This window comes from Salmo salar, chromosome 27, assembly GCF_965601325.2.
Source record: "Salmo salar chromosome 27, fSalSal1, whole genome shotgun sequence".
Taxonomy (NCBI): domain Eukaryota; kingdom Metazoa; phylum Chordata; class Actinopteri; order Salmoniformes; family Salmonidae; genus Salmo; species Salmo salar.
In genome coordinates this window covers 8747143-8819231 of record NC_138317.1, presented here as the reverse complement: position 1 = coordinate 8819231, position 72089 = coordinate 8747143, and the positions used below count along the sequence as shown (strand labels likewise).

Genomic DNA, 72089 nt, shown 5'->3' with positions numbered 1-72089 from the left:
AATGAAATGTTATGAATGCCCATCCATGTGGTAGGATGGGCATTCACCGTTTGTAGAACAGGGCGTTGCCACTAATCAATTTGGCTACTTAAGCTCTGAATACCAGCTACCGGAGGAGCAATCCTGAGCCTATTTGCAATGCATTTACATAGTGGGAAATGCAGAAAGAAGTACTTTCTTTTTCACTATCATCAGCTTGTAAGAAATGTACTGATAGAAATTTGAAACCACTGAACATGTCAATTTAGCCCAGGGTGTGAGACTCCTGGACATTTAGTTTAGATGCTTTTATCCAGAGAGACTGACAATAGCAAGTGGATATTTTTTTTTTGTACTTGTCCCCAAGGGGAATTGAAACCACAACTCTGGCATTGCAAGCACCGTGCTCTACCAACTGAGCCACACAGGACCTGCTAATCCATTATAACAATCATCTTTGTAAACAGGGCCCAAACAATGAGAGTATTTGCAGTGTGTCTGCCATGGGAAAAGGATCCCACTCATCTTTTACTCCAAAGCTCACTAACACCCTTTAAACCCTATAAATCACACACTGATAGATTAGACCCCTCGGGAGTCGTTCACCCCTTTTAGGAAGGCTCCAGCTAAACCCGCTCTATTCTACCACATCGCCAGAGGTTATTTACATGAAGGGAAAAGACTCTAGTAAATTGGCCTGGAGGAGTCTTTGCCCTGGAGGACGGGCAGAGTGATATTCACCCAAATAGTTGAAGGACAAAATCTTTTGAAAGGGAACAAAGATAGGCCTAGTGGGTTATGATATTGTACAAGGTGGCCACGGGAGAGGCTCCTAAAAATACTTAGCCTCGCAAGTCGCCTGATCTCACGAGCTTAGATGAACTTTCATGTTAGCTTGGATATCAGTCTGGTAATTATGAGGCTAATGGATACCTGTGTCAAAACGAAATGCTCAGTTTTGCCAGTGTTGGAAATAATAATTGGAAGGCCAGAGACGACAGAAAAAGAGAGAGACCGGGCCTCCCGAGTGGCGCAGTGGTCTAAGGCACTGCATTGCAGTATTTGAGGTGTCACTACAGACCCAGGTTTGATCCCAGGCCGTGTCACAACTGACCGTGACCGGAAGTCCCAAAGGGCAGCACACAATTGTCCAGGTTAATGGAGGGGTTGGCTGGGGTGGCTTTACTTAGTTCATTGTACTCCAGCAACTCCTTATGGTGGCCTGGGCGCCTACAGGTGACTTCGCCATCAGTTGAAAGGTGTTTCCTCCAACACATTGGTATTAAGGAGTGTGGTTTGGTGGGTCATATTTCAGAGGTCGCATGACTCTCCTGAGCCTGTTAGAGAGTTGCAGTGAAGAGACAAGATCAAAAAGGGAGAGACTCCCTAATTTTGTCGGGGCGGGCCACTCTGGTCTACTTATTGCCCCCAGTCGACAGAGAGGGCGCCTATAGGCCTACCTGATAGTCACACCCAAAAAGCTTAGATTTCATTCATCAAGGTTTTAGAACATTTGGTAAAGCGGCATTTGTATTGCCTTCTCATTATTGTTCACAAAGTGAATTGCACACTTCAATTCCAGATGACCTTCATCATGACATGTTGACTACTCCACGCGCCAGCACCATGGAGAGCATGCAAAAAGATCCACGGCATGAGTGTCTCCATCCATCACACCCTGAGACCACACTGAGGTAGGCCGCTGTCATGCGATTTGATGCTCATTTCATTTTTTGTTATTTTTCTGCAAGAAAGACATCTCTGCCAAAACAAACAAGGTCATTTCGCATCACCCCAATTTGATATTTGTGGTTTAGTTGGTCCTACTGTAAATTGCGGTGGGAAATAATTTGTACGCATCATGTGTTATTGTATTGGATCAGGACTATCTATTGCAATGCAATCTTGTGAATAACATGTTTATTCTTCGCAAACAGACACCTGCACACTAAAATCATTTGTGACAGTCTTTTCTTAGAAAGGAACTGCTGGGTATTTCTTTAAACAGGAAAACTCTGTGGTGGTCCAAAATGAGAAACCAACATCAACTGAAATGTTTATTTCATTGAATACAATGACAGCTACCAAGGGAGCTACCAAGTTGCTGTTGGTAAGCAGCATGTAATTTATAGCTACATTGTTAAGTAATGCTGCTGTAAAATGTGACTAGACTTGTTTCAAACCTGTAAAATGAGTGTTCTGTTGAGACTAGGCTACAAGAGCAATGACTATACTGACGGGTGAAATGTGGGTCCTTTTCCTCCAGACATGCAGCCCAAATAAGCAATGAAGCTTATATTTCTTTCTTCTACAGTATGTCAGACTATTTAATCAATTTTATCTCAAAGTGGATTATTCAGTGTTGCAGCTCCCTCTGTAGAGTAGAGACTTTTAATAAAAAGAGAATAAAGGAAGATAGTGTCATGCGAATGACTGGAACTTTTGGAGTCTTTCTGTTGAAGGTACATATATATATATATATAAAGCAGTTTGTCTGGTTCGGGTAAGAGTAAATAAAGCTTTTATTGCTTTGATTCCTCAGAAGATAGGGTAAGCCGTGTAATATAGCGTAATATAGAGTCTCAGGGGACTGGAGCGTACTGGAGGAAGGGAGCAAGGTGAGGAAAATCAAAGGGACTTTTTCACAATCTACACCAATAGGGAGTATTGGGACACACCTGACATGGAGTTTCTTATTACATGAGTTGTGTCACGTCCTGGCCAGTATAAGGTTAATTGGTATTGTAGTTTGGTCAGGACGTGGCAGAGGGTATTCGTTTTATGTGGTTCGGGGTGGTGTGTTTTGTTGAAGGGGCATTTGGTTTAAGTATTCCGGGGTTTTTGGGCACTGTTTGGTTTTCAGGTATTCTATGTTTAGTCTAGTATGTCTGTTTCTATGTTTGGTTAATTGGGGTTGGGACTCTCAGTTGAAGGCAGGTGTTGTCTATCTGCCTTTGATTGAGAGTCCCATATATTAGGGTGTGTTTGTGTTTGTTATTTGTGGGTGATTGTTTCGTGTTTAGCGTAGTAAGCCTAACAGGACTGTCAGTTTATCGTGAGTTTGTTTTTGTTATTTTGTATATCCATTTTGAGTTTATTAAATGTTCAAAATGAACTATATCAACTCTGCTGCATATTGGTCATCTTTTTCCGACGATGATTTCGCTATATCGTCCTCCGACGAAGAAATCCCTGACAAGTTGTGCCACTGTTTGACATATGATAGGCTATGATATTGACTCTATACAACTGTATGATGCAATTGAATGCAAAAATAGTTACCTAAAAGAAAGAGTAAACAAGATTTGTATAGTAATGTGGTCAGTAATGTGTGGTAGTACAGTTAAATGCGCCTCAAAACTAGTATTTGTACTGGTGCCTTATGAAAGTTGGCAATATGGCAGGGATTTATTTCATGGAATTAAATCGTGTCTTGTAGCTGACTAATGTTGAGCATCAAGTGTAACCAACTGTCATTTGCAAGGTCACTAAAATGTCATCAGCTTCATAGTAGACTCTTACTTTTTTCTATTCCTACGCTCATGAAGGGTGGGCCTCAACTCTTCCCATAAACTGTCATTCAAATCCGTGAATGCCAATACCAAACTCTCCCTCAAACATGACAAGACATAAAATCATTGCCCTGTGACATGTGCATGATCACTGTTTGAGTGATTGAGACACAGTCGCTCAGCACCAGGATGGAGGAGCAGAAGTAGTGGAGTTGTTCTTGCCTAGAGCCTAAATCGCTGCCCTTCACCTGTCGATTGGACCACTCCTTGCTCCAGTTTCCCTGGTGCAGGAGGAACAACAGCCTTGCAGATGGTGTGAGAGATAGGGGTGCTCCTGGGAGGCCAGCAGGGCTGTTTTGTCGGCATAAGCCTCAGTCCAGAAGCCCCCCCCTTACATTGCTTCTCCTCTGCTCCTATCAGCCACTAAAGTGAGGGGAGAGCTTAACACTGCCTGTTATGTACAGTGCATTCGGAAAGTATTCAGACCTCTTGACTTTTTCTACATTTTCTAACGTTATAGCCTTATTCTAAAATGGATAAATCCTCATGAATCTAAACACAACACCCCATAATGACTAAGTGAAAACAGGTTTTTAGAATTTTTTGCTAATTTATAAAACCAAAAAAAACAGATACCTTATTTACATAAGTATTCAGACCCTTCGCTATGAGACTCTGGTGTTTTATAGAAAAGGTACAACCTCTTTTGTCTACGTGGCAGTTAGCAGATGTGTGGAAACAGGGGTGGAACATGGTGTGCAAGGCAATTGGTTTGTCTGTGCAAATCAAGGTAGCCAGAGGTTGATAGCACAAGGGCTCAACCGTATAACTGTGTTTTGTCACAGTTCAAACTATAATATGCTCCTTCCTCTAAGTTTCCACCCAGCTGACTTCCTGCAGATAGTAAACCCACGGGATGTCTCACATGCTGCGGTCGCACCCAACCGGATCTTAGCTATATGCACAGTCTTGTGACTAGGTCACACAAAGACAAGTTTGTATCAGGTTAGAAAAAAACACTAGCATATAACAAGTGACAATTCTCTGAGTAGTATAACACGGGATAGCATGTCATTTTCCCCGACACATGTCTTATGTGTGCTATGACACGTGAGTGGAGGCCCTTGGGCATGTAATCTGGCCATGATAACTACAATATATGGATAGCTGGTTTGCTAACTTACCTATCTAGCTTACATGGCCAGTAGTTGATGAACTGGACATTTCTGACAGGTTAAATACAGCTTTCTAGGGTCGGTCAGTGAATGACATAACAAGAGGAAAACTGCCCACAAACTACTATAAATTTCTCTATATATATATATATATATATATATATATATATATATATATATATATATATATATATATATATATTATTATTATTATTATTATTTATTTATTTTCGGGACCCACGGTCTATATTGATGCCGTTCTGGGTCCAGATCTGGACCGCTGTCCGCCAGTTGAGTATGGCTGCAGTACACTATAGTACAGCATTACTCAACTTTTACTTTACCAGTGACCGGTGAAACATAGTCCTCCTTTTTTAACCAGCTCTTTTTAACTAGCTTATATTTAAGACAAATACAACATGTAAAAGCACCACCGGAGATACAACTTACCACTATAACTGTGCCTCTGTTGCCTCCCGGTTGTGCAGTGTCTCTCTGGTTTCTTCCTACCTCCACTGCACTCACCTCTGAACTGTCTCTGCTAAGCCTAGCGTCATTGCCAACAGCACTGGTACTAGAAGACCAGGGGACCACACTGCCTGATCTGGACCCAGCAACATCCTAGTTGTGAATGAATAAACACGTTTATTAGATAAAGAGGAAAAAGTACTGACTGCTGCAGCAGCTGAGATGTCTTTGCTGCTAAGACTAGCATCACTGGGACCAGAAGACCAGGAGACCACAATGCCTTTGCTGGACCCACCAACATCCTAGGGTAACACTTTATTTTAAGGGTTCATATTAAACCATTTATGGAATTTACAAACTGTTTGCTCACCATTTATTAACCATCCCTCCCACATTTGTAAATGTTAGTAAGCTAGTTATTAACATTATACAGTATATAGTGGCAGCATCATTTATGGGTATGCTTGTCACCGGCAGAGACTGGGGAGTTTGTTAGGATCAAAATAAATATGAAAGGAGCAAAGCCCAGGTAAAAAGTTAGAGGAAAACCTAACTCAGTCTTCTGAAAACCTTACCATGGGATAGGGTTTTAGATTACACAAATGTTAATGCAAAAGACACACCAGAATGGCTTTTCCAAGAGGTGTTGAGTGTTCCTGAGTGGTCTAGTCTCAATCCTTTCTTAAATGTGCTTTAAAAAAAAATCAGAGACAAGGTTTAAATATTGCTGTCCATCAATATCCTCCAACCAAATTGCTTGAGGAATTTTGACAAAGACAATGGATATATGTTTCCGTAAGAGTTGTCTAAAGTTGGTAGAATGTTAATTAAAATGATTCACAGCTGTAGTGGCTGACAAATGTGCTTCCACAAACTATTAACTCAGAGGGGTGGAGACTTATCAAATTATGATATTTCAGTAAAGAATAATGTTTTCTCAATTTGTAAAATTTTTGATAACTTTCTTTCACTTACAAAATGTGGAGTAGGGTGTGTAGATCTGTCTGAAAAAAAATCTAATTCAAGCCCTTTTTCGATTTAATTTTAAAGCAGCAAAATGTGAAAAAAGGGCTGTAGACTTTCCATAGGAACTGTAATACCTTATAACCGCCTAACTACATATTTCAAATCAGCGCATGTCATGTGTTGCCCCCTGCCTGCTTAGCTAAGAGTTTAAATATTAGGCTACATATAATTCAATAGAAGAAAACAGAGAGCGAAGGAGAGAGAGACTGACAGTTCCTTCATATTTTGGCTGAATAATACAGCCAATGGCTACATTAAGGAAGTGGAAGTTTCTCTTGCTCACCCGCTCTGTTTTATTCTATTGATTCAATATAAAACCTTCTGTGTCATAGAATGATGCCGGGACTAGTTAATATCGATAAGGATAGATTTTCAGCATTGTGCTTCAGCATTATGCATATCTTTCTGTCAAGAAGTGACGGACCTTTCAGTGTATTAAATAGGCGGGACTTTCCAGCCTCCAGAGTCACTCGTTACTACAAGCTGATGAACCCGTTTGCTGGGCTGAAGAGACTGAGATTCAGGAGCTATTTTTTTTAAATTAAAACTATTGAAAAACACAGGGATGCTGGCCTTCTTGGCAGAGTTCCTCTGTCCAGTGTCTGTGTTCTTTTCCCCATCTTAATCTTTTCTTTTTATTGGCCAGTCTGAGATATGGCTTTTTCTTGCAACTCTGCCTAGAAGGCCAGCATCCCGGAGTCGCCTTCACTGTTGACGTTTTGCGGGAACTATTTAATGAAGCTGCCAGTTGAGGACTTGTAGGCATCTGTTTCTCAAACTAGCCACTCTAATGTACTTGAGGGCATCTAAAGGACACCAATAAATTGTTAAAACTATTGAAAAACACAGACCCCGAATTGACCTTTATTGTAATAAATGATTACTTGTGTTGTGTATAGTAAAAAGCACTGTATAAATGTCTAGTAGATTGCTATTGCCTTACCTATGTGTTAAAAAAGCGACTTGTTAGTCTATACTGCAAGTAACCTAGTGTCTAAATGTTCACCTAAATCCACCCAAACTGGCAGCAGTAGCCTGCATGATCTGTGTCCATGTGCATGAGTTTCCTTCTCTGTTTTCTTCCTACCTTGACTGCATCACTGTCCTCTGCTGCAGTGGCAGTCATTTCTGTCATTTCTGAACTGTAGCAAAAAACTGAAGCTCTCGTACAATGCTGTGTACAACGCTGTGTACTACCCCCCTTCACAGACACCAATAAGAAGAGACTTGCTTGGGCCAAGAAACACGTGCAATGGACATTAGATTGTTGGAAATCTGTCCTTTGGTCTGATGAGTCCAAATTTAAGAGTAAATGTAATTAAAGTAAATGTAATTACTAAAATATACTTAAGTATCAAAAGTAATTTATATTCCTTATATTATGCTAACCATACGGCACCATTTTCTTTTGTTCTTTTTTTTCGGCAAGCCAGAGGCACACTCCAACATCATTTACAAACGAAGTATGTGTGTTTCGTCAGTCCACCAGATTAAAGAGAGTAGGGATGACCAGGGATGTTCTGTTGATAAGTGCATGAATTGCACCACTTTCCTGTCCTGCTTAGCATTTAAAATGTGACGAGTACTTTTGGGTGTCAAGGAAAATGTATGTAGGTAAATGTAGTGAAGTAAAAGTAGTCAAAAACATAAATAGTAAAGTAAAGTACATATACCCCCCAAAAAACTGCTTAAGTATACTTTAAAGTATTTTTACATAAGTACTTTACACCACTGATCATTTGTTTTTCAACAGGACAATGACACAAAACACACCTCCAGGCTGTGCAAGGGCTATTGACCATGGAGAGTGATGGAGTTCTGCATCAGATGACCTGGCCTCCACAATCCCCTGACTTCAACCCAATTGAGATGGTTTGGGATGAGTTGGACAGCAGAGGAGTGAAGGAAAAGCAGCCAACAAGTGCTCAGCATATGTGGAAACTCCTTCAAGACTGTTGGAAAAGCATTCCTCATGAAGCTGGTTGAGAGAATGCCAAGAGTGTGCAAAGATGTCATTAAGGCAACTTTGAAGAATCTAAAATGTAAAATATATATTTTGATTTGATTTAATTAACACTTTTTTGGTTACTACATGACTCCATATGTGTTACTTCATTGTTTGTTTTCTTCACTATTATTCCACAATGTAGAAAATAGTAAAAATAAAGAAAAACACTTGAATGTATAGGTGTGTCCAAACTTCTGACTGTTACTGTATATATAAATCTATTTCAACCAGCCAATTCCCAAAAAAATGGTCCAGCCCTTCTGGCATTTGCCCATCAAATCAAATCAAATCTTATTAGTCACATGCACCGAATACAACAGGTGTAGACCTTACAGTGAAATGCTTACTTACGAGCCCCTCACCAACAATGCAGTTTCAAAAAATACAGATAAGAATAAGAGATAAAAGTAACAAGTAGTTAAAGAGCAGCAGTTAAATAACAATAGCGATACTATATAAAGGGGGGTACCGATACAGAGTCAATGTACGGGGGCACCAGTTATTTGAGGTAATACAGTTGAAGTCGGAAGTTTACATACACTTAGGTTGGAGTCATTAAAACTCGTTTTTCAACCACTCCACAAATTTCTTGTTAACAAACTATAGTTTTGGCAAGTCGGTTAGGACATCTACTTCGTGCATTACGCAAGTCATTTTTCCAACAATTGTTTACAGACAGATTATTTCACTTATAATTCACTGTATCACAATTCTAATGGGTCAGAAGTTTACATACACTAAGTTGACTGTGCCTTTAAACTGCTTGGAAAATTCCAGAAAATTATGTCATGGCTTTAGAAGCTTCTGATAGGCTAATTGACATCATTTGAGTCAATTGGAGGTGTACCTGTGGATGTATTTCAAGGCCTACCTTCAAACTCAGTGCCTCTTTGATTGACATCATGGAAAAATCAAAAGAAATCAGCCAAGACCGCAGCAAAAAAATTGTAGACCTCCACAAGTCTGGTTCATCCTTGGGAGCAATTTCCAAATGCCTGAAGGTACCACGTTCATCTGTACAAACAATAGTACGCAAGTATAAAAACCATGGGACCACGCAGCCGTCATATCGCTCAGGAAGGAGACGCGTTCGGTCTCCTAGAGATGAACGTACTTTGGTGAGAAAAGTACAAATCAATCCCAGAACAGTAAAGGACCTTGTGAAGATGCTGGAGGAAACAGGTACAAAAGTATCCACAGTAAAACAAGTCCTATATCGACATAACCTGAAAGGCCGCTCAGCAAGGAAGAAACCACTGCTCCAAAACCGCCATAAAAAAGCCAGACTACGTTTTATAACTGCACACGGGGACAAAGATCGTACTTTTTGGTGAAATGTCCTCTGGTCTGATGAAACAAAAATATAACTGTTTGGCCATAATGATTGTCATTATGTTTGGAGGAAAAAGGGGGAGCCTTGCTAGCCGAAGAACACCATCCCAACCGTGAAGCACGGGGGGTGGCAGCATCATGTTGTGGGGGTGCTTTGCTGCAGGAGGGACTGGTGCACTTCACAAAATAGATGGCATCATGAGGTAGGAAAATTATGTGGATATATTGAAGCAACATCTCAAGACATCAGTCAGGAAGTTAAAGCTTGGTTGCAAATGGGTCTTCCAAATGGACAATGACCCCAAGCATACTTCCAAAGTTGTGGCAAAATGGCTTAAGGACAACAAAGCCAATGTATTTGAGTGGCCATCACAAAGCCCTGACCTCAAACCTTCATATCACATTCTTAAAATAAAGTGGTGATCCTAACTGACCTAAGACAGGGAATTTCTACTAGGATTAAATGTCAGGAATTGTGAAAAACTGAGTTTAAATGTATTTTGCTAAGATGTATGTAAACTTCCGACTTCAACTGTACTTGTAGGTTGAGTTATTAAAGTGACTATGCATAGATGACAAGAGAGAGTAGCAGTGGTGTAAAGAGGGGGTGGGGGGGACACTGCAAATAGTCTGGGTAGCCATTTGACTAGATGTGGCTCAGTTGGTAGAGCATGGTGTTTGCAACGCCAGGGTTGTGGGTTTGATTCCCACAGGGGGCCAGTATGGGAAAAAAATGTATGAAATATATGCATTCACTACTGTAAGTTGCTCTGGATAAGAGCGTCTGCTAAATGACTAAAAATTTAAAAAATGTAAATGTTCAGGAGTCTCATGGTTTGGGGGTAGAAGCTGTTTGGAAGCCTCTTGGACCTAGACTTGGCACTCCTGTACTGCTTGCCGTGCGGTAGCAGAGAAAACAGTCTATGACTAGGGTGGCTGGAGTCTTTGGCAATTTTTAGGGCCTTCCTCTGACACCGCCTGGTATAGAGGTCCTGGATGGCAGGAAGCTTGGCCCCAGTGATGTACTAGGCCACTCGCACTATCCTCTGTAGTACCTTGCGGTCGGAGGCCTCACAGTTGTCATACCAGGCAGTGATGCAACCAGTCAGGATGCTCTCGATGGTGCAGCTGTAGAACCTTTTGAGGATCTGAGGACGCATGCCAAATATTTTCAGTCTCCTGAGGGGGAATAGGTTTTGTCGTGCCCTCTTCTCGACTGTCTTGGTGTGCTTGGACCATGTTAGTTTGTTGGTGATGTGGACACCCAGGAACCTGAAGCACTCAACCTGCTCCACTGCAGCCCTGTCGATGAGAATGGGGGCGTGCTCATTCCTTTTTTTTCCCTGTAGTCCACAATCATCTCCTTTGTCTTGATCACACTGAGGGAGAGGTTGTTGTCCTGGCACCACACCGCCAGGTCTCTGACCTCCTCCCCAGGCTGTCTCGTCGTTGTCTGTGATCAGGCCTACCACTGTTGTGTCATCGGCAAATTTAATGATGGTGTTAGAGTCGTGCCTGACCGTGCAGTCATGAGTGAACAGGGAGTACAGGAGGGGACTGACATCGCACCCCTGAGGGGCCCCTGTGTTGAGGATCAGTATGGCTGATGTGTTGTTACCTACCCTTACCACCTGGGGGTGGCCCGTCAGGAAGTCCAGGATCCAGTTGCAGAGGGAGGTGTTTAGTCCCAGGGTCCTTAGCTTATTGATGAGCTTTGAGGGCACTATGGTGTTGAACGCTGAGCTGTAGTCAATTAATAGCATTCTCACATAGGTGTTCCTTTTGTCCAGATGGGAAAGGGCAGTGTGGAGTGCAATGGAGATTACGTCATCTGTGGATCTGTTGGGGCGGTATTCAATTTGGAGTGGCTCTAGGGTTTCTGGGATGATGGTGTTGGATGTGAGCCATGACCAGCCTTTCAAGGCACTTAATGGCTAAAGACTTGAGTTCTATGGCCGTCGTTTAGGCAGGTTACGTTAGTGTTCTTCGGCACAGGGACTATGGTGGTCTGCTTAAAACATGTTGGTATTACAGACTCGGACAGGGAGAGGTTGAAAATGTCAGTGAAGACACTTGCCAGTTGGTCAGCGAATGCTCGCAGTACATGTCCTGGTAATCCGTCTGGTCCTGCGGCCTTGTGAATGTTCACCTGTTTAAATGTCTTACTCACATCGACTGCGGAGAGCATGATCACATAGTCTTCCGGAACAGCTGGTGCTCTCATGCATGTTTCAGTGTTATTTGCCTCGAAGCGAGAATATAAGTAGTTTAGCTCGTCTGGTAGGCTCGTGCCACATCCGACGAGCGTCAGAGCCGGTGTAGTACGATTCAATCTTAGTCTTGTATTGACACTTTGCCTGTTTGATGGTTCGTCGGAGGGCATAGTGGGATTTCTTATAAGCTTCCGGGTTAGATTCCCGCTCCTTGAAAGCGGCAGCTTTAGCCTTTAGGTCAGTGTGGATGCTGCCTGTAATCCATGGCTTCTGGTTGGGGTATGTACGTACGACGAGGGGACAATGTCATCGATGCACTTATTGATGAAGCCAATGACTGATGTGGTGTACTCCTCAATGCCATCGCAGGAATCCCGGAACATATTCCAGTCTGTGCTAGCAAAACAGTTCTGTATCTTAGCATCTGCTTCATCTGACAACTTTTTTTATTGATCTAGTCACTGGTGCTTCCTGCTTTAATTTTTGCTTGTAAGTAGGAATCAGGAGGATATAATTGTGGTCAGATTTGCCAAATGGAGAGCGAATGAGAGCTTTGTATGCGTCTCTGTGTGTGGAGTATAGGTGGTCCAGAGTTATTTTTCCCCTGCTTGCACATTTAACATGCTGATAGATATTTGGTAAAACGGATTTAAGTTTCCCTGCATGAAAGTACTAGGAGCACTAGGAGTGCCGCCTCTGGGTGAGCGTTTTCTTGTTTGCTTATGGCGGAATACAGCTCATTCAATGCTGTCTTAGTGCCAGCCTCTGACTGTGGTGGTATGTAAACAGCTACAAAGAATACAGATGAAACTATCTCGGTAGGTAGTGTAGTCTACAGTTTATTATGAGAAACTGTACCTCAGACGAGCAATAGCTAGAGACTTCCTTAGATATCGTGCACCAGCTGTTGTTTACAAAATTACATAGACTGCCGCCCCTTGTCTTACCAGACGCCGCTGTTCTATCCTGCTGGTACATTGTATAACCAGTATGTTGATATTGTCGCTGTTCAGCCACGACTCCGTAAAGCATAAGATGTTACAGTTTTGAATGTCCCGTTGGTAGTTTAATATTCTGTGTAACTCGTTGATTTTATTGTCCAAAGATTGCACGATTGCTAGCAGAATGGAGGGAAGTGGGGGTTTATTCGATCGCCTGCAAATTCTCAGAAGGCAGCCTCTTCCTCTTCACACAGATTACGGAGATCGGGGTATGTTCCCGAGGAAGATGATTCTGCTAGTCCGTGGTGAGTAATCACAGTCCTGATGTCTAGAAGTTATTTTTGGTCATAAGAGACGGTAGCAGCAACATTATGTACAAAATAAGTTTCAAAAATAAGTTACAAACAACGCAAATAAGCGAACAAAAAAACACAATCGGGTGGGGGCACGTAAAACATCTGCCATCTTCTCCGGCACCCATGGCAGTATACCACTGCTATCAATCATGTGAAAAGGATGTGGTTGTAGTGGAAGAAATATGCAACACATGATGTATAGTTGTTTTCTGGGGGAGTGGTTAGGCAGCAAAGGGGTGAAGACGGAGCCACTTAAAGACACTTTTCACGTCTTCTGGCTGACCAAGTAGGCAGAGGGGTCTCAAGGTTGACAGCTCTCTGATGCATGACAGTGAAACAGGATTTCCGTTGGCGTTCCTTACAGCGAGGACAGCACTTCTATACACACAGTTCTGTTCTGGTGTTTTTTTAAGGGGCAGCCCCGCTGATGGAGTTGTCAGCAGCCACCTGTGTGTGTGTTTGTGTGTGGATGAGTGGGAGTCGAGTTCTGTTGTTTACCACAATCTGTTCTGACCCTCTCTCTCCCATGCAACATTCAATCAACTACTATATTCAGTTGAAACCCTTAGCTAATGTATTATTCCAGTCCAAGGGGTAAGGTTTCTTGACTAAGCACAGTCAATTGTCAGATACAGTTTTTTCACAATATAAATAGAGAATACTTTGCTCTGGATAATAGACACTTTAATTTACATACAGCCTTTGAAAGCAGTGCAACAGTTTTGTAGTTCTAAATCCTATATCAGTATATTAGTCCACTGAGACCCATCCACTGCAGTGAAGCCAGGAGAGACATGTGTGTGTCAGATGATCCAAAGCAAAGATAAGGTCTATAATCACCTCCCTGTAGGACATTAAGAAGATATTGTCACAGCGCCAAGATGATCATATTTGACACTGCAGAGATAGCATGGAGTGGCATGAAGTGTAGAAAGATAAAGGGTGCCAAGGTGCGCCCCTAATCACCACATTCATCCTCCTCTCTTTAGTTTATACAGTATATTCAGAGAATGTACAGGAAAGTTAACACACACTTATGCATAGGCTATAATCATGTCCTATTGAATAGTCTACACACAAAGACCAGTCCGTGTAGCCTACTGTCATTTCTATGGACCTGTCATCCAGACTAAGACTCAAGAGGCTCCCAATATACTTTCCTCATCCTTTTTCAATTGCTAATTGTACTGCATACATTTATAGAACCATACTTACTCAGTTACTATCTAATAGGCAGTATATTGTAAACTACACTGAGTGGACAAAACATTAGGAATACCTGCTCTTTCCATGACATAGACTGAACAGAATCCAGGTGAAAGCTATGATCCCTTATTGATTTCACTTGTTAAATCCACTTCAAATCAGTGTAGATGAAGGTTAAAGAAGACAGGTTAAAGTAGGATTTTTAAGACAAACTATTTAAGTTGCATTTGAACGGGGTATGGTAGGTAGTAGGTGCCAGGTGGACCAGTTTGAGTGTGTGAAGAACTGCCACACTTCTTTGTTTTTCATGCTCAACAGTTTGCCGTGTGAATCAAGAATGGTCCCACCACCCAAAATACATCCAGCCAACTTGACACAACTGAGGGAACCATTGGAGTCAACATGGAGTCAGCATCCCTCTGGAACGCTTTCGACACCTTTAGAGTCCATGCCCGGACAAATTGAGACTGTTTTGAGGGCAAAGGGGTGTGAAACTCAATATTAGGAAGGTGTTCCTAATGTTTTGTACACTCAGTGTATAACTAGTGAAAAGAAAGCAGTCTGTCTTCAATGAGTGTATATGAAGGTCCACGCTCAAAGTCTGCTGTTCAATGGACGACAGTAACGCTGTCTCTTGTCTCCACTCTCCTAATGAATTGGTTTTACCCTGTTTGGGAGCAAATTACCCTTCCCTCCCTTCCTAATTTTTCAATGTGCTATGTCATTTATATTTAATTGAGGATCGCATTGGGCCATATTAGTCCCACAAATAGGATGATATACTTTATTGAAGTGCAGCTTAATAAAGAGGCCCTCGTAAACCAAACATCAATTGTGGCCCTTGGAGGAGACTAGGGCTCTCTGGTAGATTGGGGGTATTGTATAAGAGGCTCTAATTATTTCTTGGAAGGCAATCCTGGTTGCTGCTCCACTACCTAGTCCCACAAATAGGATGATATACTTTATTGAAGTGCAGCTTTATAAAGAGGCCCTCGTAAACAAAACCTCCCGTGTGGCCCTTGGATGAGACTAGGGATCTCTGGTAGATTGGGGGTATTGTATAAGAGGCTCTAATTATTTAGTGGAGGGCAATCCTGGTTGCTGCTCCACATATAATAAATGGACAGTCTTTTTTCAATGTGTTGTAATGAAGAAGAAAAAAAGAGTGTTGTGTCACTCTGCTAGCGTTTGCAACTCATATTCTTTAACCAAATAGGAAAAGCTTGTTTTCACCTGGGCCTGCATAGGAATGTAAAGGTATTAGTATTTTTAAACATCAGAGCACCTTGCAGGAAGGTGGCTTTTCTTTTTGTTTGGGGAAGTGGAACTTTGTTCCCTTGATACTTAACTGTTCACAGACTGAAAACAGCAGCAGGCATGGCATAAACTTATTCGGCTGTGTGCATAAAGACAAACCCTACCTTGATATTCAAGCATATGGGGCCACATTCAAAAGCCTTAAAAGTTGGCAAATGATGTGTAAAATACAGTTGGCTAACAAAGTCTGTTAAACTTTCGTTTTCATTGTCTACTTTTTCCTTTGGATACCTGAGCTAGCTATATACACTCAGCACTATATAACTTCACAAATCACTGTGAAATCACCAAAGCCTTAACCTCCTGTCTCTGGGTGGAGTGGCTGGTTATTTGCAGGGCTGATTTCAGATGACTTTTTGGCAGCAGATCTTCCCTTCAGCCTGTCAACAGGATTCCTTAGGGACAGAGGGGCCACACATCAAAACGCCATTAGGCCCCAGTCAGACGAGCGTGTGCCCAGACTGTCAAATTTGGGCCGAGCCACAGCCACCCTACCACCCTCTACCATCGCCATGTGTCTTTTGCCCTTTTCGTCACCCCAACTCAACCGTTCGATGCAAAACTACACAACATAAAGAGGAAATGTTTCTTTCCTTGTCTTACAAAACACCTTGGTAGACCAAACAATTAAACACCACCTGAGCCGTGACCCTAGCCCCAGGTGAACTGAGTGAGAGACACAGTGGTGTTAGACGGGGAGTCTGTGAATAAATCGATTAGAGAGCCTTTGACGGATGGTGTTTGTAGGGGCGCGCGACACACCAGATAATTAATTTGGCTAGGCGGAAAAGCCGTGCCAGGACCATTCGTCTCGGCACAAATTTTGGCAATTTCCCGGGTCTAGGGGTTCAATTAAGGAGTGTTCCCAACAGTTTTGGGGCGGGGGGAATAAGGCATGTTGAGGAATATGCAGCGCTGATGTGTCAGATGTATGCGTTTACCGATGAAAGATTTAAGGAATGAGCGAAGGATAGAGGTAAATAAAGGAATAGCTGAAGGTGTATAAGCTCTGATCACATCAGGTAGATTGCACATGGAGGTAAAGTCATTTTCTATGTAGTACACTCATGGTAAACGAAACAACATCATTTAGCTAGTCGATCCCTTGCTCTCCTACATGTGCATCAGTGCCAATAGCTGAGTTGCGTCCTGCATTTCTGAATCCCCTGTCTGATGGGTTCCACCCCGCCGTAATCCACCACCCTCTGATTCAGTGTCTCTCTAGATGATTTATGTGGCAGGGTCACTGTATGACCTCTAAACCCGCCCAATCCATACAGCACCTGTCACCAAACCCAGCCATGTGTGCAAAATGGCAATTTTTCATCCTCCCTAAAAAAATCAATTCGTTGGGAAAGTAGGAATGTGATAAGTAAAACAGGTGTGCGCTCTGAATTTGCTAACGAGGGAGCTGAACTGCACGCGCCACTGGCCACAACATCTGTCACGCTGCTGAATTAGATTCTACCCCTGGAACACAGTTTGCAGAGTGAGAAGAGATGATTGGAAGCTTAGATTGGATACAAATTAAATGGGGGGGCACAGAACCCCTGGTCCCCGTCCTGGTACCCAGAGTGTAGTGGGCTGGTGACATTATAGGGGGGCACATGGGGGGGTGCAGACCCATACCTGTCAGAGACCAGGGTGGTACCCCTTCTGACCCCTATACCCTCCCCTAAGAGATGCAAACGAGCTCATCAGCCTTAACGAGGGCTAATCTGAGGTGTTTGCGTGTCCCTGAAGGTCGGCGGGCAGGTTACAGAGCCAGCACTGGGACAGCTTGCCACTTCCTGTTGGCTAGGGTCAAAATCAAAGTTTATTGGTCGCGTACATATATTTGCAGATGTTATCGCAGGTGCAGCGAAATTCTTGTGTTTCTAGCTCCAACCGTGCAGTAATAATACCTAGAAAATAATACGCACATCTTAATTTCTTTATTTTTACTTTTGAATTATCAGAATGAGCAATGTCAGAGTCCGGAATATAAATATATACCGTGTCTTCGGAAAGTATTCAGACCCCTTGACTTTTTCCACATTTTGTTGTGTCACTGGCCAAGTGGAATTATGATTTTAGACATTTTTGCTAATTAATTCAAAATGAAAAGCTGAAATGTCTTTGTTATGGCAAGCCTAAAATAGTTCAGGAGTGCTTAACAATTCATGTAAGTTGCATGGACTCAATGTGTGCAAAAATAGTGTTTAACATGATTTTTTTTATGACTATCTCTTCTCTGTAGCCCCCCCACACAATTATCTGTAAGGTCCCTCAGTTGAGCAGTGAATTTCAAACACAGATTCAACCATAAAGACCAATGAGGTTTTCCAATGCCTCGCAAAGAAGGGCACCTATTGGTATATGGGTAAAAATAAAAAAGAAGACATTGAATATCCTTTTGAGTTATACTGAACAAAAATATAAACGCAACATGTAAAAAGTGTTGGTCCCATGTTTCACTAGCTGAAATAAAATATCCCAGAAATTTTCCATACACACAAAAAGCTTATTTCTCTACAATTGTGAGCACAAATTTGTTTACATCCCTGTTAGTGAGCATTTCTCCTTTGCCATGATAATCCATCCACTTGACAGGTGTGGCATATCAATAATCTGATTAAACAGCATGATCATTACACAGGTGCACCTTGTGCTGGGGACAATAAAAGGCCTCTAAAATGTGCAGTTTTGTCACACAAAACACTATGCCACAGATGTCTAAAGTTGAAGGAGAATGCAATTGGCATGCTGATTGCAGGAATGTCCCCCAGAGCTGTTGCCAGAGTGGTGAATGTTCATTTAGAGAATTTGGCAGTACGTCCAACCGGTCTCACAACCACAGACCAAGCGTAACCATGCGTAACCACCTCCAAATCCTGCTTCTTAACCTTCGGGATCGTCTGAGACCAGCCAGCCGGACAGCTGGGGAGTATTTCTGTCTGTAATAAAGCCCTTTTTGTGGGGAAAAACGAATTCTGATCGGCTGCCTAGACATGTGAAATCCATAAATTAGGGCCTAACGAATTATTTAGGCCCGGTGGTAGCCAGCTAATAACAGTGACTAAGGTTCAGGGCAGGGTACTGGGCAGAGGCCAGCTAGTGGTGCCTGTTTAACTGTCTGAAGGCCTGGCAATAGACGCTGTTTATCAGTCTCTCAGTCTCGGCTTTCATGCACCTGTAGTCCCCTCCTTCTAGATGGTAGCGAGGTGAACAGGCTGTGGCTCGGGTGGCTGAGGTCCTCGATGATCTTCTTGGCCTTCCTGTGACACCGAGTGCTGTAGATGTCCTGGAGGGCAGGCAGTGTTCTCCCGATGATGTGTTGGGCTGATGGCACCACCCCCTGGAGGTGCAATTGCCTGGTACAGCAATCACGGACGGCGCAATTGCCGTACCAGGCGGTGATACAGCCTGACAGGATGCTCTCAATGGTGCATCTGTAGAAGTCTGTGAGGGTCTTAGGGGCCAAGCCGAATTTCTTCAGCCTACTGAGTTTGAAGAGACGCTGTTGTGCCTTCACCACGCTGTCTGTGTGAAGGGACCATTTCAGGTCATCAGTGATGTGCATGCCGAGGAACTTGAAGCTTTTGACCCTCTCCATTGCGGCCCTGTCGATGTGGAAGTGCTCTCTCTGTTGTCTCCTGTAGTCGACGATCAATTCCTTTGTTTTGTTGACGTTGAGGGACAGGTTATTTTCCAGGCACCACTCCATCAGGGCTCTCACCTCCTCTCTGTAGACCGTCTCATCATTGTTTGTAATCAGGCCTACCACTGTTGTCGTTGACATACTTGATGATTGAGTTTGTGATGTGCGTGGCCACGCAGTCATGGGTGAACAGGGAGTACAGGAGGGGCTGAGCACCTACCTCTGTGGGGCCCCAATGTTGAGGATCAGCGTTGCAGAGGTGTTGTTGCTTACCTTCCGTCAGGAAGTCCAGGACCCAGTTGCACAGGGACAGGTTCAGACCCAGGGCTTAGTGATGAGCTTGGAGGACACTATGGTGTTGAAGGCGGAGCTGTTAAACACATTTAAAATCCACCTGCGCTTGTTAAACACATTTAAAACGAATAAGCTGAAAGACCTTGAAATGTGTCCATTTCAAAAAGCAAAAAGCTTTCAGGCTATGATGGATGGCACAATGGAGCAAGATATCCATTTTGTGTGTGTGTGTTTTTTTTTGGGGGGGGGGGGTAGTACTTTGATAAGACTCTCGTCAGTCATGGGTGAGGACTGTTCTTAATTGTATTGGACAGCAAAGGTTGCATGGTCAGTAATTGAGGAGCCATAGAGCTCTTCCGTTGCAACATACTGCCACCTACTGGGTATAGAGGACAAGTGCATCCTAGAAAAATAATGGAAGCCACCTTACCCACAAAAAAATTCCATTAAATGGAAAAAAAAGTGCGAAAATGGCAGAGCAATGGAAGAAATACAATTTAATTTAAAACACATTGATACAAAAGTTCGGCTTTGTTACAAAGTTGGTGTTTACGAGAAAAAAATGCTTTTTATTGAAGTGAGTATAATTTCGTTTGTTTGTTGGTTTCATTTGTTTTACTAATATATTTCTAAAGAGTTGCCAACACAGTACAGTAGTTTGTCAAACACCACCTGTATTCCCAGCGCAAGTTACTCTCTTCCCTCATCCTCACGCCACTCTTTAAATGTCCCTCCCTTCCCCCATTCATTTCCTCAACTCCTCTCGTCGAACCTCCTCCATTTCTGCTAATCTCCCCCTCTACTCTTTTCTCTCACCTTTCTCTAGCTCAGTGGTCACCAACCGGTCGATCTCAAGGCATTCCTAGTCAATCTTCAAGGCATTCCTAGTTGATCATTGAAATAAAGGCTTGCGCTTTTTTTTTTTTTTTTTTACTGTTTATTCGTGTTGCGATGTTGAGAATGGGTGTACATGATTCAGAAGCCCTGCGCACCGGTTGGCATTTAATTTGTCTGAAAAGACAAACTCCGCTAACCGGCAGACCCGGAGATCTGTGGATGAATAGTGTGCATATTGCGCTGGCCAATCGGATAGATCAAATCACCGGGCCTACGGCTTCAACGACCCCAGCCACAGCAAAGTTTGATACTACAGTACGTGATATTTCATAACTTTTAAAACCATGACGATAAAGACTGTCAAAGAATACAGCAAAGAGCTGCTGTTTTTATGAATGAGTTCATGTCTACGTTTATTCAGCACCGTCAACACTGTTTTATTGAACACTATTACAAAACATAAAAACGCCAGTCACCCTACTGGGGGATTCTGCAACTTCGGCCATTTGGGCTCTGCAAACTGTCAGAAATTAGGCGTAGACAATGTCATTTGCATCATGTCATTAAACATCCATTTTAGTTAAAACACATGTGTTCATTAATTAATTAATTGAATATTAAATGATTTAAGGTTTTCCTAATAATAATTCAACCCGACCCCTGAATCTAGAAACGTGCCTTTGTGACTTCTGAAAACATTTATGTATCATGAAAAATACAATATTTCCACCCATCTCTTTTATGATAACAACCATATGATTTCCATATCTAAAACAAATCAATCAATGTAAAGTATACATAGCATACTCATTTACCTCAAATATGGGTGTGGTGGAAATGACATCTATGTAAAAAAAAAATATATATATATATTATGAAAACAATATTTTATTGCAAACATTTTAAACAACAACCACTGTTAAACATTTAATTAATATAAGACAAAGTAAGATTCCAAAAGTAGCCGATGGGCAGAGCTCAAGGAAGTAGGCCTGTGTTTTTGAGAGATGGGCCCAGATAGCAGAGGGGACATAGAAGAGCTCATTGAGCAAAGTGAAACTATCATTTGTGGTATATCCAACACATGTATCATGTGTGGAGGGTCACCTACTTGTGAGAATCACCAAAGTGAACTGGTTTGATTTCACTGGTGGATTTACGCAGGTAGTTCTCTGAAAAGTCAATATGTACTATGATCTCCTCTTTCCCCAGATTCTCTTTAAATTCTCTCAGTTTGGAGAATTGGTGTCAAATATTGTATAGGTGTTTCCCCAACTTCTCTTTCAATGCCTTGGAGAAGTCCTCCAGTAGAATCTGCAGTGTGCCACACCTTTTCTTTTACTGTCAAATGTACAGTGAACTTCTACATGTTTCCCTCTTTGTTTTTCTTCTCTCTCTTTTCAGCTTTGTTTTTCCACTCAAACCACCATGTCTGCTCACCAGCATCAAAGTCAGATGTTTAAGCTCTTTTGCTTGGCAAAGGGAGAACTCTCTGTACATGTACTCTTTCTTCAGTTTCTCAGAGCACAAAGACTCAATAAGGTTCTCAATGTTTCTACAGCTGATCACTTTGTGCTACTGTAGTTTTCTGTCATGAACTCGAGGTTCCCATGGGTTTGCAGAGGCATGTGTCCCTATCCTGGACTGTTGTCTTGACAACCCAAAAAGGACATCTTTGCAGAATTCATAGTAGGACATTTGGATCTCTGAATATTCCCTCTTAAACTTCTGATAAAGGTTCTGAATTGTGCCATTCAAGAAGCTCTTCTGCTTTTTCTTCTTGGTCCTCGTTAGTGTGTCCTTTTCCCCTGTTGTTTCTCTACTGTTGAAATCGCATTCATATAATCTAGTGATTTTCTCTTCTGTGGCTGTGCTAATTCTGTTACACTACTTTTTCCTGTAGTATCAAATACTTGTTGGCCTGTTTTCATTTGCCCTCATTGCTTTTGCTGAAAATCCAAATGATCTGTTTGTGGCTTTGGGCTTTGACCGGGCCACACTTTCTCAGGATGTTGCCTCTGAGCATTTTTGAAGCCACTTGTTTGTCCTTGGCACTGCACATGTTTTGATACTTTTGCTTTAACTCTGCAATGAAGGCATTTTGAAACAATAAAATCCTCAAGATCTTTGGGGGTTCCCTTCATTTGCTGTTTTGTCTTTGGGGAATCTTCTCTCCATTTTCAGTCAATCATACATTTTTTGTATTTCTCAGCTTTCCGTAAAGCATTATCAAGTTTGACATTTGTCATGCAAATATCTCTGTATGTTTTTGAGCGACCTCTTCCAACCTTTTTCCTTCCAGCAAGTATTCAACTTCTCATTCGTGTTGCAGACGATGAGGAAGGGGTATCATGCAGTGTATCAGGGGAAGGTAAGTTAGGGGCAGGTATATTGGCCTCTGGCTGCAAGTTATCTAGTTGCAACTGCTCTCTTTAAAGTCTGTCTTCTATTCCATTGGTTGCATTTCCATTGCCTTCTCTTGCTTCTTTGTTCTCGCTTTGTAAGCTCAGAGATAGATTTCACTTCTCTTTTTTCTTCCAGTATCTCTTCCTGTCTTTTTGCAGATGTTCCTGGAATTGTATAGCATCATTTTCTATTTTGTTTCTACAGTATGTCTGTGACCTCTGTGCTGTTTTATGTGGCATCTTCTAAAAACAAAGAGAAATACTACTTAGTTTTCAACTTGTGCACACCTTGGAACATTTTCTAGATTAAATGAATTTAAAACATGATTAAATAAGCCTAAAGTAAAAACTAATAACAGAATGAATTTGTCATTTCCACAACATTCTGTCATTTATTTCCACCACAGTTAAGTTTGATGGAAATTACTGATGGAAATGAGGCTTCTAGTTTTTGGAGAGAGGCTGTTCAGCAGGCTGTTCAGCATGCTTTGGCTAGTATTACAACTAGCATATAGTTTACACCAAATACATAAAATATTCACATTCTTACAAAATTCTACCACAAATGAAAGAAATTATAGCCTGTTTGGAAATGACTGACATATTTTTCTTCAACTTCTGGACATCACATCTGGAACAACTGTTCGATGCAGCCATGTGTCACAATACGTTTCTATGGTAACTACATTAACATTCTCTTGAAAAAACGTTCTTAATGAGGAATTTGTCCTCTGATGGAAATGACACCACTACCAAGACAGGTATATTTGGTGTAAAAAACAAAACAAAGGACATACAAATATTGATATAGATTTTATTTCATTGACTCTTTTTTTCTAGTAGATAACATGTAATGTGTAATTATTTATGCTTTCTCATAGAAAAACATAGTAGAAGCTCAAAAGTCTGGGTCGGGGACAAGGGCAAAACAGTGATATTTGAGGTATAAAAGTAGCAAAAGAAGTTGATAGAGAGGTGTTAAAAAATTCTGGGGTGATTGTAGTGCGAACTTAAAAATAAAAGGTCATTTGTATGTTATTATTGAAATAAAATCCTAAACATTTACCCCGAGGACATAGAAGTGCCAGTAGTTACAGAATCACCCTACAATGAGTACCCAGGTGTTTTGATATTCCTGCATTTTTATTACTGTTAGCAGCTCGTCACGTCTATTTGAATTAATATTGAGGAATATTTCACATTCTTTGGTCATAGGAACAACATACATTTGTGCATAAGGCAGATGTTGTGCGACTCGAGTTTTGCCATCAGGTGGAAGACTGTGTCCCCTCTCTGGTCAGTCTCACCAGAGGAAAGGAAGGAGAGAGCAGGGACAGTGAGAGGCAGACCCTCTGCTGCTCTCTCTCTCCCTCCCTTCTGATGAGACTAATGCCGCATTCAAAACAACTGGCAACTCGGGAATCTCTGACTTCCGAGCGTTCAAGACAACTGGGAACTTGGGAAAAAAATTTGATCCGAATGGGAAAAATAGTTTGGAGCGGTCATCCAAGTCGGAAACTCACACATCGTTTTTTTCAGAGAACCCAGTTGTCTTGAAAGCACCATGACCATCAGATTCAGGTCCCATCAGTACAGTAAAATAAAAAATAAAATGATTTGCAAATGATTTCAATTTATGCTCGCACTTGCGAGCTTTGCCTCGCAAGTGCTACACCAACTGATTTATTTTATTGTCAAAGCTTGAGTTTTCTTTTAAAATATAATATGGTCTGAGAAGAACAATATTGGCAGGCCAGGCATATAGCCAATATGCAGTGATAATGTATTAGGCCTACTGCACAAACCTCATTCCTACAGAACTGCTTTTATTAGGTTAATGTTCCATTTTTGAAGTCATGTTTAAAAAAAAATCTGAGCGGTAGATCTCAGCATGCTTTTTGACTACGAAAGTGATCTTGACTCAGAAAAGGTTGGTGACCACTGCTCTAGCTCTTCACTCCCCTCGCTTCCTCTTCACTCTCTCCAGCTCAGCCCCAGTGTCTGAGCAATGAAGGAGAAGACGTGTGTATCCTCCAGGATTGCCTTAGTGGTTGGCTTTCCCGCCCCGTGCCCGCTGCGGGTGTCTACCCGGACCATAAGAGGCTGGGCCTGCCCGGGGCTGTTGCCCACACCGTGCTGCAGTGTGGCACAGTACTTCAGGGTGTGGAGGGGCACCACCCGGTCGTCATGGTCACCAGTCAGTAGGAGCATGGCAGGGTAGGCAGCGCCAATGTGAGGTGGAGGGGGGAGGTTGTGGAGAGGGGAGTACCTGAGGGTGAGTGGAGGGAGAGAGAGATAATTGAGTTCTACCAAATATTTATTGTACAAATTACATGCAGAGCTACAATGTGGCGTCCAATGCATTTATGTTTATGTTCAGTATGTGTTGTATGCTTAGTGTGTGTGTGTGTGTGTGATCTGAGTGTGCCAGACTTACTTGATGAGCCATTTGAACTGCTCAGGGTGGTCTGCACAGCCGTAGTCAGTGGTCCAGGCGTGGCCGATGGTAAACTTATGGAACTTGAGCATGTCCATCACCCCAACCTTAGCCACAGCACAGCCAAACAGGTCCGGACACTGATTCACACATGCCGCTGGGTTTGAAAGTGTGTGTGTGTGTGTGTGTGTGTGTGTGTTTGTGTGTGAGAGAGAGATAGACATGTCTTACACTTGTTATATGATTAATTACACTTCTAAAACATACCCAACTCACACTTTGACAAGTACACACACACACACATACACACACACACACACACACACACACACACACACACACACACACACACACACACACACACACACACACACCAACATCCAATCTTTCCTAAATGGCCATAGACACCAGTAGGATTGTAAAACGTTTGCCTGCCGACAGTACTTAGCACCTCTGAACAGTGTGACTGGCTCATACGTACGAAAGAAAATCCCTATTAAATACAAATATTTAAAAAAAATTAAAAAACTCCACGTGGGGGTTTGTGCTCTCTGATTGGCTCAAAGTGAAGTTGTTTGCCACTGACAAGCAATCGGTAAGTTCATCACCACCGGGTCGGCATGCAACAGGTACTGCTTTTGTTCTAGCGAAAAAAGGAACAGGTGTGATAAATACCTATCGGCAGTCTATCGGCTATGAGATTCTCGATGTGTTTCATGCTATAGAGGGAGAGAGACCTGTCTTACACTTAAACATACCCGACTCACCTCTTTAACAAGCACACACACACACTACAGCAACATCCAATCTTTCCTAAATGGCCACTTAAAATAAGGAAGTACTCTTTAGTTGGATTTGTACAATGCAATATGGTTGGCAGTCTTTTTAAATGATGTAGCTAACTACTGTTTAATGTGCTGTGTAATCACTGAATTCATTTACATGAACAATTATACTGAAGATATAAAACATTTAAAGAGAATGCGGTTATGATTGACCAAACTAGGAGACAATTTAGAATGATGGCCTTAAATGCCATCCCCTCTCCATACCCACGAGCAGTCCCCCGTTGGAGGCGCCGTTGATGGCTATGCGTCTGGCTGTGGTGTAGTTCTCCTGGATCAGATACTCTGCTGCACACCGGAAGTCATCAAAGCAATTCTGCTTGTTCCCCAGGGTACCACCTAGACAGAATAAGGAATTCAACTCTAGACGGGATACTGCCATAGTCCATAGATAACATGCCATTTAGCAGACACTTTTCCGCACTATCCTGGCCTTGCAAGCGCCATGTTCTGCCAACTAAGCTACAGAGAGACTGGGGCCGAGTATCAATAGTCATAGCTACAATAGTTTCCATTGGTCATCTTAAGCATGACAGGTGAAGGCAAAACAGTGGAAAGCTGTGCTAGTGAATATAAAACTAGCGAATCGCAGCCCGTAGGTTTAACATACTGTTGCTTTATTTAACCTATTTCTATGCGTCTTTAGGTGGAGAAGATACAGTACCTTTGTGCCAAGTCTGTCCGTACTCCCCTCCTCCTCTGATGTTGGCTACAGCCAGGATTCCCCCCAGGTGTCTGACAAAGAGCAGGTATGGAACACTGACAGAGCGAGAGAGACAGCGAGGGGAGGGGTGATGGACAGGTGTCACTCAAATCACACCAACTCAGAATACAGGTCACTTGGATGAATTCTATACTTGTGAATTCCTGGAGGGGAAAGATACATCATGTTCTGTTGGAGGTCCATGCGTTGTGATACTAACTTGTAGTATGGTTGGATAGAGTGCTCAAAGCCTCCATATCCGTACAGGAAGACAGGATGTGATCCATCCTTCTTAAGACCCCGGGCGTGCACCAGGAACATGGGGATTTTAGTTCCATCCTTGCTGGGGTAAAACACCTGAAACACACAGCAATGTTGTCATACTGAGAGTGTCAAGATACTGTTAAGTTGTTACTGTAATCTGCTGTTGTCTTACCTGGTTGGTTTCATAGTCCTCCTGTTGGATACCCTTCACATCCACCTGTCTGAACACTGTGGGTTCTGGAGACGCCTGGCTCAGGTCACAGTGGTAGATCACACCTGGGAGAGACACGACACATAGGGGTTAGAGGTCCTAGAGAGGTCAAAGGTTATAGATAATAAGGACGTTGGCAGGGAGGGTACCCAAACCGTAGTATTGAAAGCTAGTCTTAATTTGTGTTGAATGTAAGCCACTCCATACTAATAGTGTGAATATTAACCCTAATGAATCATAATTAAGTGAAAAGACAAGGAGGTGTAAGCACATCAGGTTATGCCAATGAAATTCCCATATCCTTTTCATGTCTAACACCACAAAATCAGTTGAGTATCCTCTAGGAGACAGTCCAGTACCTGGCGTGGTGAAGGAGGTGAACTTGTAGAAAAAATCAGAGTGTTTCTTCTTACAGCTGAGGCCCACCACAGTGCCCACGTCCAGAGGCAGATCTCTGACCAGACCACCAGTGGACAGCTCATACAACTGCAGGATGTCCTTCACGTCATGGACATAGTTGACCAGCAGGTGGAGCTGGTTCACAGAAGCCACGGAGCCTATAAGGAAGACAGAAAATTCTTACATGTAGGCTACTTGGGTTCCTTCTGAGCATATCAACACGTCTAGAATCAGTTATTTCTGTTTAAAACGTGAACCAATTTCAGCTAAATAATGAAACTGGCCTTGGATTATAAGGAAGGCATAACGCACCAATAACCTGACATATATAGGATCCAATTTCATGGCAAATTATTGCAAGAGGGATGCAATTTCTGTTTTGTTTTACAATGTTGAAGTATACTGTGTTAGGTATTCTTCACATGCTGTTCTTTCTCTTGTCCAATAGATGGCAGTCTGCTTTTAATAATTGTAGTACAGCATGGGACACAGACTTCCTGTTAACTCCTTTCCCCTCTCAAATGGACTTTGTCTAAGATACAGCAACTACACTGGATATTCTAGTATAGGGAGTTCAACCAAAATGAAGAAGTGCAATGCTAGTAAGTCAAGTCGAGTATAAATAGAACAAATGTCAATAATGTAGGCAATTTGCTGATTTCCAACAGTGTGCGTGTGTACAGTACATGCTGTTAACGATATACTTGTGTGTGTATTGTTCTAGGAATGGAGAGAGAGAGAGAGTCACACACCCATGACCCTTAATACACTGAGCATACATCACGAACCACCTGGTAGAACCTCCTAAAACCTTCAAAGCACACCCTCAACCAAAGATACGGCAGTAAACACGTGGCCCCACATCCAGTAGTGATTAAAATCTCTCAGCTAACAGAATGGTAGGCAGATGAAACACCACTGCTCTAGTGATATTAGTCAATATGGTGCCAATATGGTTTGGTGAAGAACATCCTTGTGGTATGTAAAAGGGATAAACTTGAAATGAGAAGTAACTCACTTTCATACGACCTGTTCCTGCCCCGATTACATTGAAGACGCGTGCCAGATCCTACAATGCCTGGAAGTATCTTATGAACTAGGGCTGACAAAATGGCTTGCTACGTCGCAAACATCTTGCTGGTGGTAGATTTTAAACCGTGATTCACTGAGGACAAAGTTCCCGTACTTGCAAAGTTGCATGCTATGATGAAAGTGGGTTAACCAAGACAAGAAGTTCCCACTCACTGTGGTTGATAGACTGAAACATAAACATTCAAATCCATAAGTGAAACTTGGCAAGTAGCCTGACCATACTAAACTTATTTTACCTCCTTTAGTCCAGTGGTCTCCAACCCTGATCCTGGATACTCACACCGAAACTCAAATTTTAGTTTCAGCCCAGCACAAAAAAACACATTTGGCTCATCACCACCATCATCATGATTAGGTCATTAGGTCATATCAGTTGTTTTAGTGGTGGGCTGGAACAAAATCCTGCACACCCTGTAGCTCTCCAGAACCAGGGTTGGATACCACTGCTCACGTTTCTCTTACCCAGGACGTCCTTGTCGTGCTGGGGTAGAAGGGTCCTCCAGTGCTCCTTGTTTGGTTTCTCCAGGTCAATGTTGATCAGGCAATAGCGAGGGGCGTCCAGGTTGGTGCGGAAGGTGAACACACTGCCCTCGTTGGTGATGTACGAGTACTGCGCCTCAAAGTTGTCCACCAGCTTCACCCAAGGCAGCAGGCCTATAGGTACAGATGCACTCAAATATATTGGCACACATGCAATATACAAACGAGTGCAATGGAGCAGAACTTACCACAGGTGAGATAAAGTACGAGCAAATGACAATCCCTTTCCTCCAACCACATTAACTTTTGAATAATTTAGTCGAGGCCATTTTTTACTTTGAAGTGAAAAATCTCGTTTGGTTTTGATTTATTTTTCTTGGTGCTGTGCAGTTGGAAATCAAATACCAAATGTTTGCCATTTATTTTTGGAAGAAATAGTGAATCGTGCAAATATATTTGACTGCACCTGTACAGGACAATAAGAGCTAGTATTGAGACGCACCTATGATGTCAGGTGTTCATACAGGGTCTGATTAAAATGGTAGGGACAGACCTGTGATGCCATTGGGTAGCTTCTCCAGGTCACAGTACCACAGCTGGTTGACTGGCTCACAGCCCTCTGTGATGTTGAGCACTGCATACCTGCCGTCATCCGACACCTAGGGAGAGCAAGAGAGAAGGCAGACGGAGAGACAGAGCGAGTAAGATTGTGAGAGAGGGGGACAAGGAGGGTGAGGGAGAAATACAAACGAGTTGACGCTTTAGCACTAGCTGATGCTATACCTACATTAACAATGCAAGTCATTACTTACAAACGGGGATCAAAAGATCGATCCGGGATTGAGAAAGAGTCAAACAAGGTGGAAGAGAGAAGTGAGTGAGATGAGAAAAAGAGTGACAGTGTAATAGCAGTAGATTCATATGGAGAATGTGGTGGACAACAGGTGAGAAATGTAAAGAAAAAGCATTCTCTTTAAACTCACTGTTACTCCACTGTGCCATTTTGGATGGTCAGGAAACTCAGCCACCAGGATGTCCTCTGATTGGTTGGTGCCGATCACATGGTAGTAGAGTTTCTGATTGAGGTTGGATGTGGTCTCTGTGCCTGTGGTGCAATGCAGAAAGCTGTGTTTTTCAACGTGTCTGTGCACTTGTACAGTGGATACGGCGCATTCAGAAAGTATTCAGACCCCTTCCCCTTTTCCACATTTTGTTACTTTACAGCTTTATTCTAAAATGGGTTAAATAAAAAAAAAATCCTCATCAATCTACACACAATACCCCATAATGGCAAAGTGAGAACAGGTTTTAAGAAATGTTTGCAAATGTATTAATAAAATTAAAAAACTAATTATTGACATAACTATTCAGGCCCTTTGTTTTCAGACTCGAAATTGAGGTCAGGTGTATCCTGTTTCGATGTTTCTTTCTACAACTTGGAGACCACCGGTGGTAAATTCAATTGATTGTACATGATTTGGAAAGGCACACACCTGTCTATATAAGGTCCCACAGTTGACAGTGCATGTCAAAGAAAAAGATAAGCCATGAAGTCGAAGGAATTGTCCATTGAGCTCCGAGACAGGATCGTATAAGAGGCACAGATCTGGGGAAGGGTACCAAAACATGTCTGCAGCATTGAAAGTTCGCAAGAAGACAGTGGCCTCCATCATTCTTAAATGAAAGAAGTTCGGAACCGCCAAAAGTATTCCAAGAGCTGGCCGCACGGCCAAACTGAGCAGTCGGGGGAGAAGGGCCTTGGTCAGGAAAGTGACCAAGAACCCGATGGTCACTCTGATAGAGCTCTAGAGTCCCTCTGTGGAGATGGGAGAAACTTCCAGAAGGACAACGATCTTTGCAGCACTCAACCAATCAGGCCTTTATGGTAGAGTGGCCAGATGGAAGTCACTCCTCAGTAAAATGCACATGACAGCCTGCTTGGAGTTTGCCAAAAGGCACCTAAAGACTCTCAGACCATGAGAAACAAGCTTCTTTGGTCTGATGAAACCAAGATTGAACTCTTTGGCCTGAATGCCAAGCGTCACGTCTGGAGGAAACCTGGCATTATCCCTAGGGTGAAGCATGGTGGTGGCAGCATCATGCTGTGGGAATGTTTTTCAGAGGCAGGGACAGGGAGACTAGTCAGGATTGAGGGAAAGATGAACGGAGCAAAGTACAGAGAGATCCTTGATGAAAACCTGCTCCAGAGCGCTCAGGACCTCAGACTGGGGCGAAGTTTCACCTTCCAACAGGACAATGACCCTAAGCACACAGCCAAGACAATGCAGGAGTGGCTTCGGGACAAGTCTCTGAATGTCCTTGAGTGGCCCAGCCCAGAGCCCGGACTTAAACCTGATCAAACATCTCTGGAGAGACCTGAAAATAGCCGTGCAGTGACGCTCCCCATACAACCTGACTGAGCTTGAGAGGATCTGCAGAGAAGAATGGGAGGAACTCCCCAAATTCAGGTGTGCCAAGCTTGTAGCGTCATACCCAAGAAGACTCAAGGCTGTAATCACTGCCAAAGGTGCTTCAACAAAGTACTGAGTAAAGAGTCTGAATACTTATGTAAAAGTGATATTTCAGTTTTTGCTTTGTCATTATGGGGTATTGTGTGGGGCGCTTGTCAGAGGAGTGATCAGGAAAAACAATTTAATCCATTTTAGAATAAGGCTGTAACGTAACAAAGTGAAAAAGTCAAGGTGTCTGAATACTTTCTGAATGCACTGTATACTATGTTGTACTGTATACAGTAGAGTTCATATGTGTGTGTGTGTGTCTCACCATCAGCCTTGCCGTCCTGCCGGGGATAACAATTATAAAACACCCCGCGGGCGTCGTGGGTCCAGGCCAGGCAGCTGAACTTCACCCTGTCCAGGACATCAGGCAGCGTCATGAGGTCATCAGCCTTTAGGAAGTGCACCGTCACCCAGTCGGAGCCACTGGAGCTCAGGCCATACGCAAAGTACTCGCACTCCTCTGACAAGCGCCCCACTGAAAGGAGAAGGAGAGCGAGGCAAGGAGAGAGGAAAAGGAAAAATAGATATTACATTGTGTGATATTATAATGTATGATGTAAAGTTGGCCTATCACTTATGTGTTCTTTTAGCAATATACTCCACCTTTGTCACAGCAATAAAATCTAATAACAGAATAGAAATATCAATTGCTTGACAAGAGAGGAGGAGGAATTGTGAGGACTCAGGTTGAGACATACACACAAACACACTATAAAACGTTGTATTACAGTAATCAACTCACTCTTCAAGGCTACAGTCCCATCCGCAGACAGTGTGTTTGGGTCAAAGAAGACTGTGGCCGGTCCGTCCAGAGAGTCCTGCACATAGAGCGCATCGTGGTTCTGCAGGCCCTGGTTATGGAAGTAGAAATACCTATGGACCGAGGAAACCAGTTATATTTGTTCTACCATGGAGAGCATCAGACACACATACAGTGCCTTCAGAAAGTACTCATACCCCTTCATTTATTCCACATTTTGTTATGTTACAGCCTGAATTAAAAAATTATGAAATAGACACATAATGACAACGTGAAAACATTCTTAGAAATGTTAGCAAATTTATTGAAAATGAAATACAGAAATATAATTTACTTAAGTATTCACACCTGAGTCAATACTTTGTAGAAACACCTTACAGCTTTGAATCGTCTTGGGTATGTCTGTACCAGCTTTGCACATCTGGATTTGCAGATTTTCTCAAGCTCTGTTAAGTTAGATGGGAGCAGCCATCTTCAAGTCTTTCTACAGATTTTCAATGGGATTCAAGTCTGGGTTTTGGCTGGGCCACTCAAGGACTTTCACATTCTTGTTCTGAAGCCATTCCAGCATTTATTTGACTGTATGCTTGGGGTCATTGTCCTGTTGGAATGTAAATCTTTGCCCCAGTCTAAGGTAGCTTGCACTCTGAAGCAGGTTCTCGTCAAGGATTTGCCTGCATTTGGCTCCATTCATTGTTCCCTCTAGCCCTACCAGTCTTCCAGTCCCTGCCACTGAAAAACATCCCCATAGCATGATGCTGCCACCACCATGCTTCACGGTAGGGATGGTGTTAGACAGGTGATGCCTGGTTTTCTCTAGACATAGCGGTTTGCGTTGTCGTCTCATCAGACCACAGAATCTTTTGCCTTATGTTCGCAGTCTTTCACATGCTTTTTTGCAAACTCCAGGCGTGCCGTTATGTGCCTTTTTCTCAGGAGTTGCTTCAGTCTGCCCACTCACCTATAATGCCCAGATTGGTGAACTGCTGTAGAGACTGTTGTCCTTCTGGCAGATACTCTCATCTCAACCAAAGAACTCTGTCATTCCGTCAGTGGTCAATGGGTTCTTGGTCACCTCCCTGACCATGGTCCTTCTTCCCTGGTTGCTCAGTTTGGTTAGAAAGCCAGCTTTAGGGAGAGTCTGGGTAGTGCCAAGGCTGAGGAGTACGTTTCACACATGCAGTTATTGCGTAGTTACCTCTTTTTGTGCATTTTCTTGGAAATAAGTGTGGAGGCTTTGGTTCCAGTCCCTAAACTGCTTTCTAACCAGTTTCCTCTCTTGTAGGGGCAGCTGTATTTTAGTTCCTAATCTGTTTATTTCCCATAGAGAATGATAGAGGCCTTTAGTGGCCAAAATGCCGAATAAGCATGGACAGGACCATGGAGGGCTTCCACCATTTTAATGTAGTCAACTGGGTGGGACTTCCAACTTCATTGGCTGATCCCTCCTGGTGACAAAGATGAGTCCTCTGTCTCTATGTTGTTTCCTCTCTTGTAGGAGCAGTTGTAGTGATGGGCTTTCTGAAGGCTTCGGTGCTTTCACCAAATTGTGCCAAAAAACGGTTGATTACCCGGAGCAGTTGGAAATCCCGCTCATGGCACCACTCCGCGCTCCATGTGCTATCCTACAACGCCGCTAAAAACCGCGCCGCGCTCACAGGAAAACACACTGCAGCTCCAAATTCGCTCCATTAATTAAAATCACAATTTAACCGTCTATTTTTGTGACTACCTGGACCTACCAATTTCTTTATAAGTATTGAAACCAAACCATACAATTATTTGAATAAGCATGAAAATGTGACTGTAAGAAGCAGACATAATTTCAAAATAGGCCACATGTCATATTAAACAGCATATAAACAATCTAAATAGGTCAGGAGCCAGACAGGGAGCATAAGAAGGAATGATAATTAATTATTTATGCTATATTATTTCAATTATTTCAAGGCTATAGCAAGTGATTTAAAGTACTTAGGTAAAAATACTTGAAAGTACTACTTAAGTAGTTTTTTGGGGTATCTGTACTTTACTATTTATATTTTTGACAGTCTTTTACTTTACTAAATTCCTAAAGAAAATGATATACTTTTTACTCCATACATTTTCCTTGACACCCAAAAGTACTTGTTACATTTTGAATGCTTTGCAGGAAATTCACACACTTATCAAGAGAACATCCCTGGTCATCCCTACTGCCTCTGATCTGACGGACTCACTAAACACATACTTCGTCTGTAAATTAAAATAAACAAGAAAATGAGGCCGTCTGGTTTGCTTAATATAAGGAATTTTATATGATTTACACTTTTACTTTTGATACTTAAGTATATTTTAGCAATTACATTTACTTTTGATAATTAAGTATATTTCAAACCAAATACTTTTAGACTTTTACGCAAGTAGTATTTTACTGGGTGACTTTTACTTTTACTTGAGTCATTTTCTATTAAGGTATCTTTACTTTTACTCAAGTATGAAAATTGGGTACTTTTTCCACCACTGGCTATAGCCTACAAAGAAATACATTGTGAACCATTTGCGAGTGCGAGACAATAGGCTGGTAGGGACATAAAGCCCTCAGCATTTAAACAACATTTCGTTATATTAAATCATTGTAGTCTATAACATGCGCATATATTTTATTTATTTAACTAGGCAAGTCAGTTAAGAACAAATTCTTATTTACAATGACGGCCAAACCCTAACGACGCTGGGCCAATTGTGCCCATGGGACTCCGAAAACGGCCAGATTTGATACAGCCTGGAATCGAACCAAGGTCTGTAGTGACACCTCTAGCACTGAGATGCAGTGCCTTAGACTGCTGTGCCACTCGGGAGCTGTAACTTACTTAGAATTAAATACAAATTAAACGAAAAATTACTTATTAGTGCCTTTTGAATTTTTAAAGGGAGACATGAGTTTGGCCAATCTTTGTCTTCAGGCTCATGCGATGGTGCCTGGAGAGACGGCCAGCAGTGGAGAAAATCCTCTCTTTACCTGCAGAGCCACTGGGGATGCTAAACACCCTTTTGGCCACTCTTGCCACTCTTTATTTTTCTATAGGTAGGCTTAGAGGTTTTTAGGCAAAATAACCCAATCAAAACGGAAAGCTCCTTGAATGTGGGAATATGCCAGGCTTATTGATTTAGCACCTGTGTGTTATATCAGTTTCTTTATGAAAATATTTAGCGAAGTCCATGACTTCGCTAAAGCAAGGGGCTATAGCGGCACCCAAGCAGACCACAAATGTATGCTGGGGCGGTCATGCCCTGTGCTCGTGAAGTGAGCGCTACTGGAGCAAAATTGAAGTGGGTGAGAAGGCTGACACTCCAGCCTTTGGGAATCTCGCTCTACTCCACTCCAGCTCAGCTCACATACTCTGCTCGGAGCTTCATTATCTGTTCAGAATGCACATTAGTGACATCTTCTGGTCAGTAATAAATAGCAGCGTGTTTTTAGTAAAACGCCTTGCCGCAGCGGTAAGTCGTTGGCTTTGGTAGCCTACAATCAATTGGAATACCAGGTATGCATTTTACATTATGCTTCCATTTTTTGCCTTCAAGTTTAATATTTTTCAAAAACTGAATCTACAGTTTGCCATTATTTAAGATGCTGAAGATGGAAGCTATACTACATAAAACAAATGATTTGAACAACTGTGCAGAAAGTGTGGTTTAACTTTTTTTTTTAAATTTGAAACCAGGTTAGGTAGCAATGGTAGTGGCAAGGTAGGTTTGGTAGCAATGGTAGTGGCAACAAACCATGACAGACGAAATTGTTGTTTTTCTTCATAAAATGAGCTAAATAGTACGGGTAAATCTCCCTTGTCTCACATACCCATAAAATACAGTATACAACGATCAATGTCTGATACAGTACCAGTCGAAGGTTTGGACACATCTCCTCATCCAAGGGTTTTTCTTTATTTGTTCTATTTTCTACATTGTAGAATAATAGTGAAGACAACTATGAAATAACACATATGGAATCATGTATTAACCAAAACAAAGTGAAACAAATCAAAATATATTTTAGATTCTTCAAAGTAGCCACCATTTGCCTTGATGACAGCTTTGCACACTTTTGGCTTTCTCTCAACCAGCTTCATGAGGTAGTCACCTGGAATGCATTTCACTTAACAGGTGTGCCTTGTTAAAAGTTAATTTGTGGAAATTCTTTCTTTCTTAATGCGTTTGAGCCAATCAGTTGTGTTGTGACAAGGTAGGGGTAGTATACAGAAGATAGCCCTATTTGGTAAAAGACCAAGTCCATATTATGGCAAGAACAGCTCAAATAAGCAAAGAGAAACGACAGAACATCATTACTTTAAGACATGAAGGTCAGTCAATCCGGACAATTTCAAAAACGTTGAACTTTTCTTCAAGTGCTGTCTTAAAAACCATCAATCCATCAAAACCATCAATCGCTGTGATGAAACTGGCTCTAATGAGGACCGCCATAGGAAAGGAAGACCCAGAGTTACCTCTGCTGCAGAGGATACATTCATTAGAGTTACCAGCCTCTGAAACAGCAGCCCAAATAATTGCTTCACAGAGTTCAAGTAACAGACACATCTCAACATCAAGTGTTCAGAGGAGACTGCGTGAATCAGGCCTTCATGGTCAAATTGCTGCAAAGAAACCACTACTAAAGGACACCAATAAGAAGGAGAGACTTGCTTGGGCCAAGAAACACGAGCAATGGACATTAGAACAGTGAAAATCTGTCCTTTAATCTGACGAGTCCAAATTTGCAATTTTTGGTTCCAACTGCTGTGTCTTTGTGAGACGCAGAGTAGGTGAATGGATGATCTCTGTATGTGTGGTTCCCACTGTGAAGCATGGAGGAAGAGGTGTGATGGTGTGGGGGTTCTTTGCTGGTGACACGGTCAGTGATTTTTTTTTATTCAAGGCACACTTAACCAACATGGCTACCACAGCATTCTGCAGCGATACGCCATCCCATCTGGTTTGTGCTTAGTGGGACTGTTAAACAGGACAATGACCCAACACACCTCCAGGCTGTGTAAGTGCTATTTGAGCAAGAAGGAGAGTGATGGAGTGCTGCATCAGATGACCTGGCCTCCACAATCACCCGACCTCAACCCAATTGAGATGGTTTGGAAAAGCAGCTAACAAGTGCTCAGCATATGTGAGAACTCCTTCATGACGGTTGGAAAAGCATTCCAGGTGAAGCTGGTTGAGAAAATGCCAAGAGTGTGCAAAGCTGTCATCAAGGCAAAGGGTGGCTACTTTGAAGAATCTCAAATAAAAAAAATTAAAAAAAAAATTGAGTGGTTTAACACTTTTTTGGCTACTACATGATTCCATATGTGTTATTTCATAGTTTTGATGTCTTCACTATTATTCTAAAATGTAGAAAATAGTAAAAATCAAGAAAAACCCTTGAATGAGTAGATGTGTCCAAACGTTTGACTGGTTACTGTCTGTACACACACAGGACAATTACACTATGATACACAATAGGCACCAAAAAGCAGACCATATGCTATCCTAGGTACTTTCATCTCAACCACGTATTGTATGTGGTCTTACGACTCACTTTTGAGACATGCTACTGATAAGCTATTTTCATAGTGAGAACTTCACACTGCCTATGGAGTTGGGATTATATGTTTCAAATCTTTTGGAAGACTATTCCAAAGAATGGCAGCTGAGTTTCTGTCCCCATCCGACTATTAAATCAAAAGGAACAATGTCAGTTTCACTCCTCCTTGTCGTTGCGTACAGTAAGTACCTGGGGACCATACCGTGGACAAGCTTATGTACAAGACACACTTTATTCTGACAGACTATCTCCTCCACGTTGAGCTATCTGAGTCTTTCAACGTGGGAATGGTTAAGATGAGTACGTGCTGGAAGTTGAACAATAATCCTGACTAATTTGTTCTGCGACTTCTGCAGTTTGTTTTTAATTGTCCAGTAGAGGTCAGTGTCTGAAAGCAGCTTGGAATAGAAGAAAGCACCAGAACCACGGCGAAATCAGTGGGATCTCGCATTTTGCAACACACGGTTTGAAAAAGCACGTGATCAAACTAAGCTTTGGACATCATGGATGACGTACTTTTGATAAAGGGATACATGCGTCGGCACACTGATTTGAAGTTAGCTGCAATAGCGATTTCGACGCAAATCTCGGTGCTCCGGTATCAAAAGTAACATCACTAGACAGCTGTAGGGGCAGCTGTATTTTAGCTCCTACTGGTTTCCTCTCTTTTAGGGGCAACTGTATTTTACTCCCTAACCAGTTTCCTCTCTTGTGGGGGCAGCTGTATTTTAGTTCCTATCTGTTTCCTCTCTTGTATGGGCAACTGTATTTTACTCCCTAACCAGTTTCCTCTCTTGTAGGGGCAGCTGTATTTTAGTTCCTACCCATTTCCTATCTTGTAGGGGCATCTGTATTTGAGCTTCTACTTGTTTCCTCTCTTGTTGGGGCAGCTGTATTTTAGTTAACCTGTTTTATCTCTTGTATTTTAGTTCCTAACCTGTTTCCTCTCTTGTAGGGGCAGCTGTACTTGGGGTAGTCGTAGAGCTCAGTTAGCCGCTGGTGAAACTGAGGCCTGACCGCACACTGCTCCAGGAATGGCATGGACAGCTTATTCTGTTCCTCCACAAAGGCCTGGGCAAAGCAAACACACACACTAACACGTCAGTGTTCAGGAATAGGTAGCTGCAATACTGAAACAAATCCCTTGTCATTATGTGTCTTTCCAGATTCCACCTTAGTTTCTTCACTGTCAGGATCTTCCAACCAGGCATACGGGTCACATATCTTAACCCCATGGTAGTCATCCACCTACAGGATAGAAATACAACAGTTACTGTAAGTATGACTGCATGTACAGAAAGAAAAAGAAAGAGGCTATGTCACACAATGTTTGGAAAGGATGCGTAATGACTCCACAGCAGAGTTGGTTGACAGCTGAGTTCAAAAGAATTATTTATTTAAATATGACATTGATTGAAGGAGTGTTTGATGTGGCAATGTCCAATGAAATTCAGATGAATTAAATATAAAACATTTACCGACTGATTTATAGCCTACAACAGTGTATGACACTAAAGATAAAATTAGCAGTCTTACTCAGAACTACAGGCCTTTGTTAGAACCTGTAGAGGCTAAACCAAATTGGAAACAGAAACCATGTTTTTTCTCAGGGTTACTCAGCCTAGCCCATAAAGAATGATAGAGGCCTCTAGTTGCCAAAAGGCCTCATTAGCATGGGCAGTGCCATTGATGGTTTCCACCATTTTAATGTAATTTAATGTAGTCAACTGTGTGGGACTTCCAACTTCATTGGCTGATCCCTCCTGGTGACTCTGTTGAAATCATGTCCAACTGGGACATCAGGAGGGATCCTCCCCCCACCCCCCCAAAAAAAGACTACATTGAAATTGAGATTGCACCAATGCTGCTGCCTGTTCGCTCACAGGTGCCATAATGGGACCTATTTAGGGATGCTTTCTCTGTGGCTCAGCCAGACTGACTTTGCACAGAGTGAAGGCCTACTATTTTTTGCTCTCTTAATAAGATTCAATCTCTTCCTGCTTGTGCGCCTACCACTTTAAGACAGAATGGTCGAGAGAGAGAGATGAAGCAGAGAGAGTGCGAGATAGAGAGAGCTGTTCGAATTTGACACCGACCTTACTCTCATCTCTCCGAGCTGCCGGGTACTTAAATGCCATGGTAGTGTCTAAATGTGTCCGTATGTCTCTTCAAGACGTTTTTCCGTCTGTCCTTTTCCTTTCTCTGTTAGCCCGCCTGCCTATCTGTACTACTCCACACCCTGAAAGACTCAGTGACAGGTAGCCCAAAGTGAAAGTGAAATCTTGTTTTACTTCTATGTTTTTTTTTATGGCGAAGTACACCAACTGTGCCACCTGCTGGATGGGGTGAAAACTGCGAAATAATAGAAGAAAAGGGGGAAGGGGGAAAAACATACTCCTAATATTCCCAAAAGATTTTTTAAATAAAATGTACTCCTGAGGACTTTCACCATTTTGAAGTAGTCAACTGGGTGGGACTTCCTATAGGTTAAGGAAGGATCACATAATTCCATCCAGGTCATCAGGAGGGATCAGCCAATGAATTATACTTGTGAGCAAACATTCCATAACTCCAGGTAAATCGGCAACCTTGGCTTTATACCTTTTCAAACAACACACCCTTTGGTAGCACCCTTTCAGTTTGTTTACCAACTCATAGAAGTAAATGGACCACTTCAAAATGGAGATGGCCTCAATGGCGCCACCCATGCTCTCACAGACACCATAAATATCTCTATGGGATTGACACACTTACAACATGGGTCTGCCCAGCTCCCAACAAGTTATTTCCATTTTTTTTTATTTAACTTGGAAAGTCAGTTAAGAACAAATTCTTATTTACAATGACAGCCTACCAGGGATGGGGTGGGTTAACTGCCTTGTTCAGAGGCTAAACAACAGATTTTGACCTTGTCAGCTCTGGGATTTGACCCAGCAACGTTTTGGATACTGGCACAATGCGCTCACCACTAGGCTACCTGGCACCCCAATGATAATATGATGCCATCATCGATTCAGTCAGGTAGGTCAGTGCAGGGCACAGTCAGTGGGGGCATGAGTAGAGCAAAGAACAGGGGTGGAAATCTACATTGTCCAAAAATAAAATAAAAGATGATGGCATCTCCCAAAAAGTTTGCAACAATAACTTTTTTTCAATACATAAGTGGTCTTATATATTAAAAAGTTGCTGCAGTGTTTTTGGGAAATGCCATCACCTTTTCCTTTTCTTGGACTACATGACTTTACCCAGATGAGCACACCAGTACACCATTTAAAGCCTTTCAGTAGCACTGGCATATTTAAACCCAGGGGAAATCTGAGTGTGTATGAACAAGGGATTTTGTTTGGTGTTAATAAGTGTATGAATATAATAGAAGTGCATTTGTTGGATTGGGTATTTTGGGGGATTGCTTACTACATGTTGGAGAGAGTATTTTAGTGTGTGGGTTGTTGAAATACGCATGTTGCAGGAGTGTGACAGGGACCACGTTTCGAAGTAATCGTCTGCATGTGTGTTACTCCTCCATGTACACTGGTCACTTTAATAATGTTTACATAATGTTTTACACACTTTATATGTACAGTGGGGGGAAAAGTATTTGATCCCCTACTGATTTTGTACGTTTGCCCACTTACAAAGAAATTATCAGTCTATAAATTTAATAGTAGGTTTATTTGAACAGTGAGAGACAGAATAACAGAATACAGAATAATGTCAAAAATGTTATAAAATGATTTGCATTTTAATGAAATAAGTATTTGACCGCTCTGCAAAACATGACTTAGTACTTGGTGGCAAAACCCTTGTTGGCAATCACAGAGGTCAGACGTTTCTTGTAGTTGGCCACCAGGTTTGCACACATCTCAGGAGGGATTTTGTCCCACTCCTCTTTGCAGATCTTCTCCAAGTCATTAAGGTTTTGAGGCTGACATTTGGCAACTCGAATCTTCAGCTCCCTCCACAGATTTTCTATGGGATTAAGGTCTGGAGACTGGCTAGGCCACTCCAGGACCTTAATGTGCTTCTTCTTGAGCCACTCCTTTGTTGCCTTGGCCGTGTGTTTTGGGTCATTGTCATGCTGGAATACCCATCCACGACCCATTTTCAATGCCCTGGCTGAGGGAAGGAGGTTCTCACCCAAGATTTGACGGTACATGGCCCTGTCCATCGTCCCTTTGATGCGGTGAAGTTGTCCTGTCCCCTTAGCAGAAAAACACCTCCAAAGCATAATGTTTCCACCTCCATGTTTGACGGTGGAGATGGTGTTCTTGGGGTCATAGGCAGCATTCCTCCTCCTCCAAACACGGCGAGTTGAGTTGATGTCAAAGAGCTCCATTTTGGTCTCATCTGACCACAACACTTTCACCAGTTGTCCTCTGAGTCATTCAGATGTTCATTGGCCTGTATATGTATTCTTGAGCAGGGGGACCTTGTGGGCGCTGCAGGATTTCAGTCCTTCACGGCGTAGTGTGTTACCAATTGTTTTCTTGGTGACAATGGTCCCAGCTGCCTTGAGATCATTGACAAGATCCTCCCGTGTAGTTCTGGGCTGATTCCTCACCGTTCTCATGATCATTGCAACTCCACAAGGTGAGATCTTGCATGGAGTCCCAGGCCGAGGGATATTGACAGTTCTTTTGTGTTTCTTCCATTTGCGTATAATCACACCAAATGTTGTCACCTTCTCACCAAGCTGCTTGGCGATGGTCTTGTAGCCCATTCCAGCCTTGTGTAGGTCTACAATCTTGTCCCTGATATCCTTGGAGAGCTCTTTGGTCTTGGCCATGGTGGAGAGTTTGGAATCTGATTGATTGATTGTTTCTGTGGACAGGTGTCTTTTTTACAGGTAACAAGCTGCGCTTAGGAGCACTCCCTTTAAAAGTGTGCTCCTAATCTCAGCTCGTTACCTGTATAAAAGACACCTGGGAGCCAGAAATCTTTCTGATTGAGAGGGGGTGAAATACTTATTTCCCTCATTAAAATGCAAATCAATTTATAACATTTTTGACACACGTTTTTCTGGATATTTTTGTTGTTATTCTGTCTCTCACTGTTCAAATAAACCTACCATTAAAATTATAGACTGATCCTTTCTTTGTCAGTGGGCAAACGTACAAAACCAGCAGGGGATCAAATACTTTTCCCCCCCATTGTATATAGTGTATTCTAGCCATGGCTCATCCTATATAACTATTACTGTACACACCTTTTCTATTCATACACTGTCTTTACGCACCATTATATGTATACACACAGATACATACATATTGTATATATGTATGTATATTTTTAAACTCAGCAAAAAAAGAAACATCCCTTTTTCAGGACCCCTGTCTTTCAAAGATAATTAAAAAAAATCAAAATAACTTCACAGATCTTCATTGTAAAGAGTTTAAACACTGCTTCCCATGCTTGTTCAATGAACCATAAACAACTAATGAACATGCACCTGTGGAACGGTTGTTAAGACACTAACAGCTTACAGACGGTAGGCAATTAAGGTCACAGTTATGAAAACTTAGGACACTAAAGAGGCCTTTCTACTGACTCTGAAAAACACCAAAAGAAAGATGCCCAGGGTCCCTGCTCATCTGCATGAATGTGCATTAGGCATGCTGCAAGGAAGCATGAGGACTGAAGATGTGGCCAGGGCAATAAATTGCAATGTCTGTACTGTGAGACGCCTAAGACAGTGCTACAGGGAGACAGGATGGACAGCTGATTGTCCTCGCAGTGGCAGACCACGTGTAACAACACCTGCACAGGATCGGTACATCCGAACATCACACCTGCGGGACTGGTACAGGATGGCAACAACAACTGCCCGAGTTACACCAGAAACGCATAATCCCTCCATCAGTGCTCAGACTGTCCGCAATAGGCTGAGAGAGGGTTGACTGAGGGCTTTTAGGCCTGTTGTAAGGCAGGTCCTCACCAGACATCACCGGCAACAACGTCTTCTATGGGCACAAATCCACCGTCGCTGGACCAGACAGGACTGGCAAAAGGTGCTATTCACTGACGTGTCGCGGTTTTGTCTCTGATGGTCGGATTCGCGTTTATCGTCGAAGGAATGAGCGTTACACCGAGGCCTGTACTCTGGAGCGGGATCGATTTGGAGGTGGAGTGTCAGTCATGGTCTAGGGCGGTGTTTCACAGCATCATTGGACTGAGCTTGTTGTCATTGCAGGCAATCTCAATGCTGTGCGTTACAGGGAAGTCATCCTCCTCCCTCATGTGGTACCGTTCCTGCAGGCTCATCCTGACATGACCCTCCAGCATGACAATGCCACCAGCCATACTGCTCATTCTGTTCGTGATTTCCTGCAAGACAGGAATGTCAGTGTTCTGCCATGGCCAGCGAAGAGTCCGGATCTCAATCCCATTGAGCACGTCTGGGACCTGTTGGTTTCGGAGGGTGAGGGCTAGGGCCATTCCCCCCAGAAATGTCTGGGAACTTGCAGGTGTCTTGATGGGAGAGTGGAGTAACATCTCACAGCAAGAACTGGCAAATCTGGTGCAGTCCATGAGGAGGAGATGCATTGCAGTACTTAATGCAGCTGGTGGCCATACCAGATACTGACTGTTACTTTTGATTTTGACCCTCCTTTGTTCAGGGACACATTATTCCATTTGTGTTAGTCACATGTCTGTGGAACTTGTTCAGTTTATGTCTCAGTTGTTAAATCTTGTTATGTTCATACAAATATTTACACATGTTAAGTTCGCTGAAAATAAACGCAGTTGACAGTGAGAGGACGTTTCTTTTTTTGCTGAGTTTATATATCCAATTGAAGTCGGAAGTTTACATTCACCTTAGCCAAATACATTTAAAATCAGTTTTTCACAATTCCTGACATTTATTTCAAGTAAAAATTCCCTGTCTTTGGTCAGTTAGGATCACCACTTTATTTTAAGAATGTGAAATGTCAGAATAATAGTAGAGAGAATGATTTATTTCAGCTTTTATTTCTTTCATCACATTCCCAGTGGGTCAGAAGTTTACATACACTCAATAAGTATTTGGTAGCATTGCCATTAAATTGTTTAACTTGGGTCACACATTTCGGGTAGCCTTCCACAAGCTTCCCACAATAAGTTTGGTTTTTGGCCCATTCCTCCTGTCAGAGCTTGTGTAAGTGAATCAGGTTTGTAGGCCTCCTTGCTCGCACACATGCTTTTTCAGTTCTGCCCACACATTTTCTATAGGATTGAGGTCAGGGCTTTGTGATGGCCACTCCAATACCTTGACTTTGTTGTCCTTAAACCATTTTGCCACAACTTTGGAAGTATGCTTGGGGTCATTGTCCATTTGAAAGACCCATTTGCGACCAAGCTTTAACTTCCTGACTGATGCCATGAGATGTTGCTTCAATATATCCACATATTTTTCCAACCTCATGATGCCATCTATTTTGTGAAGTGCATCAGTCCCTCCTGCAGCAAAGCACCCCCACAACATGATGCTGCCACCCCGTGCTTCACGGTTGGGATGGTGTTCTTCTGTCACGACTTCCGCTGAAGTCGGCTCCTCTCCTTGTTCGGGCGCTGTTCGGCGGTCGACGTCACCGGCCTTCTAGCCATCACCGCTCCACTTTTCATTGTTCCATGTGTTTTGTCTTGTTTCCCCGCACACCTGGTTTACATTCCCTAATCACACTAAATATATATTCCCTCTGTTCCCCCCCATGTCTTTGTGTGGAATTGTCTTTGTTACGTGTTTTGTGTGACACGCCAGGTTGGTTTTTCTCCGGGTATCGTGTTCAACCGTAGTATGTTTAAGTGTTAAACATTTTGCATCATTGTGACTTTGTCGCGCTTTTCACTTCTGCTTTTGGCTGGAGGTTTGTTTGACGCAGTTGCGTCCGTCTGTTGTTTGCTTCTGCCAAATAAAGTGTGCGCCTGATCACAACTCTCTGCTCTCCTGCACCTGACTTCTACACCAGTAGCACACAACCTGACAGAATACCACACCCGAACCATGGAGTCAGCAGGAGCAGTACCCCGGTCCGAGGGGTCGAGGAGCGCGTCCGAGAACACTCGGCGATGCTGCAACATCTCGGTGCCACGATGGATTGCGTTGTCCAGACCATGGACCGCTGGGAGAGACAGGGAGTCTCTTCAGCGCCTCGACCAGCGCAACCGGGGTTACCACTACCCGTCCCTCCTGTATCCAATCCCAGTGGGATGCATCTCGCCCTTCCCAGGGAGTGTGATGGGACGGCAGCACGGTGCCAGGGGTTCCTATTACAGCTGGACCTATACCTGGCCACCGTTCACCCGGCTCCCTCGGGAAGGGAGAGGGTGTCCGCCCTCGTCTCGTGCCTCTCGGGGAGAGCTCTGGGGTGGGCAAACGCCGTGTGGGGAGAAGGAGATGCGGCGTTGGACCACTTCGAGGAGTTCACCCACCGCTTCCGGGCAGTCTTCGGCCATCTGCCCGAGGGTAGAGCGGCGGGTGAACGTCTCTTCCACCTGAGGCAGGGGACGAGGAGCGCCCAGGAATTCGCCCTGGAATTTTGGACCTTGGCCGCCGGAGCAGGATGCAACGACAGGGCCCTCATAGACCACTACCGATGCAGCCTGCGCGAGGATGTCCGTCGGGAGTTGGCCCGGCAGGGATGCTACAATCACCTTTGACCAGCTGGTGGATCTGTCCATTCGTTTGGATAACCTGCTGGTCACCCGCGGACGTCCAGAGAGGGCTCTGTCGGTTCCCGCTTCCAGCACCCCCGTCCCGGTGCCAATGGAGCTGGGAGGGGCTGCGCTTAGGGAGGCCGGAGGAGGGGCCACATGCACCCTCTGTGGCCGCAGATGGCACACTGCCGCCGGTGCCGGGCTGGTGCCTCTGGTAGTCGAGGCAGCAGGCAGCGCTCTCTGGCGTCACCCCAGGTATGTCTCTGAATCCCTGCGTCAGGGGTACATTCGGTCCTCCACTTCACCCGCCTCCTCGAGTTTCTTTTTTGTGAAGAAGGAGGGAGGTCTGCACCCGTGTATTGACTATCGAGGTCTAAATCAAATCACGGTGAGGTACAGTTACCCGCTACCTCTCATCACCACGGCGATTGAGTCAATGCACGGGGCGCGCTTCTTCACTAAACTGGATCTCAGGAGCGCTTACAACCTGATGCGTATCCGGGAGGGAGACGAGTAGAAGACGGCGTTCAGTACCACCTCAGGGCATTATAAGTACCTCGTCATGCCTCATGGGTTGACGAATGCTCCATCAGTCTTCCAATCCTTTGTAGACAAGATTTTCAGGGACCTGCACGGGCAGAGTGTAGTGGTGTATATTGATGACATTCTGATATACTCCGCTACACGCGCCGAGCATGTGTCCCTGGTGCACAGGGTGCTTGGACAACTGTTGGAGCATGACCTGTACATCAAGGCGAAGAAATGCCTGTTCTTCCAAGGGTATTGCATTTCCACCTCAGGGGTGGAGATGGAGAGTGACCGCATTTCAGCTGTGCATAATTGGCCGACTCCCACCACGATAAAGGAGGTGCAGCGGGTTTTAGGGTTTGCCAATTACTACCAGAGATTTATCCGGGGTTTTGGCCAGGTGGCGGCTCCCATTACCTCACTGCTGAAGGGGGGGTCCTGTACGTTTGCAGTGGTCGGCTGAGGCGGACAGGGCTTTTGGGCACCTAAGGGTTCTGTTTACCTCGGCTCCCGTGCTGGCCCATCCGGATCCCTCTTTGGCGTTCATAGTGGAGGTGGACGAGTCCGAGGCTGGGATAGGAGCCGTGCTCTCTCAGCGCTCGGGCATGCCATCGAAGCTCCGCCCCTGTCCTTTCTTCGAAGAAGAAGCTCAGCCCGGCGGAGCGGAACTATGATGTGGGGAACCGGGAGCTGTTGCCTGTGGGGCTTTGTGGGGCTTTGAAGGCATGGAGACATTGGCTTGAGGGGGCTAAACACCCTTTTCTCATCTGGACTGACCACCGCAACCTGGAGTACATCCGGGCAGCGAGGAGACTGAATCCTCGACAGGCAAGGTGGGCCATGTTTTTTTACCCATTTTGTGTTCACCCTGTCCTACAGACCAGGTTCCCAAAATGTGAAGGCAGATGCACTGTCCCGGCTGTATGACACAGAGGAGCGTCCCATGGATCATACTCCCGGCCTCCTGCCTGGTAGCGCTGGTCGTGTGGGAGCTGGATGCGGACATTGAGCAGATGTTACGTAGAGAGCCCGCTCCCCTCCAGTGTCCCGTCGGGCGTCTGTACGTTCCGTCTGCTGTCCCGTGACCAGTTGATCTATTGGGCCCACACATCACCCTTCTCTGGTCATCTGGGGATCGGTCGGACGGTGCACTGTCTGAGTGGGAAGTATTGGTGGCCTACCTTGGCAAAGGATGTGAGGGTTTATGTTTCCTCCTGCTCGGTTTGCGCCCAGTGTAAGGCTCCTAGACACCTGCCCAGAGGGAAGCTACATCCCTTACCCATTCCACAACGGCCTTGGTCACTCCTGTGGTTGGATTTTCTGACCGATCTTCGTCCCTCACAGGGAAACAACTCGATCCTGGTCGTTGTGGATCGTTTCTCTAAGTCCTGTCGTCTCCTCCCTCTGCCCGGTCTCCCTACGGCCCTACAGACTGCGGAGGCCTTGTTTACACATGTCTTCCGGCACTACGGGGTGCCTGAGGATATAGTGTCTGATCGAGGTCCCCAGTTCACTTTGAGAGTCTGGAGGGTGTTCATGGAACGTCTGGGACTCTCGATCAGCCTCACCTCAGATTTTCACCCCGAGAGTAATGGGCAGGTGGGGAGAGTGAACCAGGATGTGGGTAGGTTTCTGCGGTCTTATTGCCAGGACCGGCCGGGGCGCAGAACTTGCTCCGCCACTCCTCCACCAACCTCTCCCCCTTCCAGTGCGTATTGGGGTACCAGCCGGTTCTGGCGCCGTGGCATCAGAGTCAGACCGAGGCTCCTGCGGTGGACAACTGGTTCAGGCGCGTGGAGGAGACATGGGAAGCCACCCATGTTCACCTCCAGCTGGCCGCGCTGCGCCAAAAAACCAGCGCGGACCGTCAACGCAGTGAGGCCCTGGTGTTCGCACCGGGTCTGGCTCTCGACCCGAAACCTGCCCCTCCGCCTGCCCTGCCGTAAGCTGGGTTCGCGGTTTGTGGGGCCATTTAAAGTCCTGAGGAGAGTGAACAAGGTGTGTTACAGGTTACAGCTTCCTCCCGACTACCGAAAAAAGTGTGCGCCTGATCACAACTCTCTGCTCTCCTGCACCTGACTTCTACACCAGTAGCGCACAACCTGACATCTTCGGCTTGCAAGCCTCCCACTTTTTCCTCCAAACATAATGATGGCCAAACAGTTCTATTTTTGTTTCATCAGACCAGAGGACATTTATCCAAAAAGTACAATCTTTGTCCACATGTGCAGTTGCAAACCGTAGTCTGGCTTTTTTATGGCGGTTTTGCAGCAGTGGCTTATTCCTTGCTGAGCAGCATTTTTTTTCTGTGGTCTTGGCTGATTTCTTTAGATATTCCCATAATGTCAAGCAAAGAGGCACAGTTTGAAGGTAGGCCTTAAAATACAAACACAGGTACATCTCCAATTGTCACGTCCTGGCCAGTATAAGGGTTAATTGTTATTGTAGTTTGGTCAGGACGTGGCAGAGGGTATTTGGTTTATGTGGTTCGGGGTGGTGTTTTTTCTAAAAGGGCATTTGATTTAAGTATTCCGGGGATTTTGGGCACTGTTCCTTGTTTATGTAATTCTATGTTTAGTCTAGGTTGTCTGTTTCTATGTTGAGTTAATTGGGGTGGACTTCCAATTGAAGGCAGCTGTGTGGTGTTGCCTTTGATTGGAAGTCCTATATTAGTTGGGTGTGTTTGTCTATGTATTTGTGGGAGATTGTTTCTTGTTTAGGGTGAGTGAGCCTAACAGGACTGTCTGTAAATCCTGAGTTCGTTTTTGTTATTTTTGTATGTTCGTTTTGAGTTTATTAAATGTTCAAAATGAACTATCTCAACTCTGCTGCATATTGGTCCTCATTTTCCGACGATGATTTCGCCATATCGTCTGACGACGAAGAAATCCCTGACACCAATTCACTGAAATTATGTCAATTAGCCTATCAGAAGCTTCTAAATGTATATGTAACGAGTACTTTGGAAAATGTATGGAGTAAAAAGTACATTATTTTCATTAGGAATGTAGTGAAGTTAAAGTAAAAGTTGCCAAAAATTTAAATGGTGAAGTAAAGTACAGATACCCAAAAAAATACTTAAGTAGTACTTTAAAGTATTTTTACGGAAGTACTTTACACCACTGCCTGGAAAGTTCATACCCTCGCACACTAAAACAAACAACCCAACAAAAAACACCCCCACACACCATTGAGGCAGTTCAATAAAATGCCAGTTGGTAGAGACTTGGCAGAGATCCGGGGACATTTTTCTGGCAGTGATATCAATGAGTTGTCTTGTAATTTCCCAAATTTCAGCAGAGGTTTGTATTGGGCAAACAAAAATGGCAACAAACAACAAAGACATTAAGATAAGACAAACTGTCCAACAAATGTTTTTAACATTAAATTAAGGAGCCTATTCCTGGGTATCAAGCATTTATGAACAAACACAATATACTCTCTCTCTCTCTCTCCCTCTCTCAGCAGGATTTTTCAGTATTACATGTGTGTATGATGCTTTTGTTCCAGGATCCTGTTGTGCAACACAGTAGAGGTGGTGGTACCTTTCCTGTGGTGTTGTTTCATCCTGTGTCCTGACAGCACTCACCTATCTGTGTCCTCAGGGGTTGGCTATCCATCCTCACCTCAGGCCCAAACACACTGGCCCATCCTGCTCTGAAGTCTCTCCACCCTGTCTGTCTTCTTCCATTCCGGAACTACAACACCCCCACATTAGCCATACCTTAGAGGGCAGGCTGACAGACATGTGTCAACATGGTAGACGTGACAGGAGCATTACACAGATTATGCACGTATAGATTTGTATAGAAGTACATACATGCCTGGACACACACTCGTATAATAAATACCCACATACTCTCTTGAATGCACAGACACAATCGTATATGTTTAAACTTACTGTACACTATGCACACGCTATTCACAAGAATGGGAAAGGGTAGTACATCCTTTCATAGACCATAGTGTTGTTACTGAGGCAGTATGTGTCATGATTAACATGATAAAAGAGAACAGATTCTGATTTTTTTTAAAGTCACCTTACTATTAGACATTCAGCAAGTCATAACCAAAAGGTTATTATGTCGCCAATCAACCTTTTCCCCGATTCACAACTCCCCATTCTGTTAGACACTGTTCCTTACACAATCTGGTTATAAAAAGAAGTTGATGTCAACAATCCACCTTCATAGTTTCACTGCCAAATGACACAAATACATAGGTGATAAGCTCATGATTTCTTTCCATTATTACGTTTCTGGCGCAGATTACTTTTCTGAGTTGACTCATATTTGCCATCTACTGTGCTTCCTAAAGAAAAAGTGTGATGATGCCTAATTCCGTTTCTGAGGTTACTGATTACTGTGTATGGCCTTGAGAGAGTGAATCACTCTTGTTGTTTAACTTGAAGGAGATTGGAGGGATTTCTGACAATGCCTCATCAACCCCCCCCCCCCCCCCCCCCCCCCAATGGAGCAGGTGTTTTGGACTCCCCTGACTCTAGCAGACAGACAGATAGTCTCTCCTCAGGGTGTGTGGAGGAAATACAGAGGCAAGCCACTGACCAAACACCACTACACACAACACATCACACACAACAACAACCCTGGGTGGTCCTCTCAACACTGGGAAAACATGAAACGTTTTTAGAGAAATTAGCCTGTCAAGCAGACTGATTGTGTCACTGTATGTGTGGTCAAAAACAGCTGCTGCTACTACTAATTTTCAATAGTAGACTAGTAGTGATATGTTTGTTTTTCATGTGTCTAAGGCTTGAGGTCTGTGTTGCATGCTTCCATTTAATTTTGTGAAACAGAAACATTGTTTGTGAAGCCTAAAAAAGCATGCAAGAAACGGTCAAAAACAAGATGCTGTAAACAGTCGAACAAGATGCTGTAAACATTAAAAAAACAAGATGCTGTAAACAGTCGAACAAGATGCTGTAAACATTCAAAAACAAGATGCTGTAAACAGTCGAACAAGATGCTGTAAACATTAAAAAAACAAGATGCTGTAAACAGTCGAACAATATGCTGTAAACATTCAAAAACAAGATGCTGTAAACAGTCGAACAAGATGCTGTAAACATTCAAAAACAAGATGCTGTAAACAGTCGAACAAGATGCTGTAAACATTCAAAAACAAGATGCTGTAAACAGTCGAACAAGATGCTGTAAACATTCAATAACAAGATGCTGTAAACAGTCGAACAAATGCTGTAAACATTCAAAAACAAGATGCTGTAAACAGTCGAACAAGATGCTGTAAACATTCAAAAACAAGATGCTGTAAACAGTTCAACTTTTGGAGTAACCTTATTTGAGTCATAAGAGTGCATATTTTACACAAACTCTTTTTCAGCTTAGTGTGAATGTGAGGCTGTGCTCCTCCACAATGTACTGTTATTTCTCTATTGCGGTTTCAGATATTAATTTACTGAGGAATAAAAGGGTTTTGTGTAAACAGACATTTGTTGTGATATGGCACAGCCGTAGCGCATCATGGATTAGCCCTAAAGTTGGAGAGAACAAAAACAGGTTTTGAGTTTCAGACGTTTTAATCTGTCTAATCCATAAAGCTGTGAAAACGACTTGGAGAAGGAGGGAGGGGTGAGGGAAGATAATCATTCAGTCATACAGAAAGCTAATTTTGGTCTAATTAGTGTTGCAGTGAAAAGCAAGACTGTGTCCCAAAATGGCATCCTATTTCCTAATTAGTGCATTACTTTTGACCGGGGCTCATAGGGAATACACTCTTAGAAAAAAAGGTGCTATCTGGGACCTAAAAGAGTTATTCAACTATCCTGGTAGGAGAAACCTTTGAAGAACCCTTTTTGGTTCCAGGTAGAACCCTTTTGGGTTCCATGTAAAACCCTTTCCACAGAGGGTTCTACATGGAACCCAAAGTAGGTTCTACCTGGGAACAACAAGTGTTATACCTGGAACAAAAAAGGATTCTCCTATGGGGACAGCCGAAGAACCTTTTTGGAAGAGGGTAGCATTTGGGACACAGCCCCAGACAAAGGAAGCTTGAGATAGTGGAACATTAACTTTTTTGCATCAGTAATGCCCGTTTATAAATGTGGTTGGCAGGGGTTGACAGAAAAGACAGAACATTTAAAGTACACTTATCTTTGCCAGATAGGCAAACATAAAGTTTGAACCCAAAAAAAGAGGACGGTGAGCATGATGATGATGATGATGATGATGATGATGATAAGTATGAACTGTTAAATGCAATGATATGATACATCAGTGGAGATAAATATGAGAGCAATGAATCTGACGACTGGTGATGATGATGACAACGCCAACAAGACTTGGGACTTAGCACTTAGGACAGAAGCATCTCCTATCCATTACCTTACCACCACACTGTAACTCTGTGAGCTGATTGATCGATCAGTCAGCACGCATACAGCCCTACCTGGCCTGCTCTAACTAAAGTGTGGTGTGGCTGGGTTTAGTGGGGAGGAAAGCAGACCAGGCCACAGACAGATGGGTGGTAATGAAAGCAGCCAGAGCCAGACAGGCCGATGAGACAGTGGTCCTCCCTCCCTCCGTGCATATGGGCTAATGGACTAACACATACAGTCAGGTAGCCTGCCAATTTGCACTGGGATTAGCCAGTCAGATTATAGCGAAGCCACGAGACTGCCCCAGTGTACAGTGCACAATGTGCAGACAGCCTGAGAGGGAGAGGACTTGGTGGTGGCTGGAACTGTACTTGCTCTCTGTTCACTGCCAAATTAAGGGATGATGTGGAGACCTTGTTATGGCACTGAAAAAGACACACATAGATAAAGAGAGAGGGAAAGAAAGAGCTCAGAGCATATATGATGCGTTCACACATTACATTGTCAGGTAATTGCAGAACTCAAACACACACACACACACACACACACACACACACACACACACACACACACACACACACACACACACACACACACACACACACACACACACACACACCGTGAGGGGAGCATTGTGATCAGCCCCCTCCTCAGCAGATGGTGTAGAGGATGAGGGACTGACAAGAGATAATCTGTGATTACATATTATATAGAATATTTTGATTATCATTGTGGTTATAAATTCAAAATCGGATGTACCTCACAAACCTTTCCATTGGTGATCATCTGCTTAGTAGTCAAAGCTAATATGTTTGGCTCAGAAATGCTCGATTTTAAGCCATATAACAATTGAGCGTGGTGCTTTATAAACTCCTCATATAGAAATTGACAATGTGCAGATTTGTTGCCTTTAGAGATCATATTAAGTCAGGCTTGGGAGTATTTATGAATGTGTTTACATCTGGTTAGGCTTATTGTTACTTTTCATGGACTTTGGCAGACATGACATACATTAGACGTCCATTATTACAACAGAAGGTAAATGTATTATTCCTTACCTTACTGCTATAATAATTATGTTTTTCCCTTCAATACATTTTTCTGCTTTTTAGTACCAAGAGCTTGATTTGAATGATATGTCTCACCTCCTTTTCACATCATCTCGCTCATGATTACCAGTGAATACACAACTGAAATAATTCATGACATTTTACCACTATAGTAAAAATATTCCCATATTCTCATCAATTTCTATTCCTTTTAAATAACAAAATCAATCGAAACGCCACTAAAATGCTATTGTATGCTACTCATTTGATCGAAAGTATTAACCATCTCCTCCCTTATCTTTCGTTACGTGAAATACGCCAGTCCAATTTCCATGTATTATGAATCAGTTGTAATAGATAGGATGAGGAGGGAGTGGTGATGGTGACTGTACATCAGATATACAGTAGTGTTATCATGTTTGTTTTCCATCCCCACGGCAGAGCACACGTAGGGCCTAGAGGGACAGTTAAAGACTAGCAGGATTAAGACAATTAGGGGGTTGATTGTTGTCAGTAAGGGGAGAAAAAGCAGATTAAATATGGAGAATGTAGGTCAAAGTGATGATGATGGATAGAAGAAGGAGGGAGTAGAAGGAGGTGGGGGGATTGAGGTCAGAGAAACCGATTGCGGTAACACTGAACTGAAGAGTGGCAAGAAATAAGTGGCGAGAGAGAGAGATTTCCTGGCAAAATTTGAAACCCTTATTCAAGGTTTCAAAGACCTCTCTGATGAGAGTAGGCTACCTGTCCTGTTGGGGAAGGACGCAGAGAGCTGTGGGTTGGCAGCGCACTACATTGCTGCCTGCCATAAAATGAGGGACAGTATCTGACAGACCAATCAACCTGCACATGTCCTCTACTGTATGCTTATTGTTATTGTTCAATGTATGGTTATTTCGACCCTTGGTTAAAGTTGTTACTGTTGCCCGTTGACAATTTTGATTCTTACTATTTTCATATTGTAAATATCAAAAGTAAGCTTTGGCAATATGTACATTGTTACGTCATGCCAATAATGCAAATTGAATTGAATTGAGGGAGAGAGAGAGAGAGAGAGAGAGAGAGAGAGAGAGAGAGAGAGAGAGAGAGAGAGAGAGAGAGGCTATAATGGGACTAAGCGATATGTTATTGCCTAATGATGTGTGAGTCAGGTACCCTCATCAACTATACTTCTCCTGCTTTGCTCCCTGGGCGTGTCTGTCTGGGGTTTTTCCACTGTCTAGACACCACTGAATAGGATGTTCTATTTGTTTTTACTCAACTCTTCCTCCTCCTCTCGTTCTTTTTCCCCTCTCGCTACCAGCGTAATTAGCAGACACTTTTATTGAGCCGTGGGATTTGGGCCCAAATCCTCCCTGTCTGGTAGACGGATCTGTGGTAAAGTCGCTCTGGGGGTTTAGGTGTAGACGAGCCCACCTGTTAACCCCTAACCCACGCAGACAGTGTAACACCCCTCATCCACTTCTGAGGGGGTATTTTGGAGGTCGTACGTATGTGGCATGTGGATAAAGCCTGTGTTTATTGATTGTGGAATGTCTTCTAATTAGTGTGGGGATAAACTACAACTGTCATGATGACAAATCTTCCCAAAAATCGAATAATGTGGATCTATAGTAAAATTAAAAAGCTAGCTTGTCCCAACTTAAAAATAAAACGGCTATCATGAGTTAGTAAGTGCTGGCCCCAGCTAACACAAATCAAATAGTTTCGTCACATAGAAAAAAAAAACAGAAGTTAAGGAGCTTGTATTAGCATGTGCATGCTCTAGCTAACAAAAACAGAATAAACATAGTAAAAACAATGAAAGTTAGCTAGACTGAGCATGCTAGTTACCTTAAACACAAATGTAATGGTTCACATCAATAAAGAATTAAAGTTAGATAGCAAGTTACCGTGTGCTTGCCTAAGCTACCAAAAATCTAGGCCTAATGGTTTTAAAATCTGGAAGTTTGCTAACTAGTGTCGGTAGTGTGTGCTAGCCAGCTAACAAAAAAAGTTACAGTAGCAAGCATGAGCTAGCCACAGTCCAGGGCACAGAGACCATGCAACACTCCCTAACACTACTTCCTATGTACAAAAAAATAAATATTAGAGAGTTGAGAGAATTTACATCTCTGATAGATTCATAGCCTCAAAATCAGACCGTTCAGACTTTAGCTCAGTCTCTTTGAAGATATTCCCTTTAAAAGCTGGTTTACACCACTCTTCTCAGAAGTATCCCACAAGGCAGTCAGTAGCGTGATACACTGTATATACAGGTGCTGGTAGAAGTTCCTGAATAAAAACAGGAGATATTCATTATCTACCTGTATGAGTTTAGTCTGGAAGCCTGGAAGCCACAGTATCACAATGTTAGAGTTACAGGGTCCAGATTCACAAAACACTTCTTACACAAAAACTTAAGAAACAAAATAAGAAGTTCATAAGATAGTTCGTAAGTGAAATTCCTCAACAATATCTTAAGATTTTGTTATTTTCTTATGAAATATCTTACAAATCTTCTTAAGATGTGTGTTGCTAACCAACCGTTTTAGCTAGTTATCTACCTAGCAATGGCAATCATGTTAGCATATTTCTTAATAAGATTACTGTTCTAAAAAATGTTCTAGCATTTATAAGAATGAATACTGAACATTTCAGATTAAGTTTGTGAGTGAATTAAACATGTTCAATTGCTTTCATGAGCTTTTTCTCTCACTGCCCTGAGTTTAAAACAACGGTTTAGCTATCTTGGAATTAAGCACATTTCCAATACCTTTATTTTCAAGAATCTAATTTCTTCTTCACTTATTGCTTAAAGAGAAACATAAGAATTAGCGCAATAAAAATTCCAATAACCTTTTTATTAAGGAATAGCAACTTTGCTTAACTTTCTTCTTAAATCTAGATCTGGCAGTTAAGAAGACATTTCTTCTTAATTAAGAAGGTTTTGTGAATCTGGGCCCAGGTCTCCTATAAAAATGTAAGTGAATGAACTTGTGCCATGCTGTTTCCAACTACTGTAACTGAGCTCAGACAAAGAGATTTTAGCTATGCTACCACATGAATAGCATTTAGCTGTAGATGGGCAACATGAATGATACTTACATCCCAAGACCAATACTATCACAGCTTTGCTATCGCAGACCATTATTGTATTACTTGTATTGCTTGCAGTGATAATGTCATTAGGTTATGCAAGCACAGGTGCACGGTCTTACAAATGTAGACAAGGATTCTGCAGAAAGGAGTGCTGTATAGTTATTTGTGAAGCTACATACCTCCCTCTTTCCTCTCTGATAGTGTGCTACAGTACCTAAGGGTGTGAAATTTGTGGTTAGTTATTTTTGTCTGACTCTAGTCAAATGTCATCTCCAACTTAGGTGGGTAAAGACACTACTGAGAAAGTGTGAGTTCTCACTTTGTCTTCCTTAAATAGGCAATTACTTTGTGTACAATCTGCATGTCTCGAATGCTCGTCTATGAATAGCCAACTGACATTTACTCCTGAGGTAGGGAACTATTGTTGCCCCCTCTATATCCACTGTGGTTCCCTTTCAGTTGGTCACTTGGTATAACATACTATTGGGAGTCAACGACCAATCATGTTCACCTGAAATCACACCCAACGGGCCAATGAATGCCGAGCCCGCCCTCGGTGGCCCCGCCTTCCTGGCTATAATACCGGGGCTCGCATTCATTATCTAAATTATTCACTCTTTACATTACCCGAAGGAAGAAGGTGTTACACAATTTACAAAATGTTCAAGCACAGGAAGACAATGAGATTCAGCTCTGACGTAGGTGTCTGTTAGTGGGGAGAGAGTACTCATCCCCCTAGATGTTACAAGTTTTGGGTCTTCGTATCGGTTTTTGTCTCAAGCAGTGGCGATTTTAAATGTCAATCTTGGTGGGGCAAACTCCCACAAAACGTTTTCGATGCATGCCAGAAAAGCCACTACACAACACAACACAACACTAAACAATGCATTAATTGCACTATAACGGTGACAAACGGTGCCCACAAACTGTTAGGGCCTACATAAAGCTGTCCCAACACCTTACCACTGCTACACCTGGCTATCAGCAGAACCTTGTCTGGCAGCGAAACAGTTCAATCAGCCTAGTTTACTGCCTTTAAAAAAAACATAGCTGATATGGCTGACTTGTTTAAACAAATGTGGTTTCTACTGACAATTGAGATGTACAAACTATGTCATAAGGGGACGACGAGTGGATAAGAGGCAATCCGTAATTTCGATTAAGATATTAATGAGCGAGCTAGGATGGACATAGTCAATATAACTATTTGTTCAGCAATTTTGAAACGTACAGCGACAGAAAAAGCAAGTTCTGCAGGCTCTAGTTTTGTCTAATCTTGATTATTGTCCAGTCGTGTGGTCCAGTGCTGCAAGGAAAGACCTAGTTAAGCTGCAGCTGGCCCAGAACAGAGCGGCTGTAACGCCCTGGCCATAGAGAGGGGTTTTTGTTCTTTATTTTGGTTAGGCCAGGGTGTTACATTGGGTGGGCGTTCTATGTTCTTTTTTCTATGTTTATGTATTTCTTTGTTTTGGGCCGTGTGTGGCTCCCAATCAGGCACAGCTGTAGTTCGTTGTTGCTGATTGGGAGTCACACATAAGGAGCCTGTTTTTCCTTTGGGTTTTGTGGGGGATTGTTTCTGTTTCGTGTTTGCACCTGACAGTACTGTTTGGCTGTCGGTTTCCTTGTTTTGTATAGTTTTCACGTTGTTTAATAAATTGCTGAAGATGAACACTAACTCCGCTGCACCTTGGTCTACTCTCTCTTCAGACAGCCGTTACAGCGGCACGTTTTGCTCTTAATTGTAATCAGAGGGCTGATATAAATACTATGCATGCCAGTCTCTCTTGGCTAAGAGTTGAGGAGAGACTGTCTGCATCACTTCATCTTTTTATAAGAAACATTAATGTGTTGAAAATCCCAAATTGTTTGCATAGTCAACTTACACACAGCTCTGACACACACACTTATCCCACCAGACATGCAACCAGGGGTCTTTTCATAGTCCCCAAATCCAGAACAAATTCAAGGAAACGTTCCTTCCATCTCATGTTGCTCCAATAAACAGCAAACCTGGTTTCAAAAAAACAGATAAAGCAACACCTCACGGCACAACGCCTCTCCCCTATTTAACCTAGATAGTTTGCATGTATGCATTCAAATCAAATTTTATTTGTCACATACACATGGTTAGCAGGTGTTAATGCGAGTGTAGCGAAATGCTTGTGCTTCTAGTTCCAACCATGCAGTAATATCTAACAAGTAAACTAACCTAACAATTTCACAGATGCAGTAGATGGTATAGAGTACAGTATATACATATGAGATGAGTAATGTAGGGTATGTAAACATTATATAAAGTGGCATTGTTTAAAGTGGCTAGTGATACATTGATATGTAGGCTACGTGTGCCTTTTTAAAAATGTATGTAGTTTTGTCCTTGAGCTGTTCTTGTTTAATGATGTTCTGTATTATGTCATTCTGTATTATGTTTCATGTTTTGTGTGGACCCCAGGAAGAGTAGCTGCTGCTTTTGCAACAGCTAATGGGGATCCTAATAAAATACGTAATTCAAAACATGGCCTGTTCTTACAGTATTCTCCCTGTACACCAAGTCAGAATCGTAGGATAAATAAAGAGAGCATATACTAAGCAGACAATGAAAGCTCTTACAATATTCTCTAAAACAGGCTACAGGCTAAATGTGCACCACCAAGTCAGAATAGTAGGCTAAATTATGATGGGAAAAGGGAGCAAATTATTAGGGTGAGGCACATGGGCTACTAACAGCTCACTACACAACATACACTTAGTATTACTTTCTTAGCTAGAGTATACATATCTCCCTGGCATATTACATAATTTATGCAGCAGCATACAATACATTTTTGGACTCACCTTGTTGTGCTATGCTCATTTGAACATGAAGGAGGTGCGGCGGTACATTGTGTCAAATTTTGTCATCAAACTTTGTCATGGTTCGCTATAGGAAAATGTGTCTTATGCCTATAAAACATAAATGTCTACGTGTTGCAAAAAACAGCACAGGATGGAATTATGAAACGCTATTAATTATTTTAGTATTAAATTGAATATAGATTTACTACATATGCATTTAAACATGTGAAAGCAGCAGCAAACATTTCAAAACAAGAGAAGAAAAAAAAGCACACTCCATTACCGGGAGTCTTCGGCACAGTAATAACTCATTTTATCAACAAATTCCAAATGCAAGCTTCATAAGTAAATGATCCATTTCAAGCAATTGTTATGCCTACATACCAAAAGACCAGTAGGCTAGTAATTCTTGCCCAATTGCTGTTGAGCTTGCAAAGTAAACAGTTCATATTATTGATTGCCAAACAATTTTTGGAGCTGCATATTTGTTTATTATGGCAATCCTCTTTCCCTACAATTTGACGTGTGCGCTGCACCGATTCTACAGCTGTACACCAAATCAGCAATGTTTGCCAGCTCAGCCGACCTGTGTTGATTGGCAGTTTGCCAGTGTAATCAGAGTGCCCAGTGTGCATTTCACTAGCCAATCTGTCGCAATTTGCATGTTTTTTTTTTACAAGGGCAATGCTGCAGCTACTGTCTCTGGCTGCGTGAGTAATCCACGGATTCTCTGTGCTAAAAAAAATGTGACAAAACATTACAAAACATGGCCAGATAATTTCAAGGCATTAGTCTCAAGTCAGTGTCGAGGCTCCAAGTCCAAGTAAAGTCTCAATTTATTTTATTTTATATCAAGTCGAGTCTCAAGTCATCAAGTTTGTGACTCGTCAGACTCGAGTCCAAGTCATGTGACTCGAGTCCAAAACTCTGCTAAAAGCTAACTACTTTCTGTTCTGCTTGTGTAGCTAATGTTTCCTTGCGTGGGTCTGATTTGTGTTGGCTAAAAACCCACTACTTTCTGCTCTGCTTGTGTAGCCAGTGCTTCCTTGCTTGAGTAGGATGGCCAGTGGTAAGAGTAAGTTCAAAAAGGTTAACCAGCTGAGTTTGAACTTCCGACCATGCCCTAGGGCATGTGGTTTCACAATGAAATATATTCACAAGTGCTATCCTGTTTGCCTGGGGTGGAAACATGATCAGCAGGCTTTGGCTCGGATCAGTTCGTGTGACCATTGTCTCCGGCTGGGTTCAACTTCCTTTGTGCATAAGGCTGACTTTGTGCTTAAGATTGGAGCTGCTGGCGAAGGGTCTTTCGGTGAAGCGACATCGGAAATGGGATTTTCTGAGGTCGGAAGAAAGCATCAGCGGTGGTCAGAGTTGATAGTTGTGTCATTCCAGACGAGTGAGGCTCATTCATTCTCTTCGACCCTACTCCTCTCCCTTTCCACATCCTTTGACTCTCACTGTCCCCTTTCCTCCCGGCCGGCCGGCCCGACCTTCCCCTCCTGCTCCGTGGCTGAGTGACTCACTGCGTGGTAACAGAACAGGGCTGCGGGCAGCAGAGCAAAAATGGAGGAAAACGAAACTTCCAGAGGACCTATCATCCTTCCCCTCCCTCCTCTTCTCTTCCTCTGTATCCACTGCTAATGCCGCTTTCTATCACTCAAAATGTCAACCTTCTGCCTCAACCCTGTGAAACTCTTCTACACTTTCTCTTCCATCCTTAATCCTCCACCTCCTCCCGCTCCCTCCTCCCTCTTTGCGGATGACTGTCAACCACTTTGTAAAAAAGGTTGACGGCATCCACTCCTCTTTCACTCAGCCTACGGAGTCCCCTGGTCCAATTCACACAGAACTACCCTACGCCTTGACCTTTTTCTCCCCTCTCTCTCCCATTGAAATCCGGTGACTAGTGATGTCTGGCCACCTGACAACCTGCCCACTTGACCCCATCCCCTCCTCCCTTCTCCAGACCATCTCTGGAGACCTCCCATTCCTCACTTCCCTCATCAACTCATCCCTGACCACTGGTTACGTCCCCTCTGACTTCGAGATGGCCAGAGTCACTCCCCTCCTCTAGAAACCAACACTCGACCCCTCTGTCGTCAAAAAATAACTTATTTAATTTCTTTACAAAGCACTTGAGTGTGCTGTCTTAGACCAACCTTCTCGTTATCTCTCTCAGTACAATCTTTTTGACCCTAACAAGTCAGGCTTCAAGGTGGCTAACTCAACTGAGACTGCCCACCTCTGTGTCACAGAGGATCTCTGCTGACTTTCTCTCCTCGCTTTTCATCCTCCTAGATATATCCGCTGCCTCTGACACCGTGAACCATCAGAACCTCCTCTCCACCCACTCAGGGTTGGGCATTTCAGGGTCTGAAAAGTCCTGGATTGCATCCTACCTGGCAGTTCGCTCCTACCAGGTGGTGTGGAGAGGATATGTGTCTGCACTACGTGCTCTCACTACTGGGGCCCGCTGGGCTCGGTTCTAGGCACTCTCCTCTTTTCTATTTACACCAAGTCACTCGGCGCGGTCATATCCTCACATGGTCTCTCCTATCATTGCTATGGTGATGACACTCAACTACACTTCTTCTTCCCCCATTCTGACACTCTGCGTGCCTGGCAGACATCTCAGTGTGGCTGTGGGACCACAACAAGATCAACCTTGACAAAACTGAGCTGCTCTTCCTCCAAGGAAAATACCTGCCCACTCCAAGATTTATCCATCATGGATGACAACTACACAGTGTCCTTCTCCCAGAGTGCAAAGAACCTTGTCATGACCCTGGACAACACCATGTCGCTCTCTGCAAACATCAAAGCAGTGACTCGATCCTGAAAGTTCATGCTCTTCAACATCCACTGCTGTTGCAGGGGGTTCTCATAGGCCGGGTAGTGTCCTGCAGGGTGATCACAACAGATGTATCTTTACTGGGATGGGGAGTGCTGTGTGTGGGCTCCTCTGAAAGAGTGATTTGGCCAACAGCACAAAGTGCACTGCATATCAATTACCTAGAGCTAATGACTGTTTTGCTAGCGTTGAGGCATTTCCTTCTGATGTAGGAGGGCCAGCATATGTTGGTAATGTCCGACAACAGGAGGGCCGTGGCGTACATCAACAGGCAGGGGGGGACTCCTATCTGCTCGTATGGAGCAGTGCGCATTGCCTGTCGCTCTGGGCAACGTATTTTCCCGGATCACTCAATATGGGTGCGGATCTACTTTCCAGGGGGGTCCTATCTCTACAAACAGGAGACTACACCCCTCTGTGGTTGCCCAAATATGGGACTGCTTTGGCCGGGCCAACGTAGATCTTTACATATTGCGAGAAAACACGCATTGTTGTCTGTTATTCTCAATCAAGGATCTGTGCATTCTGTTGGGAACAAATGTTTTGTAATATCAGTGGCCTCGAACCCTGCTCTATGCGTTTCCTCTGGTGAACCTGATTCAGGCAACTGTGGAGGAGAGAGTCCATCAGGAGAGTCTGTTGTTGGACCGCCGATATGGACCTGTGGGTTTGGGCCCTGAAAGGGTTTCATTTGACGGCTAGGGGTTTACCCTCAAACGTGATTACGTCTATACGGTTGGCGCGTGTGTATACATAGAAGTGGCTCGCGTTTGAGGTTTGGTGTCAGGTTAACACCCCATAGAGATTAATTCTAATTAGCATAATTACAAAATACCCATCAAAATCCGCCTGTTTAAGCTAGAGATATCGAGCTTAAGGGTGACATTGGTGGATGCGTCTCAATCCACAGCATCCATCGACGTCGCCCTTCCGCACCTCGGTGAAAGGTGGCAGAGCTACAGCAATGTTTGTAAGACCATGAGACATCCTGAAAATCGGTCTTCTCACAAGAAAGTCTGTGGTGCCTAAACGGTTTGGCCTACAAAACACCTCTATGGAAAGATGAGACTCTCACGAACACAATGGTGTTCTCCGTTTTGCTCTATGGCCCCCACGGATCTGCCCATTTCTGTCTGTATTGTCCAAACAGTATGGGCCACACACTAATATGACCCCTCTATGGAAAGGTGAGGCCCCCACGAACACTTACATGTTGGTTGTTTTTCTGGGACGAACACAAGCCTCACAAAACTCGTCTGAAGGTACAAGTTAAAAAAAATAATTGAAGTAAATATGGAAGTAGTTTAGTGGCTAAAAAAGGGGTTAAATAGGTGTCCAATTTTTCATTTATTTCTTATATCTCTCAGATATAGGACAGACACTTCACAACAAACTTCCTTTTGATAGTAAAAAAAATATCTGTTGTTCCATGTAGTGAATCTGTTATTCAATACGTATCTATGGGCTAATAGCAGTCAGTCCAAATTCAACGCTTCATGGAATTATATATATTTTTTTGATACCTTAAGGGGGCTTAAAATAAAAAATGTGAATAGCTAAATGATGACCATCTTAACACAACCCCCCCCCCCCCCCGACTTAGAAAGGGCTTAGACTCTAGATGGATTTATTTAAGGGGTTTCTTCTTTTCAGAGCTCTTTGGTGAGCATTTTGATGTTCTTGCAAGAGTTTTTTGAGCAGGGCCTTGCGTGTCATGTAGGGATTGACGGCTATACCCTGGGGTCTCGTCCTCTTATGGCACGGTTCCACATTGAGTGAGCCTTCGTTTAAACCATTGGAGTCTGTGGACCTGACACAAATTGGTGCGCCTGGCATCTACTACCTTGCCCTGTCCAAAGGACCTTAGATCATTTGTCTTGCCCGTTCACCTTCTGAATGGCATACATTCACAATCCATGTCTCAATTGTCTTAAGGTTCCCTTCATCTACACTAGTTGCATTGAAGTGGATTTAGCAGGTGACATCAATAATGCATCATAGTTTTCACCTGGATTCATCTGGTCAGTCAGTGTCATGGAAAGAGGTGTACTTAATGTTTTGTATATTAAGTGTATTTCCACCACTTTTGTTCACTCTATTTCTCTTCATTCCTCCTCCATCTCCCTCATTGACTCTCCCTTCCCTTCTTTTCTCTTATCTTGTTTTCTCCCTTTTACTGTACGTTTCACAGTAGTAAACAGTAAATAGCTAAGCTGGGCTCCACATACTGGTTTTACTGGGAAAGAGGATTAATTTATCTGTTTATGAATTGTTCCTCAGAGATAACCCGGCAACAGCCCCGCCTACTGTGTTACGGGCCTTCAGACCATCCTGTCAGAGTATTGGAATGGGGTTGAGCTGTAGGAGGTCACAATGGAGATTGCTGTCGTGACAACATTTTTGGGGGTACTACTTTGTTTACCGTCTCTGGACGGTTTAGTGCGCCCTCAGATCCCTTTTACCGAGGAGATTATCCCCCCATCTAACCTTAAATATATATGATTGCATTATTCCTTTTTCATCCCTAAAGTGCAATGGGATTGTTTTCCCGGGGATATCTTCTATGACGTTCTTTGTTTGTGAGGCCTGCTGTTTTTCTGGTTGATGGTGTTACCCCCCTCTCATCTTCTACCCTCCATAGAAGGTTGGCATTCTTGATGACACAGAATAGGCCAATTTGGGTCCATCGCCTAAGCAGGGGCCTATATAAGGTGTATCACTTAAATGAGAGCCACAAATGAGGGCCACTGTAGCTTGAAGTATGATTCAATTATTCTCTATCCTTTTTTTTCTTCCTTTGGGTGATTTCTCAATTAATGAATTATATCAAACCTATTGCTTCTCAACAACTTCAGTTCCTCATGTAGTCAACCAGATAAACATTACACACCTTATCTCAGAAAAGTCCAAGAAACCGTTTGATGTAGCATACTAGTTATCCACAACTTGTCAACTTGGCATGCTCATTTGAAATGGGAACAGCAGTGAACAACACACCCTCTCTGAGCAAATTGAACTCTGAGTAAACTGATATTTACCTCTTATTATGTCAACCATAAAGGTCATTGGGTCATCTCACACATAATCTAGACTAGATATAACTTCAGAAGCAAAATAAAACAATCTTAGTCTTTACATTTAATCCCCGTCAACCCTTAAAAACAGGCAAACAACCAGCGCAAGATGTGTTGTCCAGTTCCGTAAGAGGCTAGCAAACAAAACAACAGTCATAAATTATCCATCTGGCATAAGATTGGAATCATGTGCTAAGAATTGTTTTCTTCTAGGCAAATCCCCCTCCATTCTCTTATTGTCTTTCCCCCCCATTTTCTTAAGTCTCAGTAACCGCTCTGAAGGATGTGGTATTGACGTTAGCCAATGGGAGACTCTGTTGTTGGAGGATTGGAGTCTTGTGATTGGTGCAATGCTTGAAAGAACATCTGGAGCAGGAAGAACCGGCTAAGAGGGGGAGTTGATCCTCAATTCCATATATTCTTACATCCTTAGACACCTCATTGGATATAGTGGATTGATGTTGTGTTAATGCCCATAATCTGCCATTTCATTTTCCATCACTCTTAACAGAAGTGAAAGACAAGAGAAGATACAGTACGTACTCTCCTTTTGCCCAACATCCAAACATGTTTTCTGCCTTTTCTGTAAATGCCCTGCTGTTAGAATGTGTAGATAATGCATAATTTCCTACACAGGTATACACTGAGTACACCAAACATTAGGAACGCCTTCCTAATATTGAGTTCCATCCGCTTTTGCCTTCAGAAGAGCCTCAATTCGTTGGGGCATGGACTCTACAAGGTGTCGATACCGTTCCACAGGGATGCTGGCTCATGTTGACTCCAACGCTTCCCACAGTTGTGTCAAGTTGGCTGGATGTCCTTTGTGTGGAGGACCATTCTTGATACACACGGGAAACTGTTGAGCGTGAAAAACTCAGCAGCGCTGCAGATCTTGACACAAACCGGTGCGCTTGGCACCTACTACCATACCCCATTCAATATTTTGTCTTGCCCCATTCACTCTCTGAATGGCACACATATACAATCCATGTCTAAATTCTCTCGAGGCTTACAAATCCTTCTTTAACCTGGCTCCTCGCCTTCATCTATACTGATTGAAGTGGATTTGACAAGTGACATCAATAAGGGATCATAGTTTTCACGTGTATTCAACTGGTCAGTCTATGTCATGGAAAGAGCAGGTGTCCTTAATGTTTTGTTCCCTCAGTATGTGTGTACAGTATGGGAAATGACAGAGAGCAAATTTTCCTGGAAAAAATTAATAAATGGAGGATTTGGGATTTAGGGAGGGAAGTAGGGGGACTGGAGGAGGCATTGAAGAGGGCTACATTTTAGACAGGATTCTCATTTGCCCATTTACCCGTTTACCAATGTACTCATGACTGGTTGGTGCAGTGAACAAGCTTGCATAGAGACTTATGACAATAGCCCATTTGGTTTGTTTGTCCATGACCATCCTAAAAGCTGGTGACGGTCACAGACACTCATGTCATCACTAGTTCACTTCACTTAAATTTTTCCAGAAAAGAAAACCACCTACACATGGGTAGGAACTACCCAATTGTTTGTTGTAGCAACGCTACAATCCCATGAGTCTTTGCCATATCACAAGTACTGCCCATCTGATGTCATCTGATGAATCAAGTCAAGTGTTATATACAGTGTACCAACAAGCAAATTCAACTGAAACTTTTGTGAAAGTGTTTGTTGATTGTTCACCCGATTTAAAAATGACATAGAGTACCAGTCAAATGTTTGAACACCCCTACTCATTCAAATGTTTTTCTTTATTTTTACTATTTTCTACATTGTAGAATAGTAGTGAAGACATCAAAACTATGAAATAACACATATGGAATCATGTAATAACCAAAAAAAAATAACAAAAAAAAAATAACCAAATAAAAATTAAAAAAGAATAAAGTATAAAAAATGAAGCTAGCTAGCTAACGAAGAACAACAAAGAATATCTAGTTAACAGAAGAAAAGAAAGAGAAAATCAGGACAGAAGAAAAAGGATATCAAAGTGAAACAGTTCTCTAAAGACACAGGAGACAATAATACAAGAAACAACACTTCTGTAGCTTGTCAACTATGTGTCTGTCTATCCCTGTTCTCTCCTCTCTGCACAGGCCATACAAACGCTTCACACCGCGTGGCCGCTGCCACTCTAACCTGGTGGTCCCAGCGCGCACGACCCACGTGGAGTTCCAGGTCTCCGGCAGCCTCTGGAACTGCCGGTCTGCAGCCAACAAGGCTGAGTTCATCTCAGCCTATGCTACCCTCCAGTCCCTAGACTTCCTGGCGCTGACGGAAACATGGATTACCACAGATAACACTGCTACTCCTACTGCTCTCTCTTCGTCTGCCCACGTGTTCTCGCATACCCCTAGAGCATCGAGCCAGCGGGGTGGCACTGGAATCCTCATCTCTCCCAAGTGGACATTCTCTCTTTCTCCCCTGACCCATCTGTCTATCTCCTCATTTGAATTCCATGCTGTCACAGTTACCAGCCCTTTCAAGCTTAACATCCTTATCATTTATCGCCCTCCAGGTTCCCTTGGAGAGTTCATCAATGAGCTTGACGCCTTGATAAGTTCCTTTCCTGAGGATGGCTCACCTCTCACAGTTCTGGGTGACTTTAACCTCCCCACGTCTACCTTTGACTCATTCCTCTCTGCCTCCTTCTTTCCACTCCTCTCCTCTTTTGACCTCACCCTCTCACCTTCCCCCCCTACTCACAAGGCAGGCAATACGCTTGACCTCATCTTTACTAGATGCTGTTCTTCCACTAATCTCATTGCAACTCCCCTCCAAATCTCCGACCACTACCTTGTATCCTTTTCCCTCTTGCTCTCATCCAACACTTCTCACTCTGCCCCTACTCGGATGGTATTGCGCCGTCCCAACCTTCGCTCTCTCTCTCCCGCTACTCTCTCCTCTTCCATCCTATCATCTCTTCCCTCTGCTCAAACCTTCTCCAACCTATCTCCTGATTCTGCCTCCTCAACCCTCCTCTCCTCCCTTTCTGCATCCTTTGATTTTCTCTGTCCCCTATCCTCCAGGCCGGCTCGGTCCTCCCCTCCTGCTCCGTGGCTCGACGACTCACTACGAGCTCACAGAACAAGGCTCCGGGCAGCCGAGCGGAAATGGAGGAAAACTCGCCTCCCTGCGGACCTGGCATCCTTTCACTCACTCCTCTCTACATTCTCCTCTTCTGTCTCTGCTGCTAAAGCCACTTTCTACCACTCTAAATTCCAAGCCTCTGCCTCTAACCCTAGGAAGCTCTTTGCTACCTTCTCCTCCCTCCTGAATCCTCCTCCCCCTCCCCCCCCCTCCTCCCTCTCTGCAGATGACTTCGTCAACCATTTTGAAAAGAAGGTTGACGATATCCGATCCTCGTTTGCTAAGTCAAACGACACCGCTGGTCCTGCTCACACTGCCCTACCCTGTGCTTTGACCTCTTTCTCCCCTCTCTCTCCAGATGAAATCTCGCGTCTTGTGACGGCCAGCCGCCCAACAACCTGCCCACTTGACCCTATCCCCTCCTCTCTTCTCCAGACCATTTCCGGAGACCTTCTCCCCTTCCTCACCTCGCTCATCAACTCATCCTTGACCGCTGGCTACGTCCCTTCCGTCTTCAAGAGAGCGAGAGTTGCACCCCTTCTGAAAAAACCTACACTCGATCCCTCCGATGTCAACAACTACAGACCAGTATCCCTTCTTTCTTTTCTCTCCAAAACTCTTGAACGTGCCGTCCTTGGCCAGCTCTCCTGCTATCTCTCTCAGAATGACCTTCTTGATCCTAATCAGTCAGGTTTCAAGACTGGGCATTCAACTGAGACTGCTCTTCTCTGTGTCAAGGAGGCTCTCCGCACTGCTAAAGCTAACTCTCTCTCCTCTGCTCTCATCCTTCTAGACCTATCTGCTGCCTTTGATACTGTGAACCATCAGATCCTCCTCTCCACCCTCTCCGAGTTGGGCATCTCCGGCGCGGCCCACGCTTGGATTGCGTCCTACCTGACAGGTCGCTCCTACCAGGTGGCATGGCGAGAATCTGTCTCCGCACCATGCGCTCTCACCACTGGTGTCCCCCAGGGCTCTGTTCTAGGCCCTCTCCTATTCTCGCTATACACCAAGTCACTTGGCTCTGTCATATCCTCACATGGTCTCTCCTATCATTGCTATGCAGACGACACACAATTAATCTTCTCCTTTCTCCCTTCTGATAACCAGGCGGCGAATCGCATCTCTGCATGTCTGTCAGACATATCAGTGTGGATGACGGATCACCAGCTCAAGCTGAACCTTGGCAAGACGGAGCTGCTCTTCCTCCCGGGGAAGGACTGCCCGTTCCATGATCTCGCCATCACGGTTGACAACTCCCTTGTGTCCTCCTCCCAGAGTGCTAAGAACCTTGGCGTGATCCTGGACAACACCCTGTCGTTCTCCACTAACATCAAGGCGGTGACCCGATCCTGTAGGTTCATGCTCTACAACATTCGCAGAGTACGACCCTGCCTCACACAGGAAGCGGCGCAGATCCTAATCCAGGCACTTGTCATCTCCCGTCTGGATTACTGCAACTCGCTGTTGGCTGGGCTCCCTGCCTGTGCCATTAAACCCCTACAACTCATCCAGAACGCCGCAGCCCGTCTGGTGTTCAACCTTCCCAAGTTCTCTCACGTCACCCCGCTCCTCCGCTCTCTCCACTGGCTTCCAGTTGAAGCTCGCATCCGCTACAAGACCATGGTGATTGCCTACGGAGCTGTGAGGGGAACGGCACCTCCATACCTTCAGGCTCTGATCAGGCCCTACACCCAAACAAGGGCACTGCGTTCATCCACCACTGGCCTGCTGGCCCCCCTACCTCTGAGGAAGCACAGTTCCCGCTCAGCCCAGTCAAAACTGTTCGCTGCTCTGGCACCCCAATGGTGGAACAAGCTCCCTCACGACGCCAGGACAGCGGAGTCAATCACCACCTTCCGGAGACACCTGAAACCCCACCTCTTTAAGGAATACCTAGGATAGGATAAAGTAATCCTTCTAACCCCCCCCCCCCCCCCCCCCCTTAAAAGATGTAGATGCACTATTGTAAAGTGGTTGTTCCACTGGATATCATAAGGTGAATGCACCATTTTGTAAGTCGCTCTGGATAAGAGCGTCTGCTAAATGACTTAAATGTAAATGTAATGTAAAAAATATATTTAATATTTTCAAATCTTCAAAGTAGCCACCCTTTGCCTTGATGACAACTTTGCACACTCTTGGCATTCTCTCAACCAGCTTCACCTGGGATGCTTTTCTAACAGTCTTGAAGGAGTTCCCACATGCTGAGAACTTGTTGGCTGCTTTTCCTTCACTCTGCGGTCCAACTCATCCCAAACCATCTCAATTGGATTGAGGTCGGGTGATTGTGGAGGCCAGGTCATCTGATACAGCACTCCATCACTCTCCTTCTTGGTCAAATAGCCCTTACACAGCCTGGAGGTGTGTTGGGTCATTGTCCTGTTGAAAAACAAATTATAGTCCCACTAAGCGCAAATCAGATGGGATGCCATACCATGGCAGAATGCTGTGGTAGCCATGCTGGTTAAATGTGCCTTGAATTCTAAATACATCACTGACAGTGTCATCAGCAAAGCACCCCCACACGATCACCTCCATGCTACACGGTGGGAACCACACATGCGGAGATCATCCGTTAACCTACTCTGCGTGTCA

At 43.5% G+C, this 72089-nt stretch overlaps 1 protein-coding gene across 3 annotated transcripts; it reads right to left on the bottom strand.

The window, feature by feature from the left end:
* Nucleotides 1–23509: 23509 nt before the first annotated feature.
* On the bottom strand, nt 23510–40282 carry LOC106588491 (prolyl endopeptidase). Of its 3 annotated transcripts, none has more exons than XM_014177581.3 (15): nt 40088–40282; nt 39165–39239; nt 38929–39062; nt 32402–32532; nt 31925–32134; nt 30124–30245; nt 29694–29799; nt 29123–29314; nt 27529–27726; nt 27131–27234; nt 26915–27051; nt 26656–26750; nt 26199–26330; nt 25147–25303; nt 23510–24978 (listed from the first exon to the last, which is right to left on the bottom strand). In XM_014177581.3, the coding sequence occupies exons 1-15, from the start codon at nt 40127–40129 to the stop codon at nt 24684–24686; spliced, it is 2130 nt and encodes a 709-aa protein (XP_014033056.1). In that variant the 5' UTR covers nt 40130–40282; the 3' UTR covers nt 23510–24683. The 3 variants fall into 3 exon arrangements, with proteins under 3 accessions (XP_014033056.1, XP_082826082.1, XP_082826083.1); XM_082969956.1 differs by having other exon boundaries at nt 38929–39084; nt 40088–40272; XM_082969957.1 differs by lacking the exons at nt 23510–24978; nt 25147–25303 and having other exon boundaries at nt 26199–26307.
* Nucleotides 40283–72089: the final 31807 nt, after the last annotated feature.

What these genes read in the sequence shown, in the direction of transcription:
- LOC106588491 (XM_014177581.3), bottom strand. Translation starts at nt 40,129, where the DNA reads ATGGCATTTAAGTACCCGGCAGCTCGGAGAGATGAGAGTAAG. An exon ending in CCCTACAAGAGAGGAAACAG is followed by an intron (nt 32,533 to 38,928) that starts GTTAGGAACTAA and finishes CTCGGTCCATAG; the next exon opens with GTATTTCTACTTCCATAACC. An exon ending in CGGACAGACTTGGCACAAAG is followed by an intron (nt 26,331 to 26,655) that starts GTACTGTATCTT and finishes TATTCTGTCTAG; the next exon opens with GTGGTACCCTGGGGAACAAG.